The following is a 58,519-nucleotide window of genomic DNA, read 5'->3' on the forward strand; positions in this document are numbered from 1 at the left end:
TGTATTTTGTTTGAGTACGTTGAGTAGTGCTGATAGAGCTGGTAAGTTGATATCCCTTCTTCTATCTATATTCAATATACCCTTGGCTAATATGAATATGTTCTTTGATTCTAGGTTTCCATATAAGAGCATATAACAGTGTGGTGAAGGTGGTATAGGAGGGGTGGACTTGACTTGTTGTATTTTTTATTGTTTAACACAGCTTGGCGACGGCGCACCCATTCGTTTTGTCTATAAATTGTAATCTGCTATGCTGGGTCCTGTCGGGGGACATCTTACTTACATACGACATATACATACACACATACAGACGAACATTCACCAGTTTACAGTATTCTATGTTTTATCCACAAGCGCGAGCTCTTGTTATTTAGGCCTTTCTTCCAATAGACACTTGTGTTCCCTCAGGCTTATAGGCGGGCCTACCGCCCACCGCTCTATACCGTCCATTTACCTATGTATAGCTGGTGGGCCAGCTAGATAGCTGGTAGTCTCCTAGAGACCATATCACTACCTCACAACAGTAACGCACAAGCACTTGCGCAGACGGGTAATCGACAATCTAGTTTGATAAATCTTTTCCACAATCCAACTTAAAAACATATCAGACGCATTTAGTTTGGCATGTTTCCGCCTTTGTTAGCATTTGCTTGTTCTTAAAATGTTATTTCCATAGGTTCTTCTATTGCTCGAGTATCTAAATCCCACAATTGGGTACCTGGTAGCATTGAATGCAGGAAAACCAAAGGTGTTTAAAAAAATTTCTAGCTCCGGCTCACAGATCTCATATCATAGGCGATCCAAGGTTTTGCTGTGCCCCAATCCGCAGTAACATTTGGTTTAGGAGATAAAATATGTCTGTTTTTTGATAAAAATATCACATTGTCCATGGGGAACTGTCTTATGGAGGTGCCTAGTTACCATTGCGACTTGGTATAGATTCCTAGAATCCATAACAGCAGTAGAATGTATGCCGAGGGTGATAGCGTCCTCGTGTGTTGTTGAAGTTGTATCGTCCTCCATCAAAGCCCAGACTGTCTGTTTGCTAGACTAGAAGCGTCTGAGTTTCAAGACCGTGTATAAAAGCTGTCCCTGATGGTTAGAACGCCGGTGTGCTCTTATCCCAGCTCATCTTCTTTTCCTCCTTCATCAAAGAATCTTCCTCTCGCTTCACCAATCTCTGGTTGTCATATCTACGAATCTCCCTGGATATTGTAGAATAACGACCATACAATCAAATAATCACAAGACTAACAATCAAAATGAATGCTGTAGGAAGAGTCGAAGCCCTCATAAGGGCTCTTAGGAGGAACATGGTATACCCCCTTCTCTGAACAGTGTTCGTCGCTTGATTTAGGGACCTAGGAGCAGAAATATCATGGAAATTTTCTATAGATCTTGGCTGTCAGTACTAATGATCTTTTCTCGAACGATAGGAGCTTACGAGTTTCTTGTCGCGCCGCAGAAGGGCGGCATTGGGATTTCATAATCCTAACGCTCAAAGACCCGTCCGAAGGAGTGTTTTCAAGGAAGAGTTCGACTTTGTTGATGTTGGACCTGATATCGAGAAGGATAGTAACGATGGTGGTGACGATAATGAGGGTCGTCGATTGCAGACTAGAATTGGGTAGTTGTCGTTTGAATGTACCCGAACGCGTGTAGCTAACACTCATTGATATATATACAAAGGGATGTTGAGTGTCAATGATGTCGCGGAGTTGCCATTGCTTAATACGACAAAAGAGGCAGCTACATCTCCAACCTCACCTCCTCAACCTCAACCTCAACATATCCCCATCATCACTAACGAAGACTCAAACATCATCTCAGGAACTCTCAATGCTAATACTGCTTGGCTGAGAGAAAGGCTCTCTAACCTTTTACCCCCCGAATCTCTTCTACCACACGAAACCACTCAATGCCAATCCCAATCTGAGCAAGACGCCGAGATGGGAAAGAAGAGGTCAGCTAAACAGGCTCGTCATCGGCAGGCAAAAATTGGTGCGGGATCTGGCGAGCAACCATCTATGCCATCCGCCCCTGTCCCAGAAACTCCGAGAGGGCCAGACACTACCCAAACTGCTGTCCCGGCCATCGGACCAAAGGTCAAACCAGTCATCGAAGACCCTGTCACTGATCTTCTAAAAACCATCGCTGCAGAGATGGTCGGTTCGAGGACCATCGTCCCCGAAACCATTGCTCCAGAACCCACCGGGCCAAGCAACGACACCCAACCAACCAAAGACAAACTCATCGTCGGTCCCCAACTCTTCCAAATCGTCACAGACATTGGAATCTTCACCAAATGGAAGCGAGAGGACTTCCTCAACCTCAATCGCAACGACTTACTTGTCTTCGTCCACCTCTACTGTCGAGACAAGATGCCAACGGCCGATGACGTCTTCTGTCAAGTCAGAAGAGTCTTCTTCGACGACGTTTACGAGAAATATTACTGGATCTCTTGGGTCCGTGATATCATCCTGACTTTTCTTCGAAGTTCTGCCGCCGCCGAGATGGCTGGCGAAGATGCCATTGCTGCTCTGAAGGTCGCGGCCGAGGATGCTGAGTTCCTCGGAACGTTGGCACCGGAATTTAAGGCCCTCTGCCAAGAACGATTTGCCTAATACAACGCTCGGCGTATTGAGGCTTCCAAGGAAGGGGAGGAGGGCACCGAGATGCCCAAGGAGGATCCGGGTGGCATTACTATCGACGTTGCCATCAGAGGTACCTGAGGGAAGAAGAACAAAAAGAAGAAGAATAAGGGGAATGGGGAGGAAGTTGATGGTGGTGGGAGGAAGAAGAAATCCCCACCCAGACGCCCCAAATCCTCAAAATCGAGGGCATGAATGATCTGGTCGATGCGTTTGCTAGTTTCCTCCTACAACACCATGCTTGAACTGTATCTTAATTTTATTTTTTTTTGTTCTAACATCAATACCATACGTATTTCTCTTGTTTGTTTTATATCATCGTAAAAGTTCCACTATGGTAGTATCCCACTAGCATTTCCAGCTCATAGAGGAAGCTTCGTTTCAAGGGAGTTGCAAAATCGCTCCGCTGAGAAATCAACATTAATTGTAGCGATGCTACTTGCTAGGTAGAGGTTATCCCCCTTAGAGTCCACCGCCCGCTCCCGTCACTCTTGAGATCTTATGCACCTACATTAGTATGCAGAGATATAGGAATCCATGATGGTCCCATACTTTCAAATAATCTTTACCACAGTATAGAATATCGCTTCAGTGGGCAGCTTCCTCGGTTTCTGCATAGGTAGAAATATCAATTTCCGGAGATCTGGGAGGGAAAACTTCACCTGTCATATTTCTGTTCTAGATTTCCAGTAATACCCATATCCTGCTCGATCCTGTAATTGTAGTTGTCGAATTTGAACATTATTCGCAGACATTATATAGTATAGGGCGCAAATGACCATGGGTGCTGACAAATCGACTAGAAAAACCCACTATGCCACAGGAATGGTTTTGTAGTTAGATACCGAATCCTGATGCGTCGATATTTTTGAAAAAATACCCCAAATTATTGTGAAACATTATACACGGAATGCCAACCGATCAGTTTATAGAACCATTTTGAATATATATATATCGGACGAAAGAGAAACTAAGACAGCTACGCAGTTCGCCGGTGTAGTATAAACTTTGTATTCTTTAAAGAAAATAAGGAGTACTTGGGTAATATACGCTTGGAAAATTTGTCGCGGGAAAATATCATAGATCTTTGATCACTCATAAAGTTTTGAAGGTCCATTAGAGCTTTGACTTCCTAGTTCAACGCTAAACACAGGACTAAGCACCGTCGAGTCTGCGATGTTACTCTCGACTTGCAAGGTCCTAGTCGGTAGTATCTCGATCACAGTAATCGCGCCATCTAGACCAACTGCGATCGTTTCTGAGGTAGCAGAGCCAGATAATATTGTCGTAAATCGGATTCCTCCCAGGCCCGTCGGTAGCACAATAATTGCGGTGGGATTTCCATCATCTCCGATCGTCATGGAGGTTCGAGAGGCGCTTCCAGAATATATTGTCTGCGTCACCATCTCGTACCATGATGTTGACGCCGAAGTTATAGAAGGAAGAGATTCTGAATTGGATGATGCAGTGGTAGACACAGTCGGCTCCAGCATTGGCAACGGAGAAATACCCGGTACATCTGAGATAGATGTAGAGCTCAGGGTTGTTTGCCACGCTTCGGACGAACCGGGCCCAGAAGGGGGTTCACTGGGTACGCTGAATGAAAGCTGCGGTCCCATACTAGGCTGAATCCCCGCTGAAAGCGGCCAATCTGGACTTAAATCGACGGAACTCTCCTGTGCTCCCGTCAATGTCGATGAAGTGCATGGTGTTGGCTGACCTGCCTGAGTACATCCAGGGACTGTTATAAGAACAGTAATTGAGGTTTCGAGTGTTAGAGTTAAGGTAGACCCTTGTTCGTTGGTATGCATCCAGGTTGTAGCACACTTTATTGTTGTTGGGGAGGGTAGAGGCAGTACAGAACTCGCCTTTATTAGGGAACCCGATCCGTCCGTAATTATACTTATGTCTGTAAGTTGGACAGTTTGAGTAATCGTTACATAAACAGCCGTCTGAAATCTAGTTGTGCACATATATGGTATTGCCGTGGGGGCTCGTGCGACATGAATCGTTGATTGATATCCGCCTTCCGGGTTATGAATCGTGACCTTTGTCGGATGAGGAACAAAGCTCGCCATGTTATAAGTCACCGATGTTCCCAGAGTGATCTTTGAATTAGTGTGTAGAGCGATTCCGATGATATAGGATGCCTGTTTTCCAGGCTTTCCATGTTGGGATACACGGTAAACAGCAGGTTGGGAATTCTGAAAGGCCTGCTCCCAAAACTCAATCACCCTCCATTGGAAGATAGTTATTCGTCCATAAACCCATAGCTCAGGGTGAGGTGTGACGGGATCTCTGAAGTTTGTGACCGTTTGATCAGGGCATTTTTCGCATATTTTGGGAGTAAGGATATGCTGGAGCGCTGTTGGTATTGGATATCCCTTGTAAAGTTCCGGGTCTGCCGATGTTACTGTCGAACTTTGAGTGAATCTGCACCTCTGTCCGATCGAAATACTTGTGCTTGTTTTCCACTTCTTAATGATCGATGTATCATGGAATCTTGCAGGAGTGACTTCCTTGTGTGGGATAAACAAGGTTATGTCGAACAAGGATAGGAATAGGACCAAGGATAGTAGGAGAAGATGTATTTTGTCGCCTGGAGGCACGGCCATCGTAAAATCGACGCTTATGGCCCTCGAAGTCAAACCAAAGATTGAATATATACCCGGAAGCCACAGTATTGCAATAATTCCAATACAAACCCTACTCCTTTCTATCAGAACGTTAAGAACCACTGAGGTATCGCATATATTGTACTATTGGAAATTTGGTGCTGTCACATTTCATACCAACAGCTTCAGCTACTAACTCTGCCAGCTTTGCAATTGCATTCAATCGATACACAATCAAAAGATATACCTTCAGGAGAAATTATGGCTTTCAACTTACGGAGCTCCGACTCGTGTTGAAGTTATAAATACAAAATTTCAGTTCTAGAATCCAGCTTTCTATTATAGGAGACGTGGCGCGGATGCTAGGGGCCAACTTCGAATTCATCAACTGGCATGACCAACCCCCCTGAGGTTATATCTTCTTCCCTACGTAGCAGAATTGAATCCGTTGCAAATGTACAAAAATTCAATTTGGCTTGAAGCCACCTCCAAAAGAGCGAAAGTATTCTAATTTAAGCATGACGTCAAGATCTAAATCTCATCAGAGGCATCGATGCATCCCAAGTATGAGCGGCATGTTGCATCTTGGTTGGGATAAATGGCATCGACTACATCTATGAATCCGAATACCCCTCGATCGTTAAGTATCCTGACCGTAGTTCGTTATCGTTGGCATCTTCATATGGCCATTTCCTGATAGTAAGAATACTTATCCCCCTCTCCGTTTGCATTGCCTCCTCCTGCCTGACTATCTCGGCACAAGGCACGCTCTAACCGGATCCGTCGGTCTTCTTCTTTTTGGTTCTATGCTGCCAAAATCGGACGAACCACTGATACGGCTGGAATGTTGTGCATGATCCACCATTTGGGTCTAGACCATGGTCTAACTTGGCAGAGTGGATGGGCCGCTTTGAAGCGAAGCCCATTCGATTCGTTCGGTTAGCAATTATAGGCTAATTGCTCGGAAGCAGCTCAAAATGCTTTGTTATAATACGTTTTCACGTGAGCTCGAGATATCGATGTTCCAGCTGGCCCAGTCGCGCGTGTTAATGTCAGAGGGGCATCGTTGCCTTGGCCGCCTCTCTATTCCATACCATAGACTCACTCAGCTGGCAGTCGAATGTCTAACTATAACATCCTCAATAGTTTAGCCTCCTTTTTGGTTTACTTCTCCATATACCCATAAAGTTCTACTACCTGTATACAAGCATTTACTTCGCGAATTCGTTAGAGTATTTAGGCTCGCGAACCTCTAACCTACTAGAACTATTCCTAGTACTAGAGCCAGAGTAGAAAATGGTTACGTCAACGTTAAAGGGTGGCAAATAGATCATGCCAAGGTCCGAGCCCTTCTCCCGAGCTAAAACATCTTTTCGCCGGGATCTTTTTAAACCAATTTACAGAAATGGCCTTTACAAGTTTAGAGACGGTTTGACTCCGGCATACATTTAGGGATGTATATCGAACAGCGAAACGACCACAATCTTGTTGGGCTGGACTTCAAGTTACCCATTTTGACCTTACAATTTTATTCTCAAGAATTTAGGACCATATTTGCATTCGGCGCCAACAAATATTCTATGATAAGGCCTCTAGGTGGCGTGTCATTGGGTATATGACGAGGGATTTAAGTTGGATGGCATCATCAGTGATATTATTTCGCTACTTCCACACACTAAATGACGACAATGTCGGGTCAGATACGCAATATCAGGTTCTGCAGGATATCTTCCTACAGTCTCGTAACCAAATTGTGTTGGTGCAAAGCAGGCACTGACGCCGAATCGGCTGCCTCAGTCGACTAGTACTATAGTTCAGCTAGCATCACGATGCCTTGAATTGCCATGAGTTCCTTAGGGTATAATTCGCCATATTCATGCAATGCATTGCGCCATTTTTTGTTCCGTGGAGCACGGACCATTCTTACAATTTCTACGACATTTTAATATTTTACTGTGAACGATTTGCTGTTCATATGTAGGATTTATTAAACTAACGTAGCTATATATATCGTATATCGACAAACTGTAGATGAGGTCCAAATAGTCGGTTTGACAAGGTAGACTCCTTAAACCCCCATATACAAGTTCCGATTCCGGCGGCGAGTGGACTCATTTAAGCTATAACAGATGATATTAGAACTAGTGACTAAAAGTGGAAATATGAAAGACTTACCCTCCTCGAGGATCCAGACTTGGTTGTTGCCCTTTCGCTCCCAGAGGAGGACAACGGTGTCATCATCACGGCTGGCATCCTTGACATCGATGTGGAGGTCAAGATCGTGGTGGATTTGGAGACTAGCAAGCTATGTTAGACGACGTTATAAGGCTAAATATCTATCGATTGGAACATACCGGTGGCCACCCTCGTCATCGGAGATGTGCCAGAGGAATGGCGCGTCGTTGGTCCTCAAAGCGGCACCAAGATCCTCGTTCTCTGGAGCAAGGTATCTTCCGGTGGCAACGTTTCGCAACCACCATCTGTGGCCGGGACCATCACGGTTGAGCTCCCACTATCAAGTGTTAGTGGTTTAAAAAAAAAAAAGAATCAGGAGCCTTAATTGAGCAATTACGGACCTTCTGGTTGTCTCCACCGTTACCGCCCCAGGCACGGACCCAGTTGTTGCCCTGGTTCTCGTCGAGAACAGTGTCAGTGTTCTGGTTTTTGAGAACGTAGATTCCGCCTGCGTGAACCATTTTGAAAGTTATGTAATGTAAGTTTGATTTGAAAGGTGTTGGATGATTGAAGAATGCAAAGGGTGATGTAGAGCAGATACGAATCAAAAACGAAATCAGCGGGCGAACACGGACCCCTTTATAGCTTTTGACGTCGTGCGTGCGGGGTTCTAGAATCGTAGCTAGCACACCAGCTAGCTAGCTACTAGCTAATACCAATTTCAACATTCCAGTGTTCACTGACGTATGGCGCATGATGCTGCAGGCACGTCCTGATTCGCCAGCCCGGTCGACGGAGGGCAAACTAGGAGGGATACATGCATGGCCCCTCGTAGGAAAATTCGAAATAGTTAACATACCCGATATTCAGCTCTTCCCGCGAACAATGGGAACAGCCCTCAATGGTACATTTTACCCTTACAGACACATGTTGAACCCGCACCGCCCTCACATAAACTAAGCTAAAAGCCGTAAGCACCTCGGCGAGGATCCGTGTTGAGCTGTCCGAAAAACAACGGGGCCAATACAGGTTGGTTGCTCATCAGACCAGCAATGGCTCTCTTCATTCAAGTATTTAGATCCGGGTGGGGAGTATACGCATGTGCGTGCCAAGCTATTTCCCAATCGCGGGGGTTAAATTAGATATCATGGCAGATTTAGTAACAAAAAGAATGCATTCAAGCGAGGAGGCTTCAGAATCTTCTTGCTCCTATCAATTAGTTTTTGGATCGCCTTGCTGGGAGCTACGCAGTCGGTGAGGGGTATTCAATGTGTCTTGCGTCAGTGCGGGGTAGTGGCAGGGATGAGCACCATTTTCGGATACGAGACCCTCCTGAAATCACTAAAAATGTTTGGTCCTGGCCGCAGGCTTTATGCAAACTTAAATTTCTCCGTTCCCAACCGAATCGCCTTGCGGCATTCGTTTCTGGCAAAATACAGGTTGATAGTGGCGCAAGCATATAGAAACATCGGTGTTTAGGCTTAGCGAAAGGCATCAGAAGGAGTTAAAGAGTTACAGAAGGGCTGAAGTCGACTTTGCATTGATTCAATGAGCGAATTGAATTGGTAACAGCAATTGAGTTTGGAACGGCGTCTATGCTTAAGTCCGCGGTGTATTGGACTCGTCATCAGCAGTCTCGGCAGCCCTAAAAGCCATAAGATACTAGAGTGTGGCAGTGGACGCCAAGACCTCGAAAGGCCTTCCAAGTTTAGATGCAGACCGTCTTCAAGGATGAAGCATTCGAAGTAGACCAATGATATCTCTAGCGGGCGGTGAGCTCCATCTTCTTAGTAGTCTGGACGTGTCGATACGTGCTGGCTTGATATCTGGCTGCTAGGTTATCGCGGAGTTAAGGTATCATTAGAATCAATGCAACCACAATATGCGTCGGTTAAGCAATGTGAAGAGCAATGCCTGCGATCGCCACCGTGCAGGTATTTCCACAATTGCCGTGATATATAATCTACCCCTCAGCTGCCGCTGTAATTCGCGCGCAGTATCTCCTATCTGAAAGCTAGCCGGATTTGAATTGAATCAAAGGAAAAAGTTGCATTCACCGACTTGTTGCATTTTACGGCTGCAACACGAAGATAGGCAGTTGCTTCACAGATGCTTGCCTTAGGACGGATCTTCGTAAAGGGCTGCTCTAGCGCCGCCGCCCGGTTTTTACTAAGAAATTAATTAAAAATTGAATTTAGGACACTTAGACTCGAAAATCACTTAGAAGGACATAGTAGAGGTTCTTACTGTTGCTTTCAGCTGAAGCTGCCGACCGATATTCCCTGTTCCGAATTCGCGACACTAAGTCTACGGATTCCAACAATACCCCAACAATAATGGCCACATTCACACCGCCTACTCTCCTATGATTATATTGAATACGCACTGATTATATTGAATACGCACTGCTACTATCATGCTAGTACGCGTGAATTGTAATTATTTTGATATTAAGAATATTTCTATTTCACAGGTGGTACGATAGTGTGATTGATATGAGGAGAAACGATAAAGTTGTGGTAATCCTTAACAACTTTGGAAAGGAAAAAATGAGACCCATGTTTCCCGCAGTGTAATCGTTTTGAAGGGCATAATAAAAGCAGAAAAAGAAAATCTATAACACCCGTGTCTCAGATTGTAAAAGTAGTTGGGTTGCAAGGCTCCGGCTATTGGGTCCTGTTTCTAGGTTTTAGACCCAATCCCGCGATCCAGTCCGTAATGATATGCTTCCGTCAAATCATATGATCCTCCTCCTCATTCTCTTCGGGTTGCTGGATTGGAAAACGGAAATTAATACCCAAGAGCTTCGAACCACTGATTACACCTTTGAGCCCTCTGATTTCCCACTCTCGTCGACTCCTTCCCACCGTAAAACTTGTGCCACTTTTTATCCGCATACATCTCTCCCAACCCGATGCACAACGGACACACCACCTGTAATCGATCACTAAGCTGACCAAGATGCGCTTGAATACTCACACCGGGTATCTTCCATTCAATGAAGGCATCGGACTGTCTTGCAAGCCAGTGTGCCCCAGTAGGGCACCCAGGGCAAATATACCTTTGTCCTTCGCAGGCAGCACATTTTCCATGTTCGATCTTTGCGATGATATCTAGGACCGATGGGTTATCGTAAACGCATGGTTGGGTGTTGAATTTAGCTGAATGGAGTTCGATCGTGTATTGTTTGTTCTTGTCGACAACCCAGATATCAGGATGTTTCAACGGCGCGTTAATCCAGTTTTGGCCTTTTTCGACCTCCTCGCAAGAATCAAATGAGCCGAATTTCCACCCATCTTTGGGAACGGCTTGGTAGCAAGTGAGGATTGTTCCTGATCCACCGGAATCTGTTTTTCTGATGGAGATTTCACCACAAACGACGAAAACCCATTCGTTGACGTCTATGAGTTTTTGTTTTTCCGCGATTCGGAGATGGATTTCTGGTGGAATGTGAGTGCCGTCTTTGCTTTGGATTGCGCTTCCGCCAATTAATTGACCGCGAAAGGGGGAGACATGAATGAGAAGGCCTGTGAGAGAGGCTTCTTCCCCTGGAAGGATTGAAGGGTCATCATAGAGGATAATCAAATGTTGTCTAGTGAACAGGGGATTTTGGTGGTTCTTGTGGTGATAATGTAGCTAGGTGTGTAGGCCAGACAAAGGATGGAATAGATGGAGAGAAGAGCTCTGAAGAAGACTGCCGCTCGTCCTGAGGGGCTCTTGCCCTATCGCAGGGCGGGCGACTAACGCTGAAGAGACGATGATTCAATTATAATGTATTTTCAATTGTCACGTGGTAAGCCGAACACTCAAAGTTGTGTAAACATTCAGTCGAGGTGCTACGATCACCACGATACCACGTTTGACGCCATTGCGCCATTAAATGCTTGTTAAGTACACGATGCCTCAAAGCTCAGATGAAAGAATAATCGAAGTAGAACAAAAAGAGAACCCATTGCAAAATTCACATTCCCATAGTTAGTAGTAAAAGACCCGTATTCGTTAGTGTAGAAATGAAATCAAAGGCAAAAAATTCATGACAAAAAGTGTTCACTCTTCGTGTTGGAGGTCGAGTTTATAGTTGAGTTGCTTCTCCAAGTCTCGGATACGAGAGTCTTGTTGGTCCAACATGCGCTTGTAGCTAGCGAGCTGGCCACGCAGGAGGTCATTCTCGCGTTCAGAGAGATGGTGATGGTGCTCTTCGAAGTACTCCTTGGCTTCGGCCAATTGAGCTAAATGGCGTGTCAGTATAGTAGCTCTGGGTCGAGTATATAGTAATAGTTCTTACCGATGGACTTATCAAGGAAGGCACCAAAGGTGTTCAAAACGATGGCATTGGGCTTTGGCTCTTCCATCTTGCGACAGAAGATAGTAAGCCCGTCCTGAATGCCGACCATTGCTGTCATCGAGTATGTTAGCACTCCGGACCTCAGATTTGTTTTAACAGCATAGACTAAGTCACTTACAAGCACCGTTGCGGATGACATCCGAACGCCAAAGCTCAATCTCACGATTGTAAAGGATCTTCTCAGGGACCAAAGTGCGTTCCTCCGTTTCGTCAATATCGGTGAAATTCCACATTCGTTTGTATCTTTGGCGAGTTACCTTAGGTGGTGGTCCAGGTGGCCAGGTTGGTTCTCCGATAACATCTCCAGCAGTGACTTTGACAGTGGGGGCTTTAACAGCGGGGAGCTGAAAAATGGGAAGCTGAACAGATGTTGGAGACCCTAAAATTGATGGCTCCGTGAAGGTATCCCTGTTGCTAACAACGCCACCTACAGGACGAATAATAGATTTACTTAGCTGACTGGATTTCGTACATCGAGGAGATGAAACAACGCCGTTTTCACTTACGAGAATGTTTCTCAGCAGATGGAGAGTTGTGTTTATTAACCAACTCTGGAGGCCAGAAGGATTCATCATCACTGGGACGTCCAGTAAATGGCGAAGTTGGAGTTTTAACTTCATTTTGCCATTGCTTGACAGCATCAAGTGTGAGAAGGTGCAATTGCTTCTCGATCTTGACTGGACCAGGATGGAAGTAGGCTGGATGGGTATATCCCTGAGGAGACTCAGGGCTGTCCGGACCAACATCAGTGAAAGTCGAGATCGTGCTAGCAATTGACTTCTCTGGAACGCTATTCTCGCCTGACTTGACAGAGGAGGACATGTTTTGAGGAACCATTGAGTCGTTTAGATGGAGTAGCGATTCGTATTCGAGAGACGGTAGGGATTGGTGGGGTTGGAAAGGTTGATGTTGATGTTGTTGTAGATAGAGCGTAACGCATAGTTGTAGTTGGAGGTATGAAATCAGGAGATGGATAGAAAGTAGAAGGTGGTCGACATCTTCAATGACACCGAGAGGAAGCGTCTTCAACATGCATCGTCACAACACAAGCTATCTTCAAAGCTTGTGGTATTTTTTACGGGGTCTAGTCTGTTGCGCCCCAACAGGCCTTATGACGTCACGTGATCCTGCTTCCCACTATTAAAACAAGCAACCCTCATGTAAATAATTGATCATCGACAAGAATCATCGATCGACACAACCTCAATAGCAATACAAAAGGGATTCACGATAGCTTCAACTATCGATCTCCCAGTTTGCCTCTTTCACTTTGACAACCTGTTCCCTTCCAGGAACAACATAGTCAACATATCTAGAACCTGCCCAGTCCACCCGGTCTGTACACAGAGACCCTTGGCCTTTAGCTCTGGAACTACCCGAAGATTAGTCTCCGATGGTCTTTTTATTTCGGACCTTCTATGGTGTACTCTTGATCCTGGCGAGTCGATTGTTCGTCTCGATGCTAGATTGGCTGCTAAAATACGCGAGTACCGAGTCACCGAGCTTAACAGCTATATGATCACGATGCAGTCTATTGAAAAGAGAACTCAATTCTACATTCTAGTAACTCACAATATCGAATTACATGAGGGAATTGCAAAAAAGGATATCAAAAAATACAGATAAAGGATAGTCTCGAGGCCAGGATAAAGGAGGGACTTATCACAAGGCTAGCATTTTATAAACGAAAACATAGAGAGCAAAACAAACATGAAAAAGGAGCACAAGAAATAGGAGGGAACCTTTTATAGGTAAGCAATTTTTCCCCTGCCGATACTATGTAGTTAGATATACCACATGCTTCCCTTGAGGTCCTTATGAATACCATCACGGAAATACTCCTTCGCCTTCTTCTCGCTCTGCGCAGGAGTAAAGAATCTCGAGCCAGGCTCAGAGCCGGTCAACAAAGGATGGATATAGAATCGACCTCTATCGCAGGCCAAGTCGGCGTAGTAGGCAGGAGGAACAATAGAGACACCTTTAGTGGCCCTACCGAAGAGGTAACAGAGGTTGTGAGTCTAGAACGAGAGTTAGAATACAGATATACTAAGGGAGAAAGGAAGAGAAGGAGGGAGGAGAACTGACCAAATTCTGCAACTTGTCAGCGGAGAACCCAATATCATCCCGGATGACATAGTAATGAGCAGGACGAACGGTACCCTGAAGACCGGAGTGTGCTTGGAGGTAGAAGTCGAAGTCGTAAACAGCAGTAACTGAACGATCAACGACTGTTCCGGGCTTGCAGTTATACTTCTTATCCGCAGCGTTTTCTTCGGCTGGGTAGAAACGAGTATGGTGGCGTTTCCCAACAATGACGACGGTCAACTTGGGCAGCTTCCCAGGTCGATAAGCTTCAAAGGCCTTCAGGATTTCAGGGACTTCGTTGGCCAGCACCTGATCATACTGACCCTCGCTAACGCCGTCTCGATAGAAAAGAACCTTATCAGGAACAGCTCCTTTGTTGTGACGAGCGTACTCCTCCAAGCGTTCGACGACCATTGGCTTCAAACCTTCGATCATTTCTTTCTTGGAGGTCTGGAGACGGATTGAAGCTGGGAATTGGCCGAAGGTCTTATCACAAGATGCCACAACAGCTGCAAGAGATGGAGTACCCTTGGCGGAACCTGGTGAAGGGTGAGTGACGTCGGCACCTAGCAACATGGCAGGAGGCTTGTTCGGCTCGACAAGTGGGTCGAGCTGTTTATCCGCCAACATATGGTTACGGCCACCAGCTTTCAAGTTGATCTTCATAGCCACGTTGGCGAAGTATTGAGCGGCCTTGGCAGGTTCACGAAGCTGTCCCCTCTTATTCGCCTTGTCCATAGTGACGACAACGGTCGCAACACCAGCCACAATATCGCCACCACGTTTGATGTACTCGTACATTCTTTGGTCCTTGGTGGGAATGAAACAAAACACGATTTGGGGTTTCTGCTGCATAGAAGCAGCCTTGATGAACGTATCCTGGATATACTGAAGATTTTTTGCTGGGTCGTCGTTGAAACGAATATTTGGAGGAGCAGGAGGGACTTTGATCCCAGTCAATTTGCACTGCTCTGTTAAGCATGCTAAGGCCAATTTGATATTCTCTGCCGTGGCATCTCGGTCTCGGGGTCCACCGGTGATACCCAAAGCACCCCAAACTTTGATTTCCCCAGACCTTGCGAACTTAGACTGGGCAAGATTCCAAGAGGCATTGAAAGGGTTCAACGGCTTGCCAGAATACTGGATTTGAGGTGCCGGAAGGATACGAGCGGGAATGATAACCATATGCGGGTCGAGTTTGATACCGAATCCAGTCTAGTCAAATTGGGCAAGTTAGCAAGGCACAGACGCTCGACTTAAGTGTATCAAATATGGATTCTTTAACTTCATCACTTACCAGTGTTGGATTATTAGTGTCAGCGGAATGACCGAGAGCCTTCAACCCAGCCGAAGTAATGATGTTAGCATTCTTAGTCGGAGGATTGCAAGCGAATGTGATCAAAGAGCTAGTATTGGCGCCATCAAGAGTTCCCTTGAAGGGCTGCCCGGGAGTAACAGTGCACAGCTCAGCAGGCAGCCAGTTAGGACGCTCCTTGTTCCCAGCATTAACCACCGGGAGGAGTGGGAAGCCCAACTTCTTCTTGTATTCTATCAAACATTACAACCATCATTAGTAAGTCTTCGTGATATCAATACGGCGGAACTAGAGCGCTTACTCTTTGCGAAATACTCTTTCACGCTGATGAGACCGCCGCCAAACTCTTCGCAGTGAAACTTCTCCTCCTCAGAGCTCTTAGGCCCAATACTTTCCACTGTCTTCTTCCTAACACCCTGAAGATGGTGAAGGGAGACCTTGACACCCTTGAGGAACCGACTTAGCATGTCTATTTCCCTCTCGCTGAGCTTTCTGTTTTCTGCGTGATCCCTATACATGGAAGCGAACATGAGCTCATGGAGAGGGCGATCCTGGTAGAATGCACCAGTCCGGACGTTGATGTTGCAGAGAATGCGATCAAAACCAGGCCGAACAGACGAGTAGAAACCTTGGATGGCATCCAAACCGCCGCCAATGGGGTGTTTGATACCTTGGGGTGGAAGAACGAAGTAGCTGTTGCTCCCAAATTGAACATGATTTTGACTTGGGAACATGGATAGGATGATATTGAGACACTGGATCAATGGAGGTGAGTACTTGACGTTCAGGGCCTTGTGCTTGTGATCGGATTCACCCCTGACATAAGACCAGAGATCCCCAATATCTAACTGGCTGTTCTTGCTCGGTTTAATCTCGACAGTGTATTCCTTGCTCTTTTCACTAGGCCCCTTTTCATCCTCAAAGTAGAGCTTGATCTTGACACCACCTTCAGGAATAACCGCTGCGGGGAGCGCTTTGGGAGAAAATAGAGTCTTGGACCAATCGGTAGCAATTATATGCTTAGCAAGATGGGTCTGGATGAACAATTGAATAACGCGCTTCAAAATCGCCTTCTTCTTTTGCTCATCCGGAGTCACCTTGATATCATACACGTGCACAATCAAGTTCTTTCCACCACCTGGGGGCTTGATATCGATGGGGAAGAAATTGGCGCGAACGAGGACTTTATCGCCAGTGGTTCCAAATCCTGGACGAGGTGGGTAGGCCGGTTCGATATCCCCGACGTCATCTGGAGGCGCTTGAACTGAAAGTCCCTTGAAGCTAGCGATTAACGAATCTTCGTGAGTAAGGATATTTCGGTCAACACCCGTGGGTCCTCCAGAAGGTTTGAATAAGTGGAAATCCTCCTGGGATGGACCTCCCGCACCGCCGCCCCCTCTACCACGTGGGGCAAAGCCTCCCCTCCCTCTATCTCCTCTACCGCCTCCTCCTCCTCTATCACCCCTCCCTCCTCCTCGTGGGAACCCGCCGAAAGCCGCTCCACCACCGCCTCCACCTCCGCCTCCTCCACCACGTCCACCTTGACCACCGCCACGACCACCACGACCACCACGACCACCACGTCCACGGTCAGCCATTTTATCAGAGGTGTGTGATTAAAACCACGAAATTTAATCCGATTGGATTGTTAGAATAAGACTCGCAAGCAATAATTATTGCTGCCGAAAATAATCAAACAACAAATAACCCGCCGTCGCCTCAGCTCAACGAGCTCACCTAAAGCAAAGAAAGGAGGATCGAAAATAATCCGAAGTATCGAAAAAAGATATGGCCGCAAGATCGGCTTGAAGAGAGCTATTTTTAAGCCACGAGCAAGAAAAAATAGGGACTGAAAAGAAGGAAACAGCCCCCAGTGCTGCGAGGCTCTGGGGTTTAAAATGCCAGTTATGTTGCCTGAACTTCCAAAGCCAGTTCACCTTCGGGCCAGTGCCAAGCGCGCGAAAGAAGAGCTAGCGGGGGACAAGAGGGGTTGTGTTGATGACTGTGTTGGATTCAACTTTTTTTAAACTTCGGAATTGACAACTGAAGAAGTTATATCGATGCAAGTGGTGATATCAAAAGGGTTGGTTACGCTAAGCTAATGCCCTAGATCCGGGTTAACTAGGGGAGTTAGACACCATTTTAAGAGGAGTCCCTGGTGGAAAAGCGGCCTGGGAAAATTCTTGTTTTCGGTGCAGATATCACAGCCCACGCGCTCTCAAATGTGTTTCACAAAATCGAAGATGGTGTGCTGAAACATATTGACAGAAAACTGTCTACTAACAAAGCTAACGATTAAATACAAGCACAAGCACGATTTGCGAGTTATCATGATCTCGATATCATCCCAAAATTTCTTTACCTCACAGAAAAGATATCGTTAGTGGGTTCGGGAAAACATGTCAAAAAATACTGAACAGGCATGATTGTCCTGTCCGACCGCAATTCTTTGTAACAATTATCGGTGTTACCTCCGCGAACGGGTTACCCAACAGATTGCTCATCGACGCGAAAGGGTGCATGAACTATGGTGGCCAGTCACGCGATATCAGTTGTGGGCCCTGCTCCCGCCGATACAATTGGCTTCATTGCAAATACTCTCAAACGGCCGTTGATAGGACAGTGGTGAAATGAGGTGGTGTGCAAACCGAACCGACTACTAACCGACAGCCTCTGGGGGTTCATATCCCAGTTCGCTTTAGATATCTAGCCTTGAGACTCTCAAAGAACGACAATGCGAAGTTGAAGTACGCATGTAGACGTAAGCTTGGGGAAATGTATATGCATGCCGGACGGGGATAAGTGAGTCACTAGTCAATCCGGCAGGTAGCACAAGGATAAGACGACAAGGTGAAGCGAGCTTCGAACACAAAGACTTGCTTCCAGAAGTTACGGCAGTCAACATGGATCGGGATCCTGCATGCATGGATAATCCTACCATACGAGAGTTCCTTTGAGGCAGCCTCGATTTCTTGCCTGGATCGAGAAGATCGGGACTCGGATCGAGACTACAATTTACGTAGAATGTTCTTATTTGAGGGAACTTTTCTACTGAAATGCCGGTCGGCTAAGAGCCAGGACCAAGATATCCAATGTTCGGGTGCTGCGACTACCTTGGAAGGCAGCTGCATTCTCCATCGCCTGCAATACAACTTAAAAAATATATATATATATAGCATTTAAAATGATATGTTTGATGGAATTCAGAGCCATATACGCTCTACACTGCATAACCGTCTCTATTCTACATGAAGATACGCATATCTATCGTTATTGGTAGATATCAGTTCCCAAAAGCAGCCCATTGTACTCCAACACTGTAAACCTTAGTATCGCCCCAAGTCATCACCTTTAACTCAAACCCCTCCAAATCCACAGATTTTACTTCGACGTTCAACCGAAAGTTTCCAGCCTTATCCAAATCTCCAGAGGAGATACTGGCTATAACCACCGGGACCGATGTATACTTCTTCGTAAATGTGATTCGATGCTCTAGTACTTTCGGAGGCTCATACACGGACATCCACTTCCCAGATTCAAATTGGATCTCTTTTGGTGGCTCCGGGGCTGGTTTGTTGGCTAATTCTGATAGCTCCGAGCGGAGTTGCTTCAGTTGCAGCTCCAATTCTGCGACTTGGTCTTCCAAGCTTGGTTTTGAGGCGGTGGTAAAGATATCTACTACCGTAGGGAGAGCCGCAACTTCGTTTGGCTTAGCCACCCTCAAGAGATCCTTCGCGTATGCTGCCGCTGCAACTGCCGCATATGGCTGCCAAACCTACGAATCGTTAGAAAGCTATCTTAGAAGCTCTACATAAAAGCTGAAGCATGGCTAGTCCTACGTATAGAAAGGGACACTCACGATGAATCCCACTGGGATCACCAACCACAACATCACCCAACCGAATATCTTTACTCGGATCTTCAAGATTCGGCAAACCTGGAGCGCCACCACCAACTCCTACCAATAATCCAAACCGAATATTCCGAAAAGTACGAAGCATATTCTCCATCATCTCCGCCGCATAAGTATCCGCCCCCGATCCAGGAAAAGCAATCGCAACATTATGCATTCCCATCCGACCGAGGATGTAGTTATTACTATCCTTCTCGCCCGACGGGAGTAATTCGTGTTCTTCATCTAGTAATAATCTCGATGTCTCGAGTTCGGTGTTGAGTACTGCGGTCCAGCCGACCGTGTAGGCATCATAGCTTAGCCTTCTAAATGGGATTGTTTAGTAACCACAACGTTGACCGTGGGTACGAGACCAACCGTAAGGAGTTGATATTTGTCTCGTGCCCTGAGCCTGACTGCGGCCTTTGCGTTGCGTCGGCTGCAGAGGAAGGGTTGATATCATACTTCGCCGCCCAGTCTCGGTTGGTCGCCATACTGCCTCTTTTCTTCTTAAGCGGGGATTCTTCTCTGCGGTGGACGATGTCGATATCTACGGATCGATGAAGTGATGACCTAAGAAGGCGGGATTACTGGTGACCCACCAGTCGTACAAATATCCTACGTGGCCCAGCCTTTTCAGGCACGATATGCAGTAAAGGTATCGATGCACTTGATGCACCATTGCGGCACGGTCTGGTATGTGCATCAAGCCGCAAACATCAAAGAATTCAAACAAGCTTATAGCTTACCCTGCCATAGCGCTACCCGTCACTTCTAGCTACATCTATTGTAAATATTCTTTCCTATATTTGAGGATCCACCGATTTGGGGTTCTATTTTTGGATTCTACTACAATCTTTGATATTGAGCCCAGCTCCAATAGCGGATTAAAGGAATTCAGATTCGAATTCAACCATGTTCCACAGATTTAGTTCCCAGAACGCTTTCGCAACACCGCACATACCGGCGAGATTATACCCAGACTTGGTTCTAAGCAACCTAAATCTAGGTTTTGTTCTACGCTCACCAGCTAGCTGGAGATACGAGATCTTAATAGCTGCCTAGTGGAAGTAATACCTTCCTTTCCAAGCTAGTATTCTATTATGAAGCAACCGAGATCCACAACAATCAAATCCCGGTTCCAGCCATTCGGTAAATGGGACTATAAGCTTCCTGGGGTCCCGCTGTGATATCAATAAGAATTCCGTGAATGGATCAATTATATATCCAGAGTTGATTTCTACTCGATAATATCCTTTCAACATGAAAGTATCGATAGCAATCGCAGGCTTAATCGCGTCACCAGCACTTTGTTACCTCCGTTTACCCCACCGCGGCCAGTCCGCGGCTTCAATCCGTCGAAACGAATTCACAATCCGATCCTCCGCTGGCTATCTCGCGCAAAAACCACTAGGCTTCGAATACACACCAATTCCGAAATCCCAAACCCCTCTAACCTCTGACCCATTCCCCATCGATGACCCAAAGGGCATCAGAATCCACCCGGTCGACGAAAGAGCTTGCAAATCCGGTTCGCGACAGTTAACAGGTCATATCAATGTGACACAACACAAAAGCCTTTTCTTTTGTACGCTCCTGTTGTATTTTGCGCATCTCAACACAAACAGTCGTATTGAATCTGATGTTGAAGTTTAGGGTTCCACGAATCGAGACGAGATCCCAAGAATGATCCGTTGATTATTTGGTTAAATGGAGGACCCGGTGCATCATCGCTTATGGGGGGTTTTACAGAACTCGGTCCGTGTATGATTGATGATGAAGGGAAAAGCACTGTTTATAACAAACACGGGTGGAGTAACTTCGCCAATATCATATTTGTGGAGTATGTTCATTTACAGAATATCCACTCCCTGTTTCACACAGAAGCTCTGACCATTTTACTGCGAACTTGATAGTCAGCCAGCCGGCGTCGGTTTCTCTGCAGTGACCGATGACTCCTACCTCCCATACACCGCTCAAGTCGCCTCAACCGACTTTTCAGTCTTCATCAGACGTCTCTTCAAACACGTCATCCCAGAGTTTGCCTCTCACAAAATCCACTTCATGGGCGAATCCTTCGGCGGTGTATACTTCCCCAGCATCCTGACCAAAATCCTAGACCAACAACAATCCCTCAGCGAATTAGGCCTACCGGATCCATTTCCCAAAATTGAATCGTTAGTACTAGCAGATGCGTTAGTAGACTGGGCTACCAATATGATTGGAAGCTATAGAACAGCTTGTGTGCAACGGCCGGATGAGACGGGGGTTGAAGGACAGGTATTGAATAAAACTGCTTGTGAGGTTCTTAGTGCTGCGATTCCGGATTGTGAAAAGTTGGGGAGTGAGTGCAGGTTATCGATGGATGGACCTACTTGTCAGGCTGCAGCCATGGTTTGTGATTCTATGGGTGAATCGTTTTGGGATCTTGCGAGAGCGGGGGAGAGAAACCCCTATGATAGTATGAATCCTTATTTAATAACACCCCTTCTGTTTACATAGAAACTTTTCGGCTAATATCATTATACATTCTAGTGCGAGGGGATTGTCCGGATAGAGACATTTGCCTAGGCTACTTCGAAAAGCGAATGACAAAATACTTCAACCAACCACGGGTCTTGGAGCTATTGGGACTACCAGACACCACTGTATACCATGATATCAACAATGAAGTCAACCGGCGGTGGTCAGAGTGGGCTTACGACTCCGTCCTTCCGGTGTTGAATAGGATGACACAAATTCTTGAGGAATCGGATGTCAGAGTTTTGGTTTATAACGGAAACTCCGACTGGATTATGTAAGAACTGCTACCGTACTGAATAAGTAAATATCAGTGGCGCTGACTCTTAAACCACTATCTAGTAATACTGCCGGCGCCCTGGGATGGATGGATATTGTACGTTGGAAAGGAAATGGCGAATTTAGAGCCGCTGATCTACAGCCCTGGGAGTATACAGACGATGACGGGAAAAAACACAGAGGAGGAATGACAAAACAAGCCAAAAACGGCAAACTGACCTTCGCCAGTATTGATAAAGCCGGGCACATGGCTCCCCACGATCAACCGGTCGCTCTCGAGACTTTGGTCCAGTCGTGGGTCGAAAAGACATTCGGCCCTTCGAGATAAGATTTACCGACTAGTGGTACCGTCACTTCTGTCAGATCTCAAAAGGATGGATTTGTAAGAATATATCTATGAGAGTTCGAGAGACGTCGTACTGCAACTTGTTTCTGTGTTAGCAAAGTTGATATTTGGAATTTATGTATTGGCCATATCGTCGACGTCTCTATATGCCACCGCGTAAATGCATGTGTTTGATACAAACCAGCCATCGTACTGACCAGTATTATAAAATCCATTTTTCTATCTTACAGAATGATATTGCTTTTCTGATTGAAATCCAAAAAGCTTCTGCTTTGTTAAAAAAAAAAAAAAGGTAGGGCTCATTAAGAGCAACGGCAAAACAAAGCTTTTGGATCGGCCATGCATAGAAAAAATATAAAAAAACCATTGATGATCATCATGCTTCCAGTTCCCACGCTCGGAGCCACTTAACTATTATTCCTCGCCTCGAAATCCGTCGCTAATCGAACGCCCTCAATCGCGATGTGGTCTTGGCCGCCGATTTGCTGGCCACATTCAGGACATCTAGCAAGCTCCATAGGCATGCCACAGTCACCAATCGTAAACTACAAAATACCCATAATATTAGATCATTCTTGTTAAATATTCGAAAAGAAAGCTTACTGGATGACCATTGACACAGTAATACCAGTGCCCACTTCCAAGAAACTCCTCTGCCATCGCTCTGATAACCATCATTTCTTCCTCACTAGTAACTTGTGTATAAAATACCTGGCCGTTAACCGCCCTCTTCGCAGTTTCAACGATGATTTGAAGGCGGCCTAGGGTACCAGGGTACCTTTTGCAAAGATTTTCGCATTTAGTTAAGCTGTTGAGCTCTTCCTTTTTGACATTCGCTTCAGCTGTCTCGTCGATCTTCGCGTCTCTCGCTTTATTATTTAGTATGTGAAGTATTGAAAAGTGGGCATGGTAAACTCGGGCTTCAACTTCATGGTAGGGTAAATGTGCCTCTTGACACTGCTTTCGAAGGGTAGCCGTATCTTGAATTGCTTGTTTTACCTCCGTTTGGATCGAATCACGGAGAGAGCGCTTGATCGAGAGGGGAATCATTCTGTGATCCGATATCTTCTGCCAATCGGAAAGGATAACAAATTTGGCCTTGGCATCCAGACATTTTCCTCGATACGTAAGTCCCGTTTGAATCCTCGCTTTATCGAAATCAAACGATTGTCCTTCTTCGGCACTGTCACGTTTTGCGAGGGCAGCATTGTACAAATCGTTGACTTTAGTTAGTGGTTGCTCTGTTTCCATGACAGAAACGTTGAATTCACGGATTAGACGTTGGATATAACGGCCTTTCTTTTTGTAATCGTTCAGGGATGTACGAGCTTGATCCGGTTTCTCGTCCACGCATTTCTCGATGAGTGCATCTCGTGCCGTTTCAATGCCGTTCTCGAACGCCTCGAGTTTCTCCATGAGTCCAGCATATTCAGCTGTCGATCGGGCGACGAATCTCCTCGTCAATTCGTCGAGAAGTACGGATTTGAAGACTCTGTTGTATCGGTCGATATTGCGGAAAGGCCGGCGACAATCTGGGCATCCTTTCAGAGCTTCTCCACTCATCAAGATTCTTCTTTTCCCTGCATCTTGATCCACCTGGTAGTGTTTTTCAAGATCTAGGAACCCATCTAGACTAGACATTGTGTAAATATGCCCACATTTTAGTACTATGACAGGGTCCTCGTTGAGATCGATGTTTTCGTATGCCTCGAAGGTGAGGAGATCAACCCTCTGAATTTTAATGTTAGGAGCGGCGCACTCCTGACAATACTTCGCTGGAGGGCATATCTCTCCACAAACCGAGGGACAACGATGCTTGCAACTGAGTTTCTTCTCGCATCTCTTGTCACAAGGAACTTTCTCGCAAGGTACCGAGCAAGGCATGCTGCATTTCTGCTTTTGATGCTCGCACTCCCATCCGCATTCCTCAGCGCATGGATAACAGGCCTCGCCGCATCTGTTAGGACATTTACTGTGCTTGCATTGAATCTCGCATGGTTGCCTACAGGGAGAACAAGCAGTTCCTTCGTGGCAAACTTTGGGGCACTGATGCCCACAGAGTCGGTAGTCCTTCCCGCAGGTTGTCGTGCATTCTGCGTGCGTCCCTGAGTTCTTGCACTCGCTGCATCTTCGTTGGCAAGGGTGCCCACAAGGAAGTAGATACCCACACTTCTCAGTGCAAATAATATTTGGGTCGTTACTTCGGAAGCAATGGATGAAGGCCGTATGACCACAACCAAGCATGGGTTTTTGCACCACTTCCGAGCAAGTGAATCGGGCCAAATCCTTCGTGCGCCAGCATGGAAGGCTCCGCGCTACGTGACCACAGGGCAAGCCAACGTTGTGAACCTGATCCATACAGTCACCGCACGCATCTTTGCATCTAAGACGGCAAGGATGCCCGCATTCCCGTGGCCTTGGGCATTCTTTGAAGCAAAGAGAATTTTCGTGTAGAGGCTTTGGATGACATTTGAACTCGCAGATATGGCCACAGCTTAATCGGAGCCCACAGACCTCAGAGCATCCGCCCTCAGGGCACTGTGCTTCGAAGTCTTCGGGACAACCGACGAAGGTCTTCTTTGCGGGATGGCGTGGACATTTTAGTTGAAGTTTGGGGCCGATATTGCCACTGTTTTCGAGCAAAGTAATAACTTCGCGCCACATTGGAACATGAGCTGATGTCGCGGCATCCCCAATGATATACATTCCATGTTTCGCTCGGCTGTGTGATATCAGGTCAGCAAAGCTCATTTGCAGAAATGCATTCACCTTTACCTTAATAGAACGTTGATTCGGTTTGTAGTTTTTAAGAAGCCACAATTGTTTCGTTCGTTGCTCCGAACCAGACAAACAATGATAACTGTGGCTTCTTCTCCCTATATGGTAAGCACAAGTTAGTGAAGGGATACCGAAAAGCTAGCAGCTCTATGTGATATCATACCTGAAAGTTATCGACCGTCGCTATCCTAATCCTGTCGAGCACCTTGCTCTTCTTAATCTGCGGCTTTTTCTTCCCACCCTTGGATTCTTCTTCATCTTCCGGCAGATCCAACTCTTCCATATCTCTTTCACTGATATCATAGTCGACGATATCCTCGAACATCTCCATCAGCATCCTCATTTGGTTGATATATGGAGTCAAAACAGCAATCTCTCCGGTTTTGTATACTCCCTGCCGGGCGAGATAAGTAACCAACGAGGCGACCATTCTAGCCTCCCAGGTATTGGTTTTGCTTTGCATCGCTTCTCCAGGATCACTTGGATCCTCAAAATTACGATGATCGAGCCAAAAGAGCCTTCGTTTTATTCCGGCAACATCTGGGTACCCGGTGGTTCCTTCATGGTCATGTAACTCGGGGTACAGGGTCGTTCGGACGAGATTTGCAATGTCAGGATGCATACGGCGTTGAATATCTAGCTGTCCAATTGGGAATCCAACAGTTTCAATAATTCCTTCACCGTCTTCATTCTGCTTTCGGACATTAAATTTCACACCTGCCAGACGTTCGAATAAAGACTCGTCGAGGTTGTACTGGCGCTTGTCGCGACGATCATATTCTTTAGAAAGAGACACCGTGGAGATTTTGGGCCGAAGTTGAAGATGATCACCAATAAGAATAACGTGTTGGATCGACGGAAGGAGCGCGGTCAAAACGTGGGATTCCAGGACTTCTCCAGCTTCTTCGCAAACCATGACTTTGGCGGGCAAGGTACGAACAAGCTCAGAGTTATTCACAAGGCCTACAGTTGTGATGCCAAGGATATCAACTTTCTCAAGATATTTCCGGTCTGAATCCAGAAACAAGCGGGTGCGTGTCGTTTTAGTAGTAGCAAATTGCGCAAGTGATGCCTGTATGCGTTGTGTCAATGCATCGACAACTGATTGGTGACAATGTGCGAACAGTCGGTAACGCTCGCTGGCACTAAGGGACCATGTTGGAACCTCAAGCAGCTCTTCCAGAGGTTTCCCACTTTCGTCTTCAGGAAAGCCGGCTGTTCCACTGATCCAGAAGGATACCGCTTGTGCGCGGTCCTCGCATGTAGGGTCAAACCCATACAATTTAGCGCCATTAACGATGTCTTGAAGTTTTTGCGGCAGGTGCTTTTCAAGGTATCTCATAACCATGGTGACACTGTCAGCTTCAAGCTGTAAGCAGAGCTCGCTAATTTCATCTTGTAAACGGGTCATCACTTCTCCGGTTGCTGCAATGCTGCGCCCATGTCCCCTGATCGGAATCTTGGGGCATGCCTTTTTATAATTCTCGAACGATAAACTTTCAATGTGAGGTAAGGGACTTGGAGAGCCTATACGGGCAATGTTCGTAATACCAAGTTTCAACAACTCGCTCAGAAATTGATCCAGGGCATGGTTTGTATAACATCTGTAAAACTTTTAGAGACTACATCCAATTGTTTTGGATAGGCTTAGCATTCGAAACTTACATGCATAAAATGGGCCCAAGACTCAGCCGAGCCTTGTTTGCAAGTAGCGCTGCAACCATCTTAACTCCAATGTACGATTTTCCGCACCCGGGGGGGCCTTGAGTAAGGGCGACTTCATGCCGAAAAGCGGAGATCATTGCCTTAGCTTGTCCATGATCGAGGCTACTTTGTTGAGCTAGCTTTTTGACCACAGTTTCTTGATCATCGCCCAGAGTAAACGTGAAAGTATTTGGAGCTGCGGCCATTGAGCCGGGGGGCGGATCGCAACATGCCGATAAGTCCAAGAACTGCCCACGAAAATAAGCCGGTGGTGGTATCAATGAACCGTCTGTTTGGATTGTATGATCGGATAAGCGCTCCTCGAGCCCTTCGAGCCTTGGTGCAAGCCATTTGCCAAACGGAAGTTCTGTGGGATTGGCGTGAATTATCTTTAAGCAACGTAGGATACCCTCGAATTGTCGATAGAGGACTGCTGGAAACTCCACCATCAAAAGTGCTCGTTGTTTATCGTAGGAACTGTATTTTGTTGCCAAATGAATGAGTCTAGCCTGTTCCTTTTCGTTCCCAAGGGCTATCATTCGGAGTCCGATAGCGGCTCGGTCAGGATCAGAACAAAGATCATTAATGGGTCGCCCTTCGGAGGGTTCCTCCGGGTTAGCTTGTTCCTGATTGGAAACGTTTCGGTGAGCCACAACCAAGAAGACGACATTTGTGTCCTCCGGAGTTTTTTCAATCAGAGCCATCACAGATTTATTTTCTCGAAGTTCCATGGATTTGCGCCACCACCATTGTCGTTTTGCGAATGTCCATCTTCTCAAAGCCCGAGGCTGCTCAAATTCTACAACAGCTTCCAACCCCCCTTTCCCTTCAAATTTGAGTTTTTGGATATCAACACCAAAATATAGCCGTAAGGGTGTTTGGCAACCATCTCGAACCAATTTGCGTTTGGCTTGCCACTCCGCTGAGTTGCTGACTGGTGCCATAATTTGTTCCCAGTGTTTAAGAACGAATCTGGTAGCGTTCCGAACTTGTCCAGAAGTATCTTCACGAAGTAATCGGAATTGAATATCCACGAGACGTTGAATACCTTCTTGATGGTGGTGCGAATTTTCCTCGTATGCGCGCTTGGTCGGAAGGAACTCTGGTCGATTGGAAAGTATCTCAGAGACTGTCGGGAGGATCGAAATATCAGATATTAGTTCATGGTCGTTGTCATGGCGCGGTCCGAGAAGAGACAGCTCTCCGGGAAGGTCGATGACATCTTCCTCTTCCTTTTGGGGCTTCTTTTTAATGTCCCGAGATGTTCTTTCTTGAGGTACTTCTGCTCCTGCTGATAGGATACTGGTGATATTGGATATATTCTGGGAAATAACCGCTAAGGTATCGTCCCCGCCCTGGTCATCCGTTTGCGCAATTCCCGCGAGCCTCTGGCCAATGTACTTCAACTTTTCTTGGATCGCAGCACCTTGATTCATTCGGAGGGTATTTAAGAAGACAGAGGTAGTCACCTCAAGAGCGTCGTACCAGTCTTCCTCTTCCATACTTCCCGGTTCATCATCGGGCCTGAGGGTTACTAGGCACTCTAACACTCTGTCGAAAAAAGGGACGGCTCTCTCGCCGTTAAATCCGTACACCACATTGTAGATTGTCCGCACTTGTTGCTCGAGAGAAAGCGACGACAGAATAGCACTGTTTGACAATATACGCAAAAAGCTGACGCAATGTGTACCAAATTTGGGTCTGGTGATGCTGTAATTCGTAGAGTATTCTGCTTCTAGAAGCTGGCGGACTTTTTCAAGGCCGTTCTGAGAGGCAAGATGGCCGACGAAAGCCTGTCTAGAATCCTCTGAAAGCTGTATCTTCTCTATTCCAGTGGAAAGAAATTCTTGAAGCGCAGCAGGTGATAGATCATTAGTAGATTCCTGATTTGGCCCATTAGAATTCCAGGTGTTCATCTTAAACCGAGCTCGAGATCTTCAAAGGGTTAGCTAGTTAACTTTGATATACGATTTAAAACCACTTCATATGTGCCATACCGGAATTCTGAGTTTTGACTTGCATTTTGGGAGACTCTACGTTGAGAATTCGGAGTGGGAGAAGCAGGAGTAGGATTATGGTGAGAGAAACTGTGGTGCCTTTGTCCTCGGTATCCATGCTGTTGGTTATGATTGTACTGACCACCTGAGTGTCTTCTAGACCCCGCTAGTGTATAAGGATTTGCATCAGCCAGTGGATGTTCCGGAGGAGGTTGATTGGATTCGCGGTTTGAGGGACGCCTTCGGTGAGAGAAGGGTGGCCTTCGGTCCTGTCTTTCACCGTTGTCCGCCATTCTAACGAAATTTGTATCCGCCCGAAGTTTGGAGAACACCGGTTTGATATTTCACTGGAGAGTTTCAGAGTAGAGACTCGTAGTGGCGGTAAGAGGAGGTATGATTGGTGATGATGGTGATTTGGAGAAGGTTGTCAAAGATGCAAATGGTGTTGTTCCCATGTTGTGGAACTCCACCGACGCCTAAGCCTAAGATATTCAGGCATCATATCCTAGGACCGCTACTAGGAACAGAAAACTCCAACAGTGCAAGGGAGATGCAGCAATACAAAAAAATCTCTGGCGGCTCTGTATCTTTCAGAGGCATCTTGTGTCCTCCTTTTTTTCTTCTTTTTTTTTTGAGGTTTCTTGAAGTAATCTTAAGGTTTAGATATAACCCCACATTACAGCACGAAACCAGCTGGTGCGGTGTACTTCAGGCACTCAATGATAGTTAAGGTTAGTATATCGACATGTCTCGATATCATGCAGTGCCAGTGCTCGCACGGCATACTCCGCCACGGTCGGAAGAATACGATAACTCTACTTCCCGAATACAGTTACTAGGTTCGTACGATTTGTGTGTGCCACATTTATAGCTGCCGCATTTGTCCCTTGCATCTCATCACCGTGGAATGAGTTGTTGCCAGCACTTTCATGGAAAGTGCACACTTCCACAAACATTCAGCGGTGGCGGCTCGATGCTTCCCCTTTGACTCTTAGCAATCTCATGGCGACACGCCACAGAGTTCAGCTATTCCTGTGCGCGCGCGAGCTAACCCAATGCACGGCGAACGGTGAGTCGATTTGAACGGTGCGGACGCGAACTGACAAACTTCGGTTTGGACCTGGCCGGATCTCATGCCTGTGGAAATTTGATGCACAATTTTTACATTCTGATATTTACGGCCTCAACTCCAAGTATGGCTTAGCCAGTAATTCCATATATAACAGTTTGCATCTACACTGGTCCAATCTCGCTCAATTGGCCAAGTCAAAGAAACAGAACAGACGCCACAAATTTAGATTGCCCCCTTTACGGGAACATGGAGGGCGATCCATATAAACTTATAAAGGCGACCAGTTCTCGAATTCACGATGGTAACTACGAAGTTCCACTGCTACTTCGTCCACGTCGCTCTTTACGTCGATATATCCAGTCAGCTTCGACTTGTCACTCTTTCAAACCATATTTGTATTAATATCTTTACAATGTTGTTCAATCAAATTTTTACATTTTCCGCGCTCGCGTTTGCGGCAAGTTCATTAGCTGCGACATGCGTTCCGAACAAATCGTGCGCTGCTCTACCCAAGTCTGCTGTTTCTAGCTGCTCGAAAGTCATTTGTGAGTTTCTTTTATATATATTCGGATAGGTGGTGTCGTCTTTATACTAATTTCTTTTTTTATAAAAAAGCGGCCAAGAAGGCGAAGCTCACCACTTGCACCGTCTTGAAGACTGTTGTGCCCCAGAAAACCACCAAGACAGTTACCGTGAGCCGACCCAAGGCTACCATCTTCAAGAATGAGTGGGTCACCGCGACTAAAGAGGAAACCGGCACAGTTTCTGTCTTCTCCACGGTTACGGAATACACGACGACCGTCTTCCTCGAGGAGGTGCCCGCTACCACTACCGCGACTGAGGTCCTCTCTTTCACTGAGTATGTATAACGAGGGGCACTCCTGAATTTGATTCATTCATCTGAATTAACCAGACGCTGATGCTCAAAAAAGGTCGACTACTATCACAGAAACGAGCACGTCAACGATATTTGGATTCGCGCTCAAACGTCGTGCGGCTGCCACTCTTTGCTCTGCCGTTCCAAAGTCATGCTGTAAGTGCTATCGCAAATTAAAGACCTTATCCCCGCATTTAGAATGACGTTAGCTAATTGGTCATATTAAAATATATAGCATGTCTCCTCACAAAGACGACAACCAAGACCGTTACCGCTCCTCGTCAGACAATAACTACGACCAGGACCTTGCCATTGGAAACGGTTTTCGTAAAGAAAACTGCTACGGCCAGCGTTACCATCGTTACTTTTGTTACGACAGTAGTTGTTGATAGCACCACTTCAACTGAGTCTCAATACAGCACATACACTATTACCGCCATTGACACGACCCAGACTTCAAAAACCGCTACTCAGACTTTCACCGCAACAGTACAGGCCATATTTAATACTTGCGTAGATCCTAACCGACGAGTATGCGGTAATTACTGCTACCACATATTGGCTGATTGGTACAACTGTGGTGGGTGCGGCATTCGATGCGGTATCTCACAATTTTGTCGTGATGGTGTCTGCCAAAATTTCTAAGAGGACGAAAGTCAATCGAGTCTCTAGGTCGTAGCTTGTAATCCCTTTCAGAGCCTGTCGTGCGAAGCTGTATGATTATATGAACATCTGGATACTATGCTGCCGCATGATCGAATATAAATTTTAATTACCCAATCTTTCAAGTATGTATCGAAAATGCCAACAAGAGAATCAACATTCATTGTCGGTTAAATTTAATAATACAGTGACGGACTGCCTCCGTCATCTATTCGCCTAAATGCCTTCAACCCCATTTTTAAATCTAGGTTTGCTCGCGGCCCCAGTGGGTAGATTGATAATTTGCAAGCAGAGGTGCGTTTGGGCGGACACACTGGTGACCGAGGAGGCTCTAGACGAGGCGTTCTCGAAGGTTACGTGGACGGCCAATCAATTCAGAACCTCGGAAAAAAATGTTTCAACCACACCAGCATGGTCTTCACCGAACTCCATTTTCGGCTTGAGCTTTTCAACCACGACACTCCAGGGCTAGCTCTGCACCACGCACCTGTTAACGACATATCGGACTTCTTCGGACGATTGTTTCCCGCGCTCAGGAAGCTTAAATCCGGTGCTACCTAGAGCTCGCTGGGGTGAACCCATTCCTTGCCGTATTGCCCCGGCTATATTGGTGGTCTCAAACACTGGCAGCCTTCAAGGCGGAAACCAAATATCGAAATGCAACAATAACAACACGAATCCTTCCAACATTACTGTTCCTTGGAGTTCAGTGGAATTCAGACACGCTAACGGCTGCTATGGATAAATAATCACTTACGAGGGGGCCCACTATTAGTGGCAGTGCTTATCGGAACTCATTGTACCGGATAACTTTCTATCACGATGTTAGCTAATACAAAATAGAGCTATAGAAGCCTCCGCTTTGACGTTCCGATGAGCGGATCAACGACACATACCTGCAGATCTGCAGAAAGCAAGCCGTAGTTCGGAACTGGTTCCTAACTCCACTTTCGAAGCTACTTCTGTGACTACATGATCCCTGCAGATGCATACAATAAACATTGGTTTTGTCGGGCCGTAGAATAATCTACAAGAACGAGCCCTCTCGGTCGAGACGTATACGTACAGGGCACTCGCCGATAATAGCCATCGATCACAAGTTTCGCGATTACTAACCCTAACCCTCTGTCGCGATCCCTAGGCTAGGCTAAAGTCACGAATACGAGGTTGTATGATTGTAGACACCAAAATCACCCATCTCCTAATAGGAGGCTTCCTGTTCAACCCCAACGATTCTACAGGTTGATATTCCCAAATTATGCGTCGACCCATTGAATCTATAGTTTATCCCCCAAGCTAACCATGCCAGAAGCTTGGGGATGCCATGGATCATGTATAAACTATGTTTTCACTTGAATATCTATCATACGAGTATAAATACCACTCCTATCACCGGGCTATGGACCAAGCTCCTTCTCGAAACTCACTATCTAGTACACACATTTTTATACCCTCGGGTCGCGTCGGGGATAGTTAATTAGTACACAATGTATCAATTCATTTCCGCCTTACCTTTGCTATCATTCCTTGCCTCATCGGCTTCTGCAACCCCACCCAAGCCTTCGCAACCCACTGTGACAATCAAAAATGGAACAATCCGCGGTCTCTACAGCGACGTTTGGGGGCAGGACTACTTCCTAGGCATCCCGTATGCCCAACCGGCAACTGGAAATAACAGATTTGCCCTTCCAAAGCCCATTTCTACTAAATGGACCGGTGAGCTTGTCGCCCAGGCCTTTGGTGACCGATGTCTCGGACTTCACCACCCGTTCCCTGACCTGCCTGAAAGTGAGGATTGTCTCAACCTAAACATCATCCGTCCAGTGGGCTACTCGCACACAAAACTTCCGGTCCTCGTATGGATCCATGGAGGGGGTTTCACTAGCAGCGGCAGCTCGAACCCTCCTTATAACATGACTTTCATGGTTGATCAATCCGTCAAAAGCGGCAAACCAATTATTGCCGTCAGCTTCAACTACCGCCTTACAGCATGGGGAATGCTCGCCTCAAAGTTTATGACAAACGCCGGAATTACAAACATTGGAATCAAGGACCAGCGATTGGCTCTTCATTGGGTACAAGATAATATCGCCGCATTCGGCGGCGACCCGAAGAAGGTTACTATCGCTGGCGACTCGGCAGGTGGTGTCTCAGTCGGTATTCACACTCTTGCATATGGTGGACGAGATGATAAAATCTTCCGCGCTGCCATATTTGATAGCGGTCCCGCTCTATTTATTGGCAAATACGGCGACCTGGATGTCTTGGAGATCATGTATAACGCTCTAGTCGATGCTGTCAACTGCACTTCTGCCGCCAACTCTCTCACATGCCTTCGTCAGGTCCCAACCGATATCATGTGGCAAGCTATTCAAGCCGTTGACGCACAGTTCCCAACTCAATGGCAATACCATATCGACGGCGATATCATCCGAGAACGTTCCTCTATCTCCCTCAAACGCGGTCGATTCGTTAAGGTCCCAATCCTAGTCGGCTCAACCACAGATGAGGGAACTTACGCCATATCCTATGGTGTCGATACTACCGAAGAACTCGTCGGGTTTATGAAGCTTGCCACAACTACAACCCTTAGCAATGATACTGTCAACGAAATCCTCAAGGCATATCCCGACGATCCAATCCGTGGCATTCCAGGTGGTTCACCAGAGCGCTTCCCACCACCATATGGACTCCAATATAAACGACTTGCAGCTATTGCAACGGACTACTTCCTCGTTGCCGGAAGAAGACTCACCGCCCGCGCTTGGGCCGAACGGGGCGCAACAGTGTATTCGTGGAGATTTAATACCATCCCTGCCGGTGTCCCTCGAGAATTAGGCTCGACGCATGTTACGGATCAGGCGTTTGTCTTTGCAAACTTTTTGGGCGTGGGGTATGATGCCAACTACTATGATGTTGAGCCGGCCAGTCGGAAGGCGAATTATATCAAGACGGGACAGTTGATGTCGCGTTCTATCATGAGCTTTGTGCATGATTTGACACCGAATAATCATGGCAGTAAGTTGACTTTTTTTTTTTTTTGTTTCGAAGGTGACATGGGGTAGCTAATATATGTGCTCGACCTGATAGTGAAGGGATATCCTAAATGGCCAACATACGACAAGGCCAACCCCAAGAACTTCGTTTTCGAGGGCAATACCACGTCTTATGTGGAACCCGATACCTTTAGAAAAGCCGGGATCAATATTTTCATCCATCGTGCTCAAGAGTTTCTCCACTAAGCTAGAGATATGGGTATGGGTGACCTTCCAAGAGTCGGTCGCGGAACCCCATTTAAAGCAAGTAATGACAGATTCAAAAGAGCTCTACTGTAATAGAAATTTTGCATTCGCTTCACTCCTTCTAAGAGAACCCATTCTCTCGAAATGTCTTTAAAAAGATTTTACATTAATACTATTGATTCAAGCGCTTGTGAAAGATCAAAAAAACTGCAATGTTGAAACCTGTCTTAAACACCATATACCCCGGGTAAATGTTCGAATATGAGTATTACAATGATAAACCGATAACTCAGCTGAAAGGTATGAAAATAGAAAGAAACCCGCGAAATCCCAGCGCGAAAAAGCCCACCGTCAATTACGGGATATTCTGTATTTCAGTATACTCCGGCGGCGGCGCATCGTAAATCGCATCTGGTTGTATAGCATTCATAGGCAGCATTGCCTTTTCGCTCACTGCTGGTGACGCTGCCGTCAAAGTCCGCGTCGGTGTCAGCGCCGGCAGCGCTTTCGGCGCTTCTCCCACATACGCCGGCAACAGTACCAACTCTCTCTCAAAGGTTTTCTTCCAAACCTCCCCGACACATTCTAACCAAATTTCCAGGTCTAGTCTATACTTCCTCTTCAAGTTCGCAGTGTGAAAGGTTGGGACAAGTTGATTGCCGACATCGTGTACAAAGTTTTCCGATACCCAACTTGTTAGGTCTATTTTATGTTGATATCCGTATTCAATAGGCATCGTCCGCGAGTCCCACCCTCTGGAGCAAAGGTCCATTGAGGTCATCTTTTTCTTGGTGGAGGTTTGAACGGCGAGTTCGGTTATGATTTGAAGTTTTGCTTCGGCCTTGAGAAGGTATATTCGAGGTGGAGTCTCGATACCATGCGAGTCGGGAAGAAGGTTTATAGAAATAGCTGTCGGGATCTGTGACCCCAGGGCAACAGAATTTGGTAGGTCTGCTCCGAGGTCGACTAATATTTTTGGATCCTGGAAACCTTGGTGAACGTTGCTTAAAAAGCTCGACAGCCTTTCCATTGTTGTTGGCTTATAATGTTCCATACCAGGTTGTAGCTTAGGAGTCTGCAGTTGAAAGATGTGGGACGCAGGGGATGAAGAGAGTAGTGACAGATCTTCAATCGGTGCCGCAGAAATGTTTATAGTCTTTGTTTCGCTATCCCTCTTTGTGAAAATAACTCCCTTATGAACTAGTTTCGCAATAATCTGATATTCAACCTTCGCGAACATATTCTCACTTGGAAATCCGAAGGTAAAAGATGGAAGTAGTGACTGTGGCGCTATTGGTACATGTCGCGGCGCCATGGGTTCGTCTGGTGCAACGACTACAGTGCCTGGAAGTTGAAAACTAAAAGGATACCTTCCATCTACAGTCGTTGTTGGAGAAAGTGTGAAATTGAATAGGTTGTTCTTCTGTTGCAATCTCGAGCCGCCAATTACTTGGGCATGTAGGGTGCCCGTGAACTCGATTATGAGACTCTTAATAGCCTCACGCGCAACATGTACTTTGACATGGCCGCTTACTGTGTCGCCCGCTACATATAGATTGATCCGGCTTCCGGGGATACCTGGGAGCGACCCCTTGGTGTCCAAGTTTATCTCCATAGGACCCATGTCTGTGTTGTGTGTTGTAAATTCTCTGCTGACAATTTCTGGTGCCTCAAATATTCGAATTGTTGGTATCAAGGCGAAAAGTTCTCGAAGGACGCGGCGACAACCACCAGAAAACGAAAGAATTTATATTCTATGGGAAGCGACGAACAGATAAATATTCACAAAACTCAATGAAATATTTTTGGGTCGAAGAATGTGCCACGAAATACCATAACGTGATTCGCCAACCCAAAAGTTGCCGTAGCTTGCGCGGGAAGATGAAGTTTTGTCGGTTGTCCGCGTCATCTGCCCGCTAACCAGGGTGGCGGTGCTTCTCGTCTACAAGGTGCAGTGCGAGGCATAAATTTGGACACAAATGCACCTCCTCCATAAAAGTTATCCAGGAAATACTGCGTTAATCAGGAGATTCTTTGATGTTTGAGGTTCAGCGGAATTTAATTGAATTTAGAGACATTGATATGTTGCTGACTTATCGTACCTCGTACGTAAACACTATCCGAAATGGTTATTAATTCGAACATTTGGTAACAGTGTAAAGACTCGACTTGCTCTCTAACGGGCAACCCAAATTAAATGAGAGCTATACGTATTTTCACCTTGCCAACACCCGAGATTCGAGAATGTATTCTTAATATTTTTGTTATTTATATTAAGTTCAGTGTAACTCTCCGCTTCTCTTACACATGGCTCGAGCCAAGATGTGGATTCAAGCCCACATACGTAAGCTATTACCACCTCTTCTGTGCAGGCGTCAAGCTTTCGACTTGGGCTGAGTCAGGACTTGGCGTTCCAATTTTGAAGGATACATGAAGTCAGTTTTCCGGTTCGCTTGCTGGTTAAACGGTCACAACCCAGGCCTCGTTTGGAGAAAATTTCGAAAACCCTACTCAAGTCCGAGTCGTCATTGTATCCTCAAGTCAATATCCAACCTCGTGGGGTTGCAAAGAGTCTGTTTGTCCGATGGAGTTGTGGTGTCACTAATTATGATCAGTAGCATTCAATAGCGTGGTGCCTGGTCTCACCCGGCCCTCAAAGGATTCGATGCGTGATATTCCAACAAAAACAACAAGTCTGCAGGATTCAAGTCGATGTTGGCACTCTAACGTGATTATCTGATAAGAATTTATTATAGCCACAAATATGATTTCACCGCTATCGAACAGTTCAATTCGAGTCATTACAGCGAGACAACTAGTGCGTTTTTTGTCAGACCTCAGACCTACGAAACTAGCTAAACAATGTTGGAGTACCGAAAGTCAGGTACGGGTGCCTATAAAACCAAAACGTGCTAACAGGCCTCCTTTCGACCCTCTCTCATGTGGATAGAACCCTTTGCTAGTTATTTACGGCAACTCCTAGCTTAAAATGGACTTCACGTAAAATAACATATAAGTGACCCTCCAACAGGGACCACAGGATCACCTAATTCATTCGTCACGATAGTCCCCCGTTGTCTTCACTGTAACACAACCCTCTTTCTAGAATCCAACTGCCCCCACTCTAGCCAGGGGTGGTACCTGATAGTTTAGGCTAACAACCGCTCAAAATTGATATCGTGTGCATCGGTGTATCATTGAACGGAACCCACTAAATCCGAAAAGACAATCGACTTGTATAGGACGGTCGGTCAATCGTACTATAAATGAGGCTATGTGGCCATTGGTTTTCAATCTAGACCTATAATATTATATTCCCGCCACACAAATCGTAGGTTGCTTAATATTCAGCACCAAAACCAAGTCCGAAAGGATGCAATCAATCTCCACAATGCCTTTTCAATTCTTTACCATTCTCTTAATCTTTCTAGGGCTTGCCGGAACGGTCCCCGTACCCGATAAGACCTATGTGGGTATGACAATCCCTGACAAAAATTTTGACTTCCACAATGTAGTATTCTAGAATTTATATCCTTAACTTCAGCTTATAACTTAAATTTTCAGATGAAGAGCTGCATGGTCTAAAATCTCGGGAGGGAGGACACCAAGAATACATTGTCAATCTCGATAGCCAGAGCCAACCCCTCTGGTTAGAATTTGCCTACGGCGATGCGTTCTCCGCAGGTGGCGTCTTCACAAACCCTTTTGGCGATAACCTTAAGAAATATCATACCCTGAAGACCGTCGTAAATTATATGCTACACCAACCACCGACAACCTGGGATACCATGAGCTCCTACTATGCTCCGCATGGCAAATGCAAAGTGTTGTATTGCAACGGCGATAATTTTGGGGTGAGCTTATGCAGTCGGAGGCAGGGAGATGACGCACAGGTTTCTCTGAGCGGAGAAGCTGTTGGGCATATACTGTATGTTTGGGCCTTCTATATTCGTTCGCCGTTATAACTGGGACGCTAACGAGTTTCGATCACCAGTGAGGAATGGATGGAAGCGTTCAAATGGCAAAAGGCCATTCCGAAAAACAAAACCGACGGCGATTTCAAAACACCAATTTATGGGAGGAGTTATTGGAGTGAGGATCCAGGCTGGAGCGTTAATATCGAGGAGTGCGGGAACACTTTTGTCAATTTCGAAGAAGATGTTGCCCATGACACTTAAGTGCCACAGAGGCACCACCTGGATATACTCAAATGAGTCACCATTTTCTGAAATTTTGAACGTTTTTTTCTTATTTCTACGATACCTATTACGAAAGTTTATGTTACTTGCGGCTGGTCTCTGTAGTTCGCAGAATCCGTTACGTTATATATAGCGTTAATTCGTGAAATATAGTTTGAGCCCTTCTTTCCTTCCCTCATGTAGCAACGATGAAGACATTGATGAATTTACTGTGTAATATTTTCCACCTGCTCACTTTTACCCGCTCCCATTTCTTCTCTCATAACCATCATTCGCTTTTCCGCAGATTGATCTGCAATCTCCTGAACTTTAGCATCCAAGGTAGATTCACCTTTCTTAGTCTTCCATGGCAAGGGACCTTCGAGGGAGAACAAATGTTCGATTTCCTCCAGTGTTTTCCCAGCAGTTTCTGGATAAGTGAAGAAGGCTTGGACGGCTGCACCCATGCATAGGACCCCAAATACGATAAATGCTAAATTATAAGTTCAATTGCAAGTCATAAGATATCTATCCGAAACCTATCGTGATCAAGATGAGTGTTAAGAACTTACTTTTCCATGTAATGTTCTTAAAGGCAGGCGGGACAAAGAGGCCCAAAGCGAAATTGAAAATCCAGTTTGCCGTGGCGGCAAGAGCCATCTTTTCATCACAGTAACCCATGTTAGTTCTTGTCTCCGAAGAAGGCTATAAAGAGAAACCTACTCCTGTGGCTCTTGTCTCCAAGCTCCAAACCTCAGCAGCATAGATCCATGCTACAGGCGCCAGGGTCAAAGCATAAATAACAATCAAGAGATAGCAAAAGAATATAACGGCATTTGCGCGAGGGCCAGTCACTCGAATTACCACGTTAGGATTATCGTACCCTATTCAATAATTAGCAAATGTGATATTCGAATAGAAGATGGTAGGCCAACGTACATCCATTAGGGTTATACTCGCCTGCACTCAACAACCCCGCGACAATGAAATGACAAACTCCCATTGCTATAGCGCCCCAGATCAAAAGTCCACGACGACCGGTTCGATCAATGAAAAAAAACATGACGGTGGTAAAAATAATAAATAAAGCATATTGAACACCTAATTTATTTAGTCAGTAGGTAGGTCCAAATATCGTAATCAGGCCATGGGATACACTGGAAGCTCACCCGAAGAGATCAGGTTAATGTTTCCCGAAAGCCCGGCCCTATCAAGTTTGGGAGTGTTAAATTTAAGCCCAGTGCACCAAAGTGGTCTTCCTTACATTGAGAATATGTAAACAACATAATATACCATCGCGTTGGCACCGCTCATTTGCTGCCAAGCTTGGACACTCATTCCAGCCAAAGTTCTTTTCCACATCCCCCGCTTAATAAATTTTTGCCAGCCAGGGCCGGCAGACCTCTCTGCCTCAAGGACGGTTGTGATTTCTTCCCATTCTGCTACCACAAGTGGGTCGTCTGTATTTCCATTCGCTTGAATCTTGGCGAGGTTGTGAATAGCTTCTTCTTTTCGGCCAACTTTGGCAAGCCAGCGTGGTGATCGAGGAAGGAAGGGAATTCCAACCATGAGAAGGACGCAGGGAATGAATTGGGTTCCCCAAGCAAATCGGAAAGACGTTGTTGTTTTTGGACCACCGATGAAAGAGGCACCGTACTATGGGGGTGATTAGTAAAAGTCTTGATATGCTTTATGCTTTATACAAAGGCTTTCATACGCCGATGAAGAACATGAACAGAATACCCCATTCTATAATGACATTCACAGACATATTAGCTATGGTTTTATACCCTGCAACAGACCCTTGCATAACTCACCGATAGCTAGCTGCTGGATGATAATTAGGCTTCCTCGCTTTTCTTTCCTGGCAATTTCCGCAAGGTAGACTGGAACTTGAGAGCTTGTGATTCCGACGGTAATCCCATTGATAATACGACCAGCGATAAGTTGACCAACGTTTTGAACGGATACTTGTACTGCAGTTCTATTTTTTCCCCGAGTTTCAGTCGAACCGACAACATAAAAGAATTAAGTTTTCTCAGCGTAATTCTCGGGACCCACCCAATCAACCAAAATATACATGCCACAAAAATTGAATCTCGGCGCCCAATTTTGTCAGAGAGAGGCCCCGCGGCAAGTGACCCTAATACAGACCCGGCAGCTAAGGCACTGCCAATAGCGCCTTGCAATACACCGGAAGGGTTGTTGAAGTACCATTTGTATTGGTCGGTTCCAATTATTGCTGACATCGACGAAATATCAAAACCTTGCAAGTATATATCGTTAGTTATTCCGAGATGCTACCTTTATATTTACTCTATTTGCGACGTACCAAACAACATCCCACCTAAAGGCTATTGTTAGTCATTTACTATATGGCTCATATTTCCTAATAGATTTCATGAGAGTAAAAACTCGAACCTATTGTGGCTATCACCGCCAGGAAATAAGTGTTGTAGATTTTAGGCAGCTTCATTTTCTCGTTGCGCGAACTTCGTGACAATCGAAACAGCAGCCTATCAAGCCGTCTGAGAGGCAATTGGGGGTTTACTCCGGAACTAGGTTTATAGAGTCAAGAGCAATGCCGGAACGGCAATATATATACCCTTTCTCTACTCGAAAGTTACGACATGTGGTAATTAGATGCCCGCCATTTATGGTTGAATGGCTGCAGCTACAAGGTTCCATGGAGTTCAACAATATAACTCAATTTTTAAATTAACAGGCTCAACCTCAGCTTCGTGACGATCTACGGTGTAACTAGTACCACGGTCGATGTTGCAACCTACCTGCACAGTCGCAAGGGTTCATAGATATCGATGTCATTATCATATCTAAGGAAGTGATAAATAAAGCTCGGCATCGAGTTTCGGGTTCGTTTTTGAGGGAAATGGGACTTTTGGCTATATAATGAGTCGCTTCATCCGAAGTGTATGTGTATGTGCACTATTAAAGAATACATTGACCCACCCCAATTGCCGCTGTTACTACGGGGTATTTCTGGGGATTGGAGCAGGTACATGGCTCATTTTCTTAACCATCGGTTCCCTGAGAACCTGGATATTGATTTTTCCATGGTTGTGTAACCCGCTATCCGTGACATATTTGCATGACGGAATAATTTTTCCGTTGACGCACACGAGATATGTTGTATTTTGGACCCCACCCCAACTGGGCGGGATCTCCAGATAACTTACGCGATATGGGACCACGGGTGGCTGTATTCGCTTCCACACTTCGGCTTTATGGAAGCCTAGTGGCTATTCTGGCTAAATGCTAAACTGTATGCTTGCTTTTAACCTTAATTCTCACAAGAAGACCTTGAAGAAATACGAGGGAAAGGCCTTGAGTCAGCATGATCATATGATAAGGGATATTTGATGTATCGCTCTTCCGTTGTTCTAGGGAATCCCAAATAGTACGGAAGGCAGACTTGCAACAAAGTACTGATCGAATTTGAATATTCGTCACGACAAACTCGGGACGAATATTTGAGCCAAGGCGGGTTTCCCTGTCCGGGGCCTTTGTGACCGAACCCCTAGTTTTCCGTACCCGCTTTTAGGCCAGATGGGCTATCTGATTCGTATATTGGTGCATAAACATCCATTCCTGGCCCTGAAACTGGCTCAAGTCGTCGTTATCAAACTGCATACAGATTTACACGTGTCCATGTCTAGCTGTAGGTTCGCGATAGAATTGATACAATAGGATGCCAGCATCCGTTGGTTTCAAAGTTCAATTTACCTGGGTGCTCGTATAGCTATCGATTCTGGAAGGTATATAACGGCCTAATTTCCTAGGCGATGAAATGTATACTTTTTCGCGAATTCGGTTCAGACGAGTGCCCTCATGACTATCATGAACCCGATGCTCAGGACGTAGATATCGATTGGTGTCGACGTATTGTCGGCCGCCAGAAACTACAGCTCGCGAGAGCTTAACACCCTCAAACACTCATCATTTAGGAAAAGCAGCCTGAGCTCACAAAATTTATGCTCTTCGTTATATCTAGCCCCCTATATCTAGCAATGCAATTCCTCTTCCATGTTTCAGAATGTTTTATTGGACTCTGAAGATCTTGTTGCGAGAATCCCACAACTTTCCAACAACACATAACGGATCTCTCCCGCACACAAATCTCATTTTACAAATTGCACTATGCTTATAGTTTCAAACTCCAGAGATATATGGAGTAATAATATACTGCAGATTATTTGCTTTCTAAATCAAGAGGTTGAAGAGCCGCCAAGGCCCTGTTATGACATCAGCTGCTTGTATAAAATGCCAACCCCTGTGCTAGGTTACGGAGATCTATGGATCTAAGAGGTTTCAATTAAATTTGACTTCCTTCAAAATCCTTAAAGGTGTATATGTGAAGTCTATCCTCGGAACCTGCCGGGCGTGAGAAATACGCTATGATAATATATAAATCTGGCATGAACGCTGTCTGGACTGACATAAATCTGTTTTTGTAGCTATACCAAATTTTCATTAAGAAGAACTACCCAAGATCGGTCGTCCAACTCACCCTAGTCACTCATTCAATTTCATTCCCTCTTTTTACTCTTCCCCTTCATAGCTATAGCCCGAATACGAGTCTTCTCGAGAACCTTTTGTTGAAACTTCTCCTACGGTATTATTTGTTGGGAGTATCAAAATGCTGTTCAATTCTTTCTTCATATTGGCAGCTACCCTTCTTCCACTTTCGGAGCCACGAGCGATCTCTAGCTCAGAAATTCTCGGTTTTAAGCTGATCTATAAAAACCTTGGAACTCTGCCCAACACCGACAATACGATTGAGCCAACTAGTTACGATACGGTGCCTAGCACTCCAAGCACCTGTGCTTCAATGTGCGCATCTATCCTATCTTGCAAGTTTTTTGTAATATATGCTCCTTTCGATGGAACCGGCCGGAGTCACAGGCTTTGCCAATATTATTCAGAAGCCGACCCGTACCAAAACAGCGATGGGACTCAGTTCACCCACCAGGTGAGGGAACTTTGTGGGTACCAAAAACAAAGTCCCAGCAATATCGGATCTGACTCAATTGGGAACGCGGCGGTTCATAGCGCCAATACCGAACGACGGCGGAGCGAGAACTTTGACGGAACGATACCTTCTAATTCTACACCCAAGATCCGTATCCCACCGACTAATAACTGCACAAATGCAACTTATACGATTTCCAAACGGAGAGATACGGCCAATTCCATTCCATATCCAGTTGAAGTTGGATATTAGCCAGCTAAGTCATTCGGTCGCATTTGCAGAGATACAGCCTTTGCCGCTTCGCCAGCCCAAACGTGGATCCCCAGCGATGCAAAGTGCGAAATCTTGTGCCTAAATAATCATAAGGGACCACACTCCACTAGCCATAGGGTAGCCTTTCTTGTGTTTCTAAGTATCTTAATTGCTAGGTGCGACACTACCTCAGTTGATCGCATTGCCTATTGGGGAAATATTCCATGATATTTTACTTACTAAGGGTGATTTCTTTTGTTGTTATATTCATCTACCTCTTTTAATTTACGCTAGTTTTGCTCATCTATTCCACGTTTTAATACATAATATCTACTGTAAGCGTCCACATGTTGACAACTTTATGCTGGCCTCCAACCTTTCAACATATCAAAATTCTGTGCGTTGAATGTGTGGTATTCTTTCCAGCCCTCTTTTTTTTTTTTCAGAGAACTCTCATTTCGTATTTCCGTTGGAAAATCCGAAACTGAATCCAGGGGAATGAAATGGAAGGCGGTTCATGAATTAAAGAACCCCCTATCGGATACAGCCAATGGAAACACCCATGAGACAAGAACTTGCTCCAGTTGAAACTGCTCAGTGACAGTTTCGATCCCTTCGTCGGCCCGCTTCAGAAACCTGAGGGAGTTTATCCATGACAGACGCAAACTGGTCGGAAAGCCTAGGATCCAAGAAACGTTTGACCACGAAGCTTGGCCAGACGAAGCAGCTGTGGCGCCTTGGTTTCTCGTTAACAGGTTGCATTATGACGCTGTCTCTTTCCAAACGTTCAGTCTGCTATTCATAGCCCCTGGTTTCCATTCAGCCAACATCTTCTGTCTTAGCGCGTTCTCATGAATGGCCAGCTCTGCGACCCACCTTTGCTATAATGCGACGTGATATGCTTCTGATGGTGTGCTTCTAACAGAATTGGAGCTCGTATCTTATCCAAACTTTTATGCTGGGCATGCGGCTTGGTGTATATAGTTCAACCGATTCCCTCAGCCTCCCAGATTTTCCTTTCAAGATTTTATCGCCACATTTAATCTCATTTGTTCCGTCGTTTATTCTGTCTTCTCCTTCGGCTCGAGGTCACAGTTTTATCGCATCTGTGCAAGTTTTCCGAAAATTAACATTAACGATGCGCTGGTTAAGATCATTGGCAGTCTATGCGGGAGTGGCGGCGGGTCTCACACAAGCCGCAGTACCAGAAGCACTATCTGAGGCTTTTGTGTCTGGAATGACCTTGTCGGTCAAGTTCGGTGATACTGGTATTCAAGACGACAGCACAGCATCGGTAGGATGTGAGTATCAACCTTAAGTTTGAAACCAGAGTATGACACATGGACTAATTCGTTCGCGCAAAAGCGATAACCTCGTCGCCTGTATTTACCTTGAACTCGCCAAACATCATAATTCCAGACAACACACGATATACGATAATTCTTATGGATATCACCGACTCGAGAAACCCTACAACAGAGGCGGTACTACACTATGCAGCGTCGAATCTGCGTGCGCCGCAATCCGATGGCGGGGATTTGATATTTGGGACTGTGAATTTTGAATATATACCGCCGGCAGCAAATACAGATAATGCAGACTATCTTTTCTTGGTTTATGCGCAGCTCGACGGAGAAATTGAACTCAACCTGCAGAGTGTACCAGAACCAGGGGAAGACCGCTTATTCAGCGTAAATATTTTCCGACAAGACAACCTTTTCCAACTTGCGGATACTGGGGTTGGTTTTACTGTCCGACCTGCTTCGGTCAGCAATACTAGCACGACTTCATCTTCTTTCAGCACAACGTCCTTCACATTTCCCAACACCACGACCACGTTTAGTTCATCAATTCCTAGCAGCACGCCTGATGAGACTAGCACAATCCCATCGAATAGTACGACAACTAGCAGTAGCAGTGAGAGCAGCAGTGAAAGCAGCACTAGCTCAGAATCCACCCCTCCGCCTCAACCCCAAGAGCCAAGCACTTCATATCTTACATTATCCGTCAGTGGATCAACGAGGACTGTTATATACACTGCACCAAATGACCCTGGCTCGACCCTGGCTCCCTCACAGGCTACTACCGCAGACCCATCTTTAATAACCAATGAGCCAAGCGCTGCTTCACAGACAATAGTCTCGAGAGCCGCTATAATTCTAGGGCTTTACATTGCCCTTTTCGCGTTTATTTAATCCTTTCATGACCAGTTTTAAGTGTTTTTCCCTAATTATGATTTTCTTTTGACTTAATTCCTACCATACAAAGCCATACTTAACCGACAAGGGAGGGAGGCTTTGGTCGTAAAATTTCTCGTCTTACCAAATTTTTGAGCACATGGTGTTTTGGGGCATTTACACTCCTTAGACATATATCCCTGCATTGCGTGGTTCAGGTTGCATAAAATCTTCTTTCTTTCCTTGTACTGATTTCTTCGCTTTTTGTTTTACAACAATTTCATGACCAGATGATCCTGGATGTTAGGCCTGTGTCGAGGCCTATTTTTTTTTTCGAAATTGCTCCCATTTAAGATCCTTACATTTTGTATCACGAACTCGTATTATTCACATGGCTTGTATAGAACTTAGAAGCCTTGGAGGTAGTTGCTCCAGCGAGCTACAGGATTCGAAATGCAAACCTTAAATGGAGTTACCAAAGAATTTCAGTGCTTTCGATCAATGTAACCGATAACTTTTGATAGTGATTAGAGCTTTGCTAATGAGGTCCCTTATAACTGCGCCGGCCATGATACCGACTTTTATATGGAGATGCACAAATGTAATACATTTAATCCTAGTTTTCGCCACGGCTTTGCTACACATTCGCACCTAGCATATCCAAGTGCGAGCGATTAGTCCGACTTCGAGATTCGACCTCACAGCTGTCGTCGTGGGCGCTCCGACTTTTTTTTAAAAAACAAAATCCACCTCAAAACTTATACGATTGGCCAGCTTTTAATTAAATCAAAGTTCTTTGAATTTCAAGCCCTAGATATCATCCATCTTCTGCCTCGTTACCTCAAAGGCATTGATATCAACTTGTCCGCTGTCAGTAGTAAGGCTGTCACTTGATGTCAAGGTTTGTCTCGACCAAAAGCATTGCAAACGTCTAGACTTGCCTGTGATATAATTATCTTGAACCTGCATCCATATAGGTAGTTTGCCGAGCAGGAGTTTGGATAGTCAAATTCACAGTGCCCGCAGTTCCGAACAGACTTTTCAGACTTGACACTGGACTGCCTGGCCAGACAGACTTTTTGAACCAATCTTGCAACACAATTATCAACCCCACGCTCATACGACGGGTGCTAGAAATTGCACAAGACTCAATATCTCGACACTATAATGACCATTTATAACAAATGAACTTCGGCGCATTAGAGAAAGAGCTTCATCGTCGTTACGCATTGCGTGGTAATTCGAGAGAACATGATACCCGGCTATCTTAGCCTAGACGTGGCCTATCCATACCTGCTGCCTAGTTAAACGTATCCATATTCCACAACATTTTGGCGAGTCAACGAAATATCGAAGTTGGGAATGCGGTTGGATGTTGTCTCGTCACTTGAAAAATCACTCGAGTTCGATAAATACGTCCCCTCGCCTGAATACGCTGTTGGCGGCTGATATGAGAGTCGGCTCTACGTCGATCCGGTCCTAATATTTCTAAAGTCCTTAGCTAACGATAAGCAGTATTGATATGCCTTTTCGTTATAAACACCTCCGAAGGACGTCATTCCGAAGGACAAATGATTTCACGGATCTGCTATCATAGTGTATATCTACAAACTGCTACTCTATGGTAAAATGAAGTTACCGGAGAAAGCCCCGGATTGGAAACTGCGAGCTCGACATTAAGTTAATCCGATCGATGAGGTCGAGCTGAACGTTAAAATCCTTAGGCATTTTCTCCCGCGGTAGTAGGCGATGTAACGACGGTTAGATCGCCCACCCCCCGCAGAAAAACTAGTGAAAGCCCATGGGAAGATCATTTTCGTTGGATGATGGCTTTTGTTGCTACCCAATTTCTACAACCCCCGCCACGAGGATATTGGAGTACTAGTTCGTGTTCGACAGGTTCTAGACTAGTCAGTTGGTTGATTTAATCGATTTGAACCCTTGTGTAGTCAGTTGAAGCCTAATCTTGTGGCAACTGAGAGAGAAGAGCTTTCAGAAAAGCTTCTATTTGGATACCAATGTACACGAGGACTTGCACAACCCTGTTCATAAAAATATCATTTTGCAAACCAAGTACTCCATATACCATTTCTATTTCACAAACGGTGATATTATTCTCGAACTCGGGGCAAAATCCTTTTCACGGCGTATCATGTCCACTATTCTCCCTTCGTCAAAATTTGCGTAACCCGACATGGATGCGTATATATGGAGGCCCTAGATCTAAACATACGGCTTTCGGACGTGGAAATCCGCTTCCTGGCTCACAAACCCTAGTTTTAAGACGAAATCCCTTATTAACTATGGGATATATCATACTATTTTTGCATCAAAACCTAGTATAGAGGCATCATAGTCAGCCCATGGCCATTGGTTAACCAAAGTCAGCTTGTGTCAGGGTTTAAGGAGGCTAGAAATCTGTGCTACATCATAGACTCAGCGAACTCAATGGCGACAGCAAGCCGGCCAACATTCTCCTAGTGTTGGGTGCACGCCAAAATATGCGAACAATCTAGAAGGATTCCCTTTGATTGTGAAGACGCTCTCGTAACCAGAGATAGCCGCTTCAAATGACATGGCCCTGGAGCTCCTGATCAGCTGAGAAGTTGCATCCAAAATCACATCTATGTAAAGGTGCTTTGAACAATCTGAATCACATATCACTAAGCTACAAATTTCCCTAGATAGAATAGTACTCTGAAACTTTCTCCATAAATCGAAATCCTGTCCCTATTTTTCATCAATACATATCCCAAGATTCCTCTATCTTATTTTCTACATTGAGGGTCATTTCCAATCTTTTTTTTTTTGCAATCTTAGCACTTATTGCCCCGTCAATCGCCTATGGACCCTTCGAGGTACGAAAATTCGAATATTACGTTTCCCTATCCCATCGAGAGCGTCATATTCTAGTTTCACCTTCTACGATGCTACCACCACTTTCTTCACCGAATGCAAATACAAAGCTCCACGACCCTACAATATTTACGAGAACCCAAGCCCACTACCCACTAATTTACCGTCTGCAGCAACAAGGACGTGAAATGGAAGTATCCAGTAGAGGGACAAATAATATACGTGGAGTACGGGTATTATCAGGCACCTGCATAATCCATACACCCTTGAGAAGACAAACAGAAATTTCATATTTGAGTGCTAATATTGAAATCAAAATTTAGTACGCACGAGCCTGACTGAGTCAGGATTTTGGCGAAAGGGACGGTGATACCGACTGCGTGCTCATCGTACGGATATTTCGGATACCTATGCACTCCCCGTGAGAAGAGATATTTGACGGACTTCGTAGTTGTCGTATAAGTTCCTAGGAAGCGTTATGATGATGCATCGATGAAAAACATGTGGTCTAGCTCTAAGTAGGGGTTTCAGAAGAGAAATAACTGCTAGTTGGGGGGAGAACCTTTCAAAATGCTAAGGATGAGATGACGGGGATCCACGGAATAGTACCTGAAACACAACTTAATGTATACGTGGAATGACTTAATGATAATACAAGATGCTCTTAAATGCCTGATAAAATACTACAGTAAAAACAAAGAGCGTTCGAAATCCGCATGAAATAAGAGTTGAATGTTTCGTAGTACATGCATATATAAAACTCAAATCCGAAAAACACTTTGCTCCCAAACCCCTAGGAATGCGCCGATGGTATATATGTTCCAAACAAATGCAAAATAACTCCAGGTATATATGACATTGCATGATTTTGGTGAGATGAAATAACTAAAGCCAACTTCGATTCCGATCGATTGGTTCTAAGGCTGCATAAAGCTAAAGCCAAATTCTAGGTCCAGGAAACCTTGTCCAAGTGTTGTTACAATGCAGCCCCAAGAGAAGGACCTAGTGTCATGCGAAACTAACAGAAAGGCGACCCTCCCTGTCGAAACTGGTATCTGTATATTGGAATAATACGATGAAGGATATCGTTTATGTTGTGATACAATCCTGCGTTGTGACGAAGAGATGCGATCCTTATATAATTATGTTGGTCCATGATTTCGAATTCCAAACATAAGAAATAGGAATTACTCCCTGGTAAACCTAAGACCTTGTGGAAGTGTAATATGTCGGAAGAAGACCGTCTGCTGCGGAGCGCATGGAGCCCTGCTTGAAGAAGCGTTGGAGTGTTACTAAAAAGATGTTCTAGGACATCAACCCTATGCGGGTGAATTGAGTTCGAATTCCAGAACTAAGGTTCATGACTCGGTACCCCACAATTCGAGGATTTTTCCCACATGGCCGAACTTGAAATCCAAAGCGTTCATGGCATACTATGTCTATGAACGACAGGGGGTGGCATGGTTATAACGGCGTGTTCAGGCGACTGGTCATAATATTGGTCGTGTATCGACATGCGGTTAACCGGCACGCCGACCTCACTATCCTGGTCCGAAATGCAAACGGTTTCCATCGAAATGTAAGATTGAACAATCTGACCAGAACGTTGCTGCCTCATATCCTCGTCATATTCGATGGGTTCTGGCGTAGTGCTCGTGGGACGAAAGCTCAGAACAGTTTTGGTTTTGGATTTTAAAAGTTGCTGGGCACGAAGATGTCGCAGCCAGATGCCCCTGTGAGCGAGAAAAATAACAACAGCGATGGTTACAATAAAGACAGTGGCAATCGTGGCCCCGACGGCTCCTGGGATGTTCTTTTTCGGTGCTGGCGTCGGAGTCGGTGAGGGAATATCATACCAAAGAGGAGACACCGATGTCTCTCGACGATAAAGAGAACTGTCTTGATTCCTCGTAGCAGCTTCGATATTCGACGTTGGATCGGGGCTTTCGGCTTGGGTGTCGAACTGGCTTGGCGGAACAGCCCAAGCAGCGGAGAAGACCGTCGCCGCGATGAAGAAGACAGCTGCCCGCATAACTTCCCCAGAACCGCTGTGGTGCACTGGCAGCGTGCTCAGATGGTCAAGAGATGAGCTTCCGTTTCCTCCTCTTGCTTACGATTCCAACCCCCTTTGCTGAGACCAGTGTATCGAGAGAACGGTCTTTAATAACGTCGTGCAACATATCCGTATTCCTTTTCCAACTGGTAAGCGGCCATGGTACTCTGTACTTTTGCAGATTTCCTTCGTGGTAATATAATTTAACAGGACGGCTGAAGACTTTGTTCTGGGAACGATCTGCCAGGACTCCTTTCTCCTACTCTCAGATCGTCAACCTCGTATGTAAGTGTAAGGTAGGAAAACTATAGCTTATTTTATTACATTAGGAATAAAAAATGGAACCCGGAGATATTTAAAGTCGTTGATCGTTAATCATTTGTATTTCGCCTACCCACCAAAATGTAAAAAAAAAAGGATGTGCTCAAATCGAACAACGATGTCGAATACAAGCAAGACAAGTACGGCCATGGCAGGAAGGACAACCCTGGGCACCAGCCATGCTTGGTTGTCCGAGTCAAAGGCAGCCTACGAAATATACTGGGAAAGCGGCGTCTGCCCCAAACGACGGAGTATGGGCCACGCCGTCGGAAAGTACAAGCTTACCTGCGGGTTATCTGCACAGTTTGACACGGAGGCCCATAACACCATCGTATCGTAGATTGTTTAGCTTGATTGTGACTAAAAGGAACCAAGGGAACAAATAAAAAAGAGGTAAAGAATTCCTCGGTCTCGTTCGGATCAAGCGAAAGTCGCTGGTTGCCTAACGAATGACGCTAGCTAGCCATCTCTTAGGATCGCTTATGGGCAAGGGAGCCCACCAGGGGATGCCAGACTGTTAACGTTATTTCTTCCGCTCGCAGAATCGGGCAAATCCACCGAATCAATGGAGCTTTCTTCAGATCGTGATGACAGGCCTCCGTACCAAAAAGGGCAGCCCATAAGGTCAACGATGTAACAGCTCTGCCCATTAGTATACAAAAGCATTTCAATCCTGGCCTCGTACGTCTGGGGGGCAGGGCTGGACTCGTCTGGAAGAGTTGTGGGTGGATCCATGTTGTTTCTTCTTACTCCATAGAAACAGGAATCCTCTCGTCTTGTCGGTTGAAAATTTTCCCCTTGAGCTTGTCGACGTGACTTTGAGAGCACCCCGGACATCGTAGGCTGGTGGACCCACGGAGGCGTGAGCATGAGCATTCCAGGACAAGGCGGTTGGGACACAAGGCGACAACACAAACAGGGTTAAAAAGACTCTACGTCAAACACAAATGCCTCCTGAAATCGTAAAGTGGATTAGGCAGGATTGTTCCGTACAGCTCGCAATTCCTCTTGAAGTCTGTCGCAATATCGATATTATATGTCGGATGGTCAGGGAATATAGGAAATTCAAATACCCATCGATTGAAAACCAACATATTCAGGCCGCAGTTATTCTAAAACATCACGATTCGCAAGTTGCGTCTACGAATGCGGCATCATGCTGGATGGCACGATTATTGTGATATCAATGCAATGCAATGGGTTCTTATCACTAGCGGATCGGCAAACAAGAATTTGATCGTTTCAAATAGGTACCCAGCACTACTCTGTATACTTTGATGAGAAACTACAACTGCCAAAAAAGTCCCTAGCGTCCGGTCGACAGGGCAAACGGAGAGCCAGTTGGGTCGGAACAACGGCATTTTAGATCATGGTACCATTATGGGATACCAAATCTTCCACCAATTCGAGCTTCAAACTTCAATGCAATCCAATTTCGAATTCACATCCCGCAGCTATCACTACAGAATCGAATACGGGCCCGTCTAGTATCGATCTCGCATTTAATTAGAACAAGATCTAGACTTTCTCCGACCAACACAGGAGCAGATCCGTTAGATTTTAATTGAGCCCAAGATCGATCAAATTAAACTAGGAAATTCGTCTGGACCAACTCATGAATTGTTAGGTTCTAATTAAGCTCATGTGCCAAGACGGCAGCGGTATATTGCTTTATTCGGCCGAAAACCAGATGTTGCATTTTCGAGTCAGGGGGGAATATCCGTGTTGTTACAGACCTCAACAGTTGCCTTAAGCTCGTAGAATCAATCCGGGTATCGCCGATATTCATATGTCGCTATACAATTAGGCCTACTGGCTCCGTCTTTTATAGTTAAATATAATTAAACAAATACGTATTGGGGGATTCGGAGTTTGTCTCAATGCTTTTCGTAAACGAATGCACATGCATGTTAATGCAAATGTTTCGGAGGGAAAGGTTACTTGAACAAGAAATCTGGAGAGTCTAAAGGGCGTCCACTCAATATTATTATTCGTGTCCCATATTGCAGCCTAATAGTAGAGGTGTTATATGTGGTTACAAACAAGTTACTATACATACTGTCTCAAAAACTAGTGGTCTTAGACTTACTCGCCGAATGTTCAGAGTTTTACTAAGAGTTATTGGCCACCCGTGTTTGTACTGGTCGTAGATTACTACACTGAGCTCGCTGTCGGGGCTACTAATTTTTTTTAATATGAATCAAAGGCATACAAGGTATGTAAGTCAGCGTCAAGGTAGTGTAGCAATAACCCTTACCAGTCCACCGCCGGCAGTACAACCCCTCGCTATTCGATAAGATTATAAGACCCCACACACGACGATTACATCGCATGATCTTTATACACCTGCCTCTTTTACCTAGACGATAAATTTCTTGAGATGAACTCCCTTCCCGAGACATTGCGTGTTCCTTGCAATCTTTACAGAATCAGTAAACTGTAGCCACGTGGTTCGATTCCCAGTCGGCCTTTACATTCATCAATAGGACTTTGGGGTTACATACACGTACCATCGCGTCGGATTGAACATTGCCACAACCAACTGCCAGTACTACTCCGGAGTGTAAATGCTGAAAATAAATTTTGCAAAGGGGAAAACTTTGTCAAATAACTTGTCGAACATGTGGATTCGCATATCATTGCATTGCAGATGTGTGAAAGTGGACCAAGTTTATGCCACTAAAGAACGGTGGATAAACGAAAATTCCTAATTTTGGACTGCGCTGGATATATCGATACCCAGCAGATCTGTTCAAGTTCAAACGGGATCTCGGAGCGACTGGCTCTTCAATTGGCCCATAGGTCTATGGATATGTGCATGATCAAGTGATAAGGGGACAGGCCCATGTCTTGGCTAGAAGTTCAGACCGACCGGACAGGAGCTCTGCTTTACATAGTTGAACGAGGCAAGTAGGGATGCCTACTATTGTACCATAGATTTGAAAGATATCCAGCTGAGAAAAGAAGGTGTGGTTGGCTATATTCCACGGTGAATCTCTAGTTATAACGTTACCGTTTTCTTACTCGAGTTATAACGTTGCTACATATCCCTTAAAAGTCGGGGTACTTGGGGTGATTCTGTAGGAATACTCATGGATAAATCCTCGTGATACTACTTTGCAAGATAATAACTTGTAATTTACCCTGGTATTTGCGATAAACTCCATAGCGATGCTACGATAAACTATAGTCCGGTGGTGCCTTGAGCAATTGTGTTGATCCAATGGCGCGGCACAATAGGCCAGCCGCCGGCCACTAGATTCTTCCACCTTCTCTTTTAAAACTTGCGACATGTCGATAAGCCACTCACAATTCATGGAACCTAGATAAGCTTAATTAATTAGACACTTGTGTGACCCGATCGGCCGGCCGGCCGGCCAGCTACACTATTGACATTCTACAACACAACCGCATAAAGAATCGATAGCTGTTCAATATCCTGTCAAGCGAATAACCCAGCCGTATGCAGGCAGCCGATTTGGATGCTGCCTTGTATATTTGAGATCTTGATACTTGCCTCTTTCAGTCACTATAGCTTTTCGTGTAAATCCTACATTTGCACCTTTAACCCCGCCTCATTATAATTCTTCATGTGGAAAACTGAAAGTATTTTTGGCAATCGATTGGGCCGGCGGTACCTAGGATCGCTGCAGCGCTGCGCCTCGGCCATGCCCATGTATTTGCATTTAGATCCAAATTCGTGAAGAGATTTTTAAATTATTCCGAGAGTCCTTTTAGCGGGTCACTACGGGATAAGGAACTGGAGTCGAGTTGGCTATAGAACCTATATGATATCAATATACGCTTGATGTAACTAGGAGCATGTACCAAAATAGCAAACTAGTCCCATGATTAAACTCGAAATAATCATATAGAACCGTGTAAAATAGCTTTAGTGATGTTGCGATTGTTCTAAAATGGACGAATTGACTCCGCATAGCATGGCAATGCGTATAAGTTAGTCTTGTAGCGTTAGGTTTGAATGTATTACAGCATCAACGTTTATAAATGCCCGTTTATTTAATGGATTCCAGAATGTATTGAACCCCGTGTGTTGTCTGCTTTACGTGGCTAGAACCTATCTATTATCGGACAGGATAAAACAGCATATCTGTGTAGGCCTAGAGTGCCAAATATTTATTGTCATTTTATTTGAGCAGTTCATACAATTCATGCCTAACCTGCAGATATTCATTTGTTGATATCATGATTTTCTTGACAGATGACATCAAGACCCAGCGGTAGACACCTTGTTTGATCGCATCACACCAAGTACATCAGATCTTCTACTAAACCCGGATCTCATTTACAGGTTCCAACAGTTCAAACTAAGGGTGTCGATATGAGTATATGACCCTGTGTTTGGTTCTCCAGCTATCTTCCAACCATCTTTACCAAGATATTATAAGTTTTCGGAATAACAAATCTTAAATTTGGGTTAGAGAGGGTACATACTCCCAATTGCAGCAATAGACGCAGGCGACAGAGGTTCCGAGTTGAATAGTGCAGCCGACAAGGCCGCCTGTAGGGATATCGTGACTTCGAGTATTTAGCTATCGCGGTGTTCAGGGAGTAGGGTACTTTGTTTAAACGTTTATGGCGATTTTGAGGAAAAATCCGAAATGCTCGGGAGAGAAAGCAGGGAGTTTATATGGCCATTGTAGCCTGCCTCCTCCTAATAGACATTCCAATTTTAATGATGAATTTGCGAGAAAGAAAAGAAATTTCCCGAAAATATATCGTCACATTCCGTTCAAACAACTATGCTCTGCTATCGAATATTCAACTTGGTATCATGGATGATCGTCTTGCATAATCCGATTGGATCAAGAAAGCTTGTAGATTTCGAAGCATATACTATTGAATACTATTCAGAGAGCGAATATGAGAAGCGAATAGCCGAAGATTTTATGCCAGGGCCAGAAGACAAGCTTTCGACCGGTTACCCTATGCACTTCGCGTCGACTGCCGCATTTGTATCCTTCAACTCTAGAGTATCGAGGTGTTTAACCTTACACTTGCGTGCGCACGGCCATGTTAGACAGGATTGCTATTCACAGACCGACAGGGTTGGCCGGTTTTGAAGGAATTAATGCCTGTAAAGCGTTGTCTCAAGAATAGCCATCGGCACAACATGATTTAACACGAATCAACAATAGCGAATGTTACTACTAAACAGTCACGAAAGTTATATTTCTATTACATTTATTAATAAATGTATAGAACTTCGAATTATAGCGCTTTATCTTCCACCTCACAGCACACATCGTCTCCAACCGTTAGATGTCGGGTTCAACGCCGTATATACAAAACAATATCGAAATTTTATCAACAACGCGTTTCGAAACGGTTTAACTAGTCTCGACAAGCAATTATTTATTAAATTACTCGTAGAAGCCCAAGAGAGTACGATAGATGTCAACTTAGTCAAAGCAGCATGGCGTAGAACCGGCTTAATACCATTCGACCCGAACCGTATTCTATCGAAACTGCAAAAGAACATTACCGATACCAACCTAGCAATTAATGCACAATCTAAAATACCGTCATCGTCAGCGTCAGCAGAATAACCGCCAGCAATCACTCCAAAACGACCCGTATCAGTACATAAAGCTATCAGTTCATTACTAGACAAAGCAGGTGCTTTCGTAGATTCTCCAACCGTTACTCGAGTTCAGAAGATTAGTAAATTAGCGCAACGTCTTATAAATGAGAACATTATTTTGGCAGAAACTGCTAATCAGCTTCATCAAGCTAATAAGAAAGTCTCCACTATTCAACGCGAGAAGCCACGACTCACAGAAACTCAAATATTAAACAACCAGAAAATCCAAGCAGCATAGTCTCAGAAGAATACCGAACTAAATAAAACGAAAAGCTCGAGATCAAACGAGGCGGAACGAGGTGGAACAAAAAATAGAAGACGAGGACAAAGCAGACTAAGAAATAATCGTAGTAAAGTAAAAGTTAACAAACGAAACGTAAATATTAATAATAATAACATACAGTCATCTCACGAACGCGGTAGAAGACGAGAGAGACCAAGAAGTAGCAGTAAAAATAAAGATAAGGATAAATCTAAAATCATTATTAATATTAATAATAACATAGAGTCGAACAATAACGAGACGAGCCTGAGTAGTAACAAAGCGAATAATAACGAGGTAAATAATATTAAGGAAAAAGATATTAATAAAATAACTTAAATTACATAGATACTACTTAATATTTTTTGATATAAATATCATTTCTATTTCATTATTTACTCTTATTATATTATATTATGTCATCTCGTATCATTTCGTATCATTTTAACTCATATCGTGACCTATCGTGTCTATGGGGGTCGGATTTTTGATAGGGTAAATAAAATGAGTTGATTTTGCGCCAAAACTAGGTGTGCGCGCACACTAGGTGAAATACGTTACTTGTGTATATATCCACATGTGCTGTGTGTGTTGGATATTGTGGTTGTGGCATTTCAGGAAACTAGTTCCGGCGTGGGTTCTACCCAATGATCCCACCCTTATGTTATTCCTAGTTTGACCTCAATCGGCCAGTATTTTATTTAAAGAACCCCACACCAGGCAATATCAACTCGTAAAGCAAACTACACGAAGTAATTTTAGGATTGGTGGTGGTGCCGTCAATAGAATTTCGGCCTTGGCTCGATAGATAAACTATTCCTGATTGATTCTAACAGTGGTCTCGAGAATAATAACTATAAAACCAAATTTTCAGAGTAAATAGTCGACTATTCTCTATTTCTCCGGGTTTTGGGTTATTTTAAATATATTCACCGAAAGCCTACGGCAGCTCATCTCGATCAATGCACTTTCAGCCTGAGTACGATGCCAGTTTTCAGTGTGCAGGTGCTCTTGTTAGTAGAACTACCGTGTTGTATTTTTGGGGCTGAAATTACATAGGAAAAAACGGGATAACAATGCGTAGACTTGTTGTAAAGCGAGGATATATCTCTGGCTGGACAAATCTGTACAACTTAGGTAAAATCTGCGGGAGGTATCAGGAGGAATGAAAATGCGGGCTAATATTGTGGCAGATTTAGATAGTTGAAGTCATAGAATAAGCTGTATCGGTGGGTCTATAAAAAGGTCCGAACCTTCGAGTAACAAATT

General features: G+C 45.1%; 15 protein-coding genes across 17 annotated transcripts; 6 read left to right on the forward strand and 9 right to left on the reverse strand.

The window, feature by feature from the left end:
- Positions 1-1,262: 1,262 nt before the first annotated feature.
- DFL_003749 (uncharacterized protein) lies at positions 1,263-2,624 on the forward strand (the record flags this gene model as incomplete). Its single annotated transcript, XM_067632730.1, has 3 exons — positions 1,263-1,316; positions 1,437-1,605; positions 1,690-2,624. 3 exons carry the CDS (start codon positions 1,263-1,265, stop codon positions 2,622-2,624), a joined length of 1,158 nt encoding a protein of 385 aa, XP_067490970.1.
- Positions 2,625-3,742: 1,118 nt separating this feature from the next.
- On the reverse strand, positions 3,743-5,266 carry DFL_003750 (uncharacterized protein; the record flags this gene model as incomplete). The annotated part of the gene is made up of 1 exon (XM_067632732.1): positions 3,743-5,266. The coding sequence occupies one exon, from the start codon at positions 5,264-5,266 to the stop codon at positions 3,743-3,745; it is 1,524 nt and encodes a 507-aa protein (XP_067490971.1).
- A 2,115-nt stretch (positions 5,267-7,381) lies between these two features.
- DFL_003751 (uncharacterized protein) lies at positions 7,382-7,962 on the reverse strand (the record flags this gene model as incomplete). The annotated part of the gene is made up of 4 exons (XM_067632733.1): positions 7,382-7,386; positions 7,442-7,563; positions 7,621-7,778; positions 7,843-7,962. The coding sequence occupies 4 exons, from the start codon at positions 7,960-7,962 to the stop codon at positions 7,382-7,384; spliced, it is 405 nt and encodes a 134-aa protein (XP_067490972.1).
- A 3,526-nt stretch (positions 7,963-11,488) lies between these two features.
- Positions 11,489-12,818, reverse strand: DFL_003752 (uncharacterized protein; the record flags this gene model as incomplete). The annotated part of the gene is made up of 4 exons (XM_067632734.1): positions 11,489-11,670; positions 11,727-11,837; positions 11,905-12,213; positions 12,293-12,818. 4 exons carry the CDS (start codon positions 12,816-12,818, stop codon positions 11,489-11,491), a joined length of 1,128 nt encoding a protein of 375 aa, XP_067490973.1.
- A 752-nt stretch (positions 12,819-13,570) lies between these two features.
- DFL_003753 (uncharacterized protein) lies at positions 13,571-16,784 on the reverse strand (the record flags this gene model as incomplete). The annotated part of the gene is made up of 4 exons (XM_067632735.1): positions 13,571-13,804; positions 13,872-15,086; positions 15,169-15,419; positions 15,488-16,784. 4 exons carry the CDS (start codon positions 16,782-16,784, stop codon positions 13,571-13,573), a joined length of 2,997 nt encoding a protein of 998 aa, XP_067490974.1.
- Positions 16,785-18,469: 1,685 nt separating this feature from the next.
- DFL_003754 (uncharacterized protein) lies at positions 18,470-19,572 on the reverse strand (the record flags this gene model as incomplete). 3 transcript variants are annotated; one of them, XM_067632738.1, is made up of 4 exons in its annotated part: positions 18,470-18,961; positions 19,046-19,056; positions 19,124-19,404; positions 19,544-19,572. In XM_067632738.1, 4 exons carry the CDS (start codon positions 19,570-19,572, stop codon positions 18,470-18,472), a joined length of 813 nt encoding a protein of 270 aa, XP_067490977.1. The 3 variants fall into 3 exon arrangements, with proteins under 3 accessions (XP_067490977.1, XP_067490976.1, XP_067490975.1); XM_067632737.1 differs by having other exon boundaries at positions 19,457-19,572; XM_067632736.1 differs by having other exon boundaries at positions 19,026-19,404.
- A 769-nt stretch (positions 19,573-20,341) lies between these two features.
- DFL_003755 (uncharacterized protein) lies at positions 20,342-22,205 on the forward strand (the record flags this gene model as incomplete). The annotated part of the gene is made up of 5 exons (XM_067632739.1): positions 20,342-20,666; positions 20,735-20,921; positions 20,995-21,539; positions 21,614-21,875; positions 21,941-22,205. The coding sequence occupies 5 exons, from the start codon at positions 20,342-20,344 to the stop codon at positions 22,203-22,205; spliced, it is 1,584 nt and encodes a 527-aa protein (XP_067490978.1).
- Positions 22,206-22,630: 425 nt separating this feature from the next.
- DFL_003756 (uncharacterized protein) lies at positions 22,631-28,995 on the reverse strand (the record flags this gene model as incomplete). The annotated part of the gene is made up of 8 exons (XM_067632740.1): positions 22,631-22,768; positions 22,827-23,954; positions 24,230-24,538; positions 24,738-24,945; positions 24,999-25,099; positions 25,165-26,605; positions 26,667-28,640; positions 28,703-28,995. 8 exons carry the CDS (start codon positions 28,993-28,995, stop codon positions 22,631-22,633), a joined length of 5,592 nt encoding a protein of 1,863 aa, XP_067490979.1.
- Positions 28,996-30,186: 1,191 nt separating this feature from the next.
- Positions 30,187-31,296, forward strand: DFL_003757 (uncharacterized protein; the record flags this gene model as incomplete). Its single annotated transcript, XM_067632741.1, has 4 exons — positions 30,187-30,319; positions 30,390-30,633; positions 30,707-30,807; positions 30,887-31,296. 4 exons carry the CDS (start codon positions 30,187-30,189, stop codon positions 31,294-31,296), a joined length of 888 nt encoding a protein of 295 aa, XP_067490980.1.
- A 1,505-nt stretch (positions 31,297-32,801) lies between these two features.
- On the forward strand, positions 32,802-34,556 carry DFL_003758 (uncharacterized protein; the record flags this gene model as incomplete). Its single annotated transcript, XM_067632742.1, has 2 exons — positions 32,802-34,332; positions 34,405-34,556. The coding sequence occupies 2 exons, from the start codon at positions 32,802-32,804 to the stop codon at positions 34,554-34,556; spliced, it is 1,683 nt and encodes a 560-aa protein (XP_067490981.1).
- A 355-nt stretch (positions 34,557-34,911) lies between these two features.
- Positions 34,912-36,180, reverse strand: DFL_003759 (uncharacterized protein; the record flags this gene model as incomplete). Its single annotated transcript, XM_067632743.1, has 1 exon — positions 34,912-36,180. The coding sequence occupies one exon, from the start codon at positions 36,178-36,180 to the stop codon at positions 34,912-34,914; it is 1,269 nt and encodes a 422-aa protein (XP_067490982.1).
- A 1,767-nt stretch (positions 36,181-37,947) lies between these two features.
- On the forward strand, positions 37,948-38,734 carry DFL_003760 (uncharacterized protein; the record flags this gene model as incomplete). Its single annotated transcript, XM_067632745.1, has 3 exons — positions 37,948-38,029; positions 38,121-38,484; positions 38,551-38,734. 3 exons carry the CDS (start codon positions 37,948-37,950, stop codon positions 38,732-38,734), a joined length of 630 nt encoding a protein of 209 aa, XP_067490983.1.
- Positions 38,735-38,961: 227 nt separating this feature from the next.
- Positions 38,962-41,210, reverse strand: DFL_003761 (uncharacterized protein; the record flags this gene model as incomplete). The annotated part of the gene is made up of 11 exons (XM_067632746.1): positions 38,962-39,227; positions 39,307-39,394; positions 39,458-39,618; positions 39,674-39,835; positions 39,904-39,941; positions 39,999-40,390; positions 40,452-40,483; positions 40,552-40,718; positions 40,889-41,000; positions 41,067-41,081; positions 41,156-41,210. 11 exons carry the CDS (start codon positions 41,208-41,210, stop codon positions 38,962-38,964), a joined length of 1,488 nt encoding a protein of 495 aa, XP_067490984.1.
- A 3,904-nt stretch (positions 41,211-45,114) lies between these two features.
- On the forward strand, positions 45,115-46,171 carry DFL_003762 (uncharacterized protein; the record flags this gene model as incomplete). The annotated part of the gene is made up of 2 exons (XM_067632747.1): positions 45,115-45,277; positions 45,342-46,171. 2 exons carry the CDS (start codon positions 45,115-45,117, stop codon positions 46,169-46,171), a joined length of 993 nt encoding a protein of 330 aa, XP_067490985.1.
- Positions 46,172-50,432: 4,261 nt separating this feature from the next.
- On the reverse strand, positions 50,433-51,041 carry DFL_003763 (uncharacterized protein; the record flags this gene model as incomplete). Its single annotated transcript, XM_067632748.1, has 1 exon — positions 50,433-51,041. One exon carries the CDS (start codon positions 51,039-51,041, stop codon positions 50,433-50,435), a length of 609 nt encoding a protein of 202 aa, XP_067490986.1.
- Positions 51,042-58,519: the final 7,478 nt, after the last annotated feature.

The sequence above is a fragment of the Arthrobotrys flagrans genome (genome assembly GCF_004000055.1).
Source record: "Arthrobotrys flagrans strain CBS H-5679 chromosome Unknown unitig_0, whole genome shotgun sequence".
NCBI lineage: Eukaryota > Fungi > Ascomycota > Orbiliomycetes > Orbiliales > Orbiliaceae > Arthrobotrys > Arthrobotrys flagrans.